Below are 68247 nucleotides of genomic sequence, written 5' to 3'. Positions count from 1 at the left end.
ATAAGCCTTTTAAGTCGCCGGTGTTCGGCGTCCCCCAAGACTATTGGGATACTAGTACTTGCAGGCTGGCAGCTCGGCTAGATATGTTATCATCCTCAAAGTACGGTATCATATCCTTATAATATATAGCCTTTTTTCTTGACTTCTAGTGGACGCCCCCATGATCTTCGGCCCTAGAGTTTCTAGGTGATGATGTGGACCAGCAGGCTGCAGCGGCAATGTTGCCAACCTCCTCTGTTAATTAGTTTATTCTTACAAAATCGCATTCCGAGAATCCTGAAGGTGTTCACGGATAGGTTTTGGATGATTCTGTGAGTGCGTTTCCGTAGAAAGCCCAAATAGTCGGACCATACCAGAAGAGGCAACTCCAACGTCATACGTAGCACTTGGTTTGGTTATTTGAATTTTTCCTGTAGACTACTATACTAGTGTTGTGAGCGATAGGTACAAGTACAGTGCCGTACTCGCGCAGTAGAATTAAAGCTAGACACTCTCACAGGGTAGCGGTTAGCAGGCCAATGGTTTAAAATAATCTACGAGGTGTAAGAGATGCGGAAGCCGAGCGATCGAGTCGAATTTTCGCACAAGTTAGCTTATCGCAACCTACTTGTACAGTACCAACCTACATATCATTATCTCTCCACGTCCATCTATCTCTTGGCATACCACCGACTACACTTGAGTGCACTTACGATAGGAACTAAATACCGGTATTCCCACAAGTAATATGATGTCTCGGTGCGTACCCGATTCTACCCTGCCCGAGTATGATACGGCGATCAAATTCGTGGCCCCCCTCCCCCATTTTACACCCAAGATGGGTATTTTCACATGTAAAACATGAGACCATCGCCCTGCAAAAGATGGGGAATCTTTCTAGAGCCTTTGGGGCCATCTAGATATTATCACCCATAAGCGACAAGCTCTGTTAGTGAATGTCCATGGTGCGATGCTCGTAAAAATGATTGGGGGAAAAGGATAGCACTCCTGATTTTATATGAGTTTGCTGCACGAGGAATACCTCTCAACACTATTCAATCTGGACCCTAAGCTCTCAGTTATCATAATTTCTACCTAGAGAGTGTGGGGAATCACCTATGATACGCTGCTTAAAATCAGTGTGAAACGGTGGTGGGTGTGCCACCGATTGTTGCCAAGATTGCACTATGGTATTATATGTCACGCGCGACAGAGTGAGGTTGAACAAAGTTTACCGCTCAACCATTCGATGCTGGTTGGCCGTTTTTTCACTTTGTAGTTCAAGGCTGACACGCGAGCAAAATCCGTTCATGGACAGGCCTCCGTCCATCGTCCTTCGCACCCCAGGTATTGATTAGACAAGTGCATACGTGTGCAGCTCCGGATCCTTATAAGCTACAGCTCCCTCTCTCTTTGGCTTCTAGGAATTCCCTCCAACTCCTTGAGAAGTCAGATTCTCATTGCACACGATCCCTTTCTATTTGTCAAAGAAAAAAGAGGAATCTAGAAAATAGACAATAGCGTAGATGTCGTCAAGGAATCATGCGAGCGGTAATATCAACTCGTTCAACGTGTCGAACCAGAGCAATATCATCAACTTCATTACCGAGATAAGCGCTGGGATAGGCGCCGAGAGGAGACAAATTCTGCAGTGGCTGTCGCCAATTGAACCGCACAGACGGCACCAAGGCGTGCGAGTCGAGCGACTCGCTGGTGTGGGAAACTGGGTATTAGAATCTGACGAGTTCAGAAAATGGAGCGGTGTGGAGGATGGTTGTGTTGAGCCAGTGTTGTTCTGTTCCGGGAATCCAGGAGTAGGGAAAACATATCTCAGGTAGGAAGGGTTGTTGTCGGGGGAAAGGTGATGCGGATGTCACTGACAATAGGAAAATAATAGCTCCCTTGTCATTGATAGCCTATGCGATCGGGCTAGGGGGAAAGGTGTTGCTGTCATAGGATTATACTGCGATTTCCTTGCCCAGCGAGAACAGTCCGCCACAGGCATGCTGGGCGCTATGGTCAAGCAACTTGTCGGTAGAGGGAGGATCCCGAGGAGCATACGGAGGGCTTTTCGGAAGGCTAAAAAGGAGTTTGGCGGTCGAGGTCTCCTACTGCCCGATCTGGTAGAAATTCTGAAGAAGGCTATCAGATCGCTGCCGAGGGTATTTATATGCATTGATGCTTTGGACGAGTCCACTCCGGAGAACCGGCGGGATCTCCTTGGGTCACTGCGGGAAATAGTTCGCGCGTCACCAAACGCGCGAGTATTCCTTACCGGCAGGCCCCATATCGATGACGAGATCGTGAAATTTTTTGGCAAGGTTGTTGGCATACCCGTTAGCCCTACCCAGGATGATATCAAGAGTTACCTGGAGATGAGACTGGAAGGTGACACCGATCCCAATGCGATGGACGACCAATTACGGGCGGATATTATGCGTATCATTCCGGAGAAGATCTCAGAAATGTAAGCGAGAATATTAAGCGCATACCCAACACGAGTCTTAGTTATCACCCACTAACGGTAATATCTAGCTTCCTTCTCGTATCTCTAAACATGGACGCAATCTTGGATGAGGTTACCCTCCATCAGAGAAGGATTAAGCTTGACGAGATGACCACGGGGGAGGGTCTAGGTGATGCTTACGCCGCGACATTATCACGAGTGGGAGCGCAACAGGGGAGCAGATCAAAGCTCGGGACGGAGGTCCTAATGTGGGTATCACATTCGGAGCGGCCATTACATGTCGACGAGTTATGCCACGCCCTCGGGGTAGAAGAAGGATCTACCGACTTGAATATTCGGAATATTCCTGCGATAGAGACACTTCTAGCATGCACTCTTGGACTTGTCACCGTCGAGAAGTCCTCTTCCACTGTCCGGCTTGTCCACTACACTCTTCATGAGTACCTCTCGCATAATCAAGTCTTGTTTCTTAAGCCCCACTCGATGATTGCTGAGGTCTGTTTGACCTACCTTAACTTTCGGCACGTGAGGGATCTTCCGCCTACCCTTCGTTCGGTCCCGCCAACGATACCTCTGGTTGAATATGCATCTTGCTATTGGGGTGTACATGCTAGACGGGAAACCACTGAAAGTGTGAAAAGGCTTGCATTGAAACTACTCGATGGATACGATCAACACATATCTTCAAAGATGTTGCTATTGCGTGGGATGGGCGTTTGGGACCGGCCTTTCAATCGGGAACGGAGCCCTAAGGGATTTACAGGACTTCATGGTGCTGCATACCTCGGATGCGAGGAGATAATAGTTGCTTTATTGGAGATGGGTAAATGGGATATTCAGGCAACAGATTTCAATGGTAACACAGCAATCGCCTGGGCTGCTAGAAGGGGCCATGAGGGGGCGGTGAGGATATTGCTGGAACGGAGCGACGTCAATCCGGACACAGTTGATACCAAATATGGCCAAACGCCACTCTCGTGGGCGGCCAGGAATGGGCATGTGGGGGTCGTAAGAATGCTGCTAGAATGGGGCGATATAGATCCAAATACAGCCGACACTCACTATGGCCGCACGCCACTCTCATGGGCCGCTAGGAATGGGCGTGAAGGAGTCGTGAGGATTCTGCTGGAACGGAACGACATCGACCCCAACGCGGCTGACACCCTATATGGCCAAACACCGCTCTCACGGGCTGCTGAGAGCGGGCATGAGGGGGTGGTGAGGTTGCTTCTGGAACGGGACGGTGTTAATCCCAACACCCCTGATACCATGTATGGCCAAACTCCGCTCTCGTGGGCTGCCGAGAATGGGCACGAAGGGGTGGTGAGGGTGCTACTTGAATGGAACGACGTCGATCCCAACATACCCGACAAAAAGTATCGCCGAACACCGCTCTCGTGGGCCGCTAGGAATGGGCATGAGAGGGTCGTGAGGAGACTCCTAGAGCGGAACGACACCGATCCCGATACAGCTGACACCCCATATGGCCGAACACCGCTCTCGTGGGCCGCTAGGAATGGGCATGAAGGGGTGGTGAGGGTGCTGCTGGAACGGAACGACGTCGATCCCATAATAGCCGACGACAAATATGGCCGAATACGGCTCTCATGGGACGCTAGCGATGGGCGTGGGAGGGCCGTGAGAAAACTCCTGGGATGGAACGACGTCAATCCTTATACAGCCGACAACTAATATGTGACCGAGCCCTGATATTTTGAGCCGCCAGGAGCGGGAATGGGGGGTCGTGACCAGACTACTGGAGCGGGACAATGCCAATCCCGACATGTTGATATCATATATGGCCAAACATTGTTCTCGTGGGCTGCCGGGAATTGACATGCGGGGTTGTGAGGATACTGTTAGGGCGAAACGACAAGAATCCCAACACAGTCCAATATGGCTAAACAAAGTTCCCGCGGGCTGCCGGGAATGGATACGAGTGAAATTGCAAAGTTGTTGTAGGGGTGGGTAGGTTTGATTCCCAGATATCCACCAGGACTACTGTCAACGGAGCTCTCCTTTACTCAGCTGTCCGAACTTTCCGAGCCCTCTTCCAAAAGAACCCACCGATTTTGATATATAAGGATAGAGCTCGTTAACTCTCCTCCCGTCAGCTAGACACATTCTCCCAGCAAGGGAACAAACATGACGAAACAAAATTCTATGCTCACAACACCCAGTTTTTACATGCACATTGACAACTTACCGCAGATGCTAAATCATTGGATTGTTCGCTTGGAATGTCTCGTTATTTCATTGGTTCTTCTGTATTACTATATCCTCCTTAGTATTCTACGCTGCGGTATTGTTTGGGCTTTGTTTTATCTGTGACCGTCGTTGCTATCCTATACCTCCTTTCATTTATACACCCCCTTGCCTTCCACTTGTCATGCCCATTGGGTTAGGCTATTCTGTGTCTGTCTTGGACAACACCCGTGTTGTATTATAAGAGGGGTGGATGAAGGCTTCATAGATAGGGATATAAATTGGATAAAAGTACACATCATGTATGTGAGAGCGGGTGCCCCGCAGGAATCAACAGAGAAAGTTTTATCGTGCATGATCCACAGAGATTTGTCTATTTTATTCTTTTATCGTTACCTATCCTTCGCCACTCTCCTGTCACTGTGCTGCGAGGTAGACATGTCTGTATTATTACCAAATACATCGCGATCTCTCTGCTCCCGCTATCTTTTTTGGAGCTCACATTGCACGTTCACCACTAAATTACACCCCCCACCCCCACTCACCCTTCCCTGCGGGTTCGGTAATTCTCCGCTGCTCGGAAAACACCATGAGAACTCCTCTATATATGTCGGAAGCTCAGCAGAACGGGCGAGCTTAATGTTGGGGAATGGGATTGAGAACTCGCCCCAAAAACTCGTTGTCGTATCGGAAATTCTCGCCGCAGAAAATGCTGATTTAGTTAAGATTCCTCATAGCCGGTGGACTCTAGATGGTCAAATTTAGAGAACATGACAGGATTGTATCATGCAGGAGGGTGCTGCTGGGGAAGAGCAGATTCGGATCTAGGACACCCCTTATCCGCAAAACCATGGTTCAATCGTGTGGTTAATAACTCAAGTTTTGTTTCCCTTTCCTCCGCTGTATTATAGGCTGTGTTAGCCTTCCCTCACTCTTACACCCCCCCATCGGATTTTAAAGTGTTCTTTTATATGATACCGGCCCGGGTAGCCGTGTCTGGTGCGTTCACGGTGGGTTGCGGTGCCCTGTCGTACGGTATTGCACACTTACCGCTCTAACTCTACATACTGAGCGGTAGGTTGTGATTGGGGAAATTCTGAGAAGGGTTTAGTAATCACTTGCATTACCGCACCTTTTTCTTCAGCCGCCACACAATACAAGATGGAGTTGGCCATGAGCTGTGCATCTTCAATTGCGCTTAACGCTTCTAGAGCAGGTGGTTTAGAAAATCTTCCCACAGCCGCTAAGCATTGCCTCACCGGGCTAGCACAAGTCGGGTATGTTTCCTGGATCGCCGGCAATGGACCCCGCCGCCAGCGGTGTGAGAACCCTAGAACTGCGGGTGGAGAACAGGACGGAGCTTTGTTGCATGATTTCCCACCGACTTGAAGATACTTATAGTGAATAAGCATTTCATCTAGGTTGCAAATATGCAACAATTCAAATTGACTAATGGGATGCTCAACTGTAAGCTCTCACTCTCCCAAAAGTATGTACTGCATAGCTATGAGTTGCTCTAACTCAAGTGCACTCCATTAATGATCAATATTTTATAATCTGTAGGTATTTTTTCCACCTTCTTTACAATACAACATAGATTAGCTAACTTAAGAAGCCACCAAACTACCAGTAGCTGAACAGAAACAATTCTCAATTTATATGTAGATATGTTGCTCAAACTTGAAGCTGTGATTGAACCTGAAACCACCCCTGCCAGTGCTATACCACCTTCCCAGCTTCCTGCCTCTCTATAAAGTCTCTCTATATTCTGTCTTCTAACTCCTGTCCTAGAACTCTTTGACTCAATTCTACTAATTTCTCCTTTTCTACAGGTGAGCTCTTCCCATATTTCTCACTCTCCTTCTTCTTTGTAGTACAATCTCTAATAGTTTGGCAAGAAATGTAATGGATATTGGTGGCTTCTTGCTACATTGATCACCAGTATTCTCCCAAATATATATGTGAAATCAAATGATATTTGAAGAATATAAGGACTTGAACTTTCCGTCTTATGCTATAGCTTCTTTCAGGGTATCCAATTAATTTTAACTCTAGTTGACTCAATTGATGTTCATATATAGGCTTCACAGTTAGTCCCCAGCGGCGTTTAGAATATCAAATTAGTGCACTCTGAGTTACTTGATCTGTGTCGAGCCACTATATCCTCTTCTTTTTATGTCTTTCCCATTCAATCCTCCTATTTTTGTACCTCCTTTTCTATCGCCTTAACAGTGACTCATTCCATAGCATTTCAAGCATCATTGCCTTCTTCAGATCTTACTCTTTAATCGTATAGAGCAGCACAGTCCGCACTGGCACAGAAGCTCTATGAAATCTACATGGGAGTCCGTCGAAGGTCTCCCATCCCAGCTAAGTGCTATCCTTCGTATTCAGAGGCTTAATGACCAATGCTGGTCAGGAATACAGTCACCGTTTAAGTTTGATATTGTCTGTGCAAAAAAGTTTAATTTCAGCATCATAGATGGTCACTTGGTATCTTGACATTACGCCAACCCCCCGCAAGTGAGCCAAGCTCCCGATCCCCGATGGTGGATTTAACGAGTTTATACGGTGGGCTTGAGACCTCAAGCCATCCGAGCCTTATTGCCAACACGGGATAAGCTGATTTGAGTCTATGGTTAGGCCCGCCTCCAGCCGGCTCATGTCCAACACTATTGCGAATCACACTATAAGATGTCTTTTACCCGTACGTGATGTTTCATCGTGATATGAGACACAGAGAGTCGCCTCGGTACGTCAGGCAGCGCCCAAGAACGAGGGAGGGGCAATGGAAGTTAAGCAATAGTCTAACAGATACATTGGCCAAAATTTGGTGCTCTCTTTCAAATGACAGCTTAGCCCCGACGACGCTGGTAGGAAAGCTTCCGTAAGGCCTACCATACCAATGCGGCCGAGTCGAAGCAGGGCACTTTGCATAGGAACTGTCATCTTAGATGTCAGGCTTCACACTCGGCCGGGCGAGTACAGCATCCTCCGAACAAAACATTTGAAATACATATATATATTATATAAATATCACAAAGGGGATACAATACGCGGGTCTTCTCCGACCCGTCGCCCAACCGGGGAAGTTTTACTCCTGAGCCACTTGGGATCAATCTCAGGTCCCCTAGAGGTTTTCCCTCGACACCTCAAGTGAATTATGAAAAACCTGCACCATTCGTGTCCTATCTCGCACCCGCAGCCCAAGAACACCCACCTCCTCACAATATGGAGATCTCGCGGGAGGCTTTGTCTTGTGTGATATGATATCTTCATTCGGGTCGGGATATTTTCCAACCCTGTTTTTTCTCTTCTCCCTCCACCCTCCTAGTATTGACCTGTTCCGCTGTGCCTTTTGGGAGGGAGCCCCGATCTATATAGCCCTTCGGGCGCGGATTCAGGTTTAGGCTATGATACACGTTAGATTTTAGTCGAGCTTGTTGCGCTGGGGGGGTGTAGTAACGCTGGCCAGTATGATTGGTCGCCACACCCGGTACGGGCGCTCCCTACAAGCATAGGGTACCCAACGGTGAAAGCTAATGACTCGAAAACCTAATAAATTTCCAATGCCCCCCCGATCTGATACTCATGTATGTACCGCGAGTTGCCCTGCAAGAAGGGGTCCCATTATTCGTGTAGTCTCAGCTCACCTTTTCCCTTTGAACAATTTCCCCAGTTCCCAGGGATCGGCCCTTCTATGATATCACGGCCAGCAGGGATTGGACCGGCGAACCAAGTCCACGGAATCAATTGACACGAAACTGCCTACTCGCGGGGTCGAGTTGAAGTTGGTTGGAAACTTTGTATGGGAGCTGCTACATTACCTGTCCCATCCCCGACTCTGCTGCACGAGCAAAGAAAGGTATCATAGTTGGGATAATACACCGAGTTGATATCATAAATTTGTGCAATCATGTGTCATCACTCGGTACCACCATCTTTCTTCAAGGATCATACCTGTTCGTGCTGAGCTTTCTTCACCCAACTCGGATGCTGATTGTCGACGTCTCCCCTTCTGTTGGTTTTCGCGTTGGAGCCCTGACCAATAGACTGCCGGCGGTTCTTATCCTTTTTGCTCCCCTTGTTAATTCCCCGCTAACCTTCTCCCAGCGTTCCGCTTATCTCCAGCAGTCCTGATAGACGGCCCACAACACGCCGAACCTCTGACGTTAGCACCACGATATCCAGAATTGGCATTTGCTCCCTCGGGATCCCGGGGGGGTGGTGGGAGCGATTCAGGGGTACGGTATTTATTGGCTCCGTTTTTACTCTTCTTTCCCCCCGTCCCTTCTCCTAGTCTACCCAGAGGCGCTAGGTGAAGCCATCGATGAATCAATTCACATTACTAGCTTATCGTCCCTCTTGGTCTACCCCATACCCGGAGACTGCAAGTAGCAAATAATTTGCTATGATAGGAGTTTGTTGCCGATAATCGAGGTCAGGATGAGGGTTTGGGGAAACAACCAGACGGGCCCCAAGTGCTCGACTCTCCCAATTTAGGGGGGAATTACCCTCGAAATTCTCAAAGCCCCCAGAAATTTCTTAGTCCGGTAGTATTGAGTATTCGGTCCCTGAAGATAGTTGTTTTTAGTGTAAAACAGTCAATAGCCCGAGTTTCTGTCGTCCTACTTGTCAAGCAAGCAAGCAAGCAAGCAAGCAAGCAAACAAGCAAACAAGAAGGCCGCCAATTCTTCTCTGGGTGGTGTCAATCTATCACATTGAGAACTGGTGGAAAGCTAAAATCAAAATCAAAAACTAAAAATGCCGAATCCCATGCGAGTAGACAAAAAACCATATCAAACAAAAAGGAGAAGAGACTCCTGCGGCCTCTAACTAGAGAAGATAACCCGATATCAAATCCCCAACTTCTCCCTCCCAGCATCCAAAACACCCCACCCCGCTCCAACACCTTTCGCAACCACCATGATCCCAGTGCCCACAAAATCCCCGGTAACCCTCTCTCCGACTTTTAGACCAACCCTCATTCCCGCGACTACCCCATTCCCCTGCTCGCAACTAGATTCTTCCCTATAAACCTTCACAAGGTGTTCAGCACCGCCACGAATTCTGCTTGGAGATCGCTTGATTTCCGCCTTCAACCGGTTACCGCCGTCAACAATGTGCTCTTTCGTGTGTGCTCCCTGGTCCTTGGATGGAATGAAAACGTGCCGGCGGGTATGCGAGACTACCGTTTGAAAGAGTTCAAACGTTTTTTCGAATTCCGGTTTTGGCCGAGCAGTGACGTCGGGCGGCTCTGTGGGGGCTTCGCTGTACCACTCCGGCGCGGCAGAGTCGAGGGACTCGGATATCCTGCCGTTTATCGCTTCCAAGTATGGGTTCGTCAAGTTTGCCAATGGCGGAGAGACGTTTTCCTTGTAAATCCTTGACACATTCTCCCGGAAATTCTTGCAAGCCTCGGCGATTGCGGAGCGTGTGCTATCGGTATAGACCTTCGCTGCGGTGCTCAGAGCAGATATAGGGTTGATAACAGCTTTCTCAATAATCCGTTTTGGTGGGTTGGTGAGGTTAGAAAGCGGCATGGACGGGAGAGACGGGAAGGTTTGATCGACTTGGGCAAGCAGTGAGTCCGCAATGATGTCTGTTTTTGAAAGAATCTTTGTGGGTACAAGCGAGGCTGCGAGGTTGGCCCCGCTGGCTATGGTGGTTGTGAGGGCGTTGGGAACGTAGTCCTCGATAAGGCCACCAACATCCTGTGTCAGTTGATATCGCCGCAAATGTGCAATTGTGCCCGTAGAGCGGGTGTAAGCTGGAGCAGGCTTTTCGTGCCCAGGTGACGGTGGAGGGGAGGGTTCTGCATGCGGTGCCATCAGAATTCGAAGATCGGGTTCTGAGTCGATGCTGACGGGAATTGTGTCCCGCTTTCTCGAGGAAGACACTATGACAAGATCAAAGGAGGAGAAGAAAAGTGGGAACGATAAGAGGTGGGTGGGCGACTGTTTTGAAGGAGGCCGTCTTCGGGAGTGGGGGGAAAGCGGTGGGGGGCGCTCTGATGCCAGTGCTAATGATGTCACAAAGGACAACGGTCTGAATGAGCTAGCGGTGATGAAGCTCTTAGGTGCCCGGTACGGCAATGTGCTAGACTACTAGTAGTGCTGGGGTAAAGGGCAAAGGACTGAGTATCGTACAGTAAACTCAGACCCTCAGAAGAATCAAAAGAAGAGGGGGAATTCATGGCCATGATAAAGGGAAACATGACGTTTTTCTCCCACATGTGAGAGCAGGAAGGGAGAGCAGGAATGATTGGTCAATCCTCCCTCGCTTCGTTGACATGTGATTCTTGTAAAATGGTTGGCTCCCACTTTACTTGGAACGGTGAGCCCCCGGATAAAGCAGACAAAAAAGCCCACGCCAGATAGACTACTCGCACGGTCGAGTTGAAGCTAGACACTTTGTATCAAATCTTAGGGCGCGTCCGGTTGCCAAGGTGTTTTGAAACCTTGATAATGGGAAAATGAGAGTTGCATTGAGAAACTACAATAATGGTAAGTTGACAGTTTGGACTCATGTAACATCACAATGGCATGTCTGGTCACCCTCAATAAAATGCCAAGAAATAACAAGAATTGAGGTTCTATGAATGTGTATATAGCTGGAATATACGCAAGGATATTTTATTTTATTGTACAATATATAACCAATAAATACCATTCTACCATCATCATCTCAGTCATATTTTTTATTTCTTTCTTTATCACATATTTACTATTGTTAATACCAAAAACCATGTTGAAATTGAAGTAGTCTGATAGGATGACACAGGCACTGTTCAAAGTACTGCTTGAGCAAGCGTTACAGGGAGAGAAGGTAGAGAATGAATTTAAAAAGAAGACATGGGCTGCAGCACGAGTTTCATTAAGAAATACTCATGATATTGACTTGGAAGCTACACAGTTGAAGTTGAAGTAGGCAAATGTAAATTAATTATATTATATTATTCTAATAGTATAAAAGATAACAATATAAAAGAATATAACTAATTATTTTTAATATACATAGTTAAAGAAATATTACGAGATATTTACAACACTGTAAAACAATTCCGGATTTGAATGGGATAGTGAAAATGAGATACCTACTACTCTTAATAATGTATGAAATACATACATCAAAGCGCATCCCACAGTCGAGAAGTTTTGATATCATGGACTTATACACTTTACCATGTTAGAACAACTATGTGAAAATATGTTAGCAACACAAGAATACGCACTTACCTCAAATCTGACTCTTATGAGTACTACAGGTACTCAATGCCAAAGATCTATAATTAGTGAGACTGCTTATGGAGAAAGTAGGAAAGGAGAAGATATAGGAATAGGTAGGCAGTCAGAAGAAGGAAAATGAGTAGATGGAGGCAAGGGAGAAGAAATTGGTAGCTTACAGGAAGGTGGTCCTAGGGTAAAGGAAAGAGTTAAGTATGGAGTGGTAGAAAGTATGCAGGAGGAAAAATATATGGAAGGAGATTTGGGTAGTGGAACAAAGAAATACAGTTTAAAGATAGTCAGTCAGGATGAGGACTAATATGGAGAAGTACAGAAGGGAGACTGGGAGGGAGGTTTTACAGGAGCCAGGTGTACATATGGAGGAGAGATAGGACTTGGGTCAGGAGCAGGTGATATGATATTGGAAAAAGAAGGATATAGTAAGAAGAAAAGAGTAGAAACAGAAAAGAAAATGGGGGAAAAGAAGAAAAAGAAGGAAAGATCAAAGAATAGTAGAAAGGTCAAGAAGATTGGAGAAGGCAGAGAGGAGGAGAATGAGGAGGGTAAAGAAGAAATAGAAGGTCAAGGAAGGAAAAGGTATGAAAAAGGATAACAGCCAGCCTCAAAGACAGATTGAAAGTCATTAAGAAAAGCAATTGCACAAGTTCTCAATTGAATTGGTACTACCACCTGGTCTATACAGCATTCTAAGACCGAAATAGCAGTTGAGAAATTGCAAGATATTTGTGGATCTGTACTTTCTACAGAGGATTTAGTAAAGACATTTCAGTTGATGGAAAATGAGGTTAAAGCATCAATTTTTATTACAATACATAATGGTAATGCACTAGATATGTGGCTTGCTAATAGTTTAAATCAAATGTAATTTATGAAATTTTATATTAAAAAAAGTACTTGATTCAATTAATATAATTAATGTAGTTGACCTATATTCTTTAAGCTAAACTATCACGAAATTCCTTCATTTCTGCATCATCCTTTATTGTATCTTCTTCATGGTAAATCCTATCTTCCTTACTAATCTCTCTCCTATCCTGCCTTTTTTTGAAATGTTTAATGCTATGATCTTACTGCTCAACTAAATCTCCCTACTATTTACTCTCTTTTCTTCCATTCTGACTCATGATAAAATTATGGAAAGCACTAAGTGCTAACAGTAATTTTACCTGCGTACTATATAGGTACTTGTTCAATGAATATAAGATTAAAAATCTTTTTTTTTTAAAACTCCAAGAAATCTTTAGATACAATTTTATGCTTGTGCATAACATAGGTTAAATAGTTTTTTATTTTATAGTCTTGTAACTCTTAAATAGTTTATATTTTAAATAAATTAGCAATTATTTATTATATAAAATGATGTACATAAAGAAAAGAAAATTAAATTGACTGACTATAACTTTGTACTAGTTTGTTCACATAAATGGTATCTAATGCCTCAATAAGGTGTTAAGAATCTCTTTTTCAAAGTATAACCTGCATCAATAAGGAAGTATTTTCCCTCTGGAACTTGTAGTCCATTTTGAATAGCCTACTGAAGTACTCATCCATTGTGGGTTAATGCTTTCTATCCTGAAACTATATTTGAAAAATAATGTCAGAATGTACAAAACCCAAGAACATTTTGAGTAATTGTATCTTTGTAGTTTCAAAAGCAGACAACATCTTCTGCGGAAATCTTCGCTGAAATATGTGTTCCATCTGCAGTACTGATAGTATCTTTAAAATATGGATATAGGATTCTTGGCTTTTCTAGTATTTCTGGAGCAATAATATTTGGATTTGACAGCTAGACATTCTCTTTTAATAGTTTAATCAAACTATCAAGAACTTGATCGAAGTATCTGGTGCAATTTTATTTTAGTTTTTATTATTACTTAATTTATATATATATCTAGATATATATTAAATACATAATATTGTACTGGTGTACTTACTTTGTTACTGTAAAACCACTTATTTGAAATCTTTCTTGTACCTCACAATTGGTACAATTATGACCCACAATAGCGAGAAAAAGTGCTTCCTGCTCCCCAACAGTAACCTTCCTCCCCACTTCCAATTACCCAGACTGCCTCATCCAGTCGCATAGCTCACCGAAGGTTGCTTTCAGCATTCAATGTACCTCCAGAATACATTACTCTTTTGAAGTATGAAGTTCATCAATGTAAGTATCCCCACTTAATTGACTTGTATGATAAGCTCTCTTATCAAAATAAAGACAACTATAGGCTCCAACAATAAGTCCTAGTTGACATAACTAGACTCTAGACAATAGATAAAGAGATGGGTTTTAGGAAGACATTGGAGGTGTTTAGGTATGGAGATTGTACAGGTATGGTATGTGGAGTTCAATGGACATAATGGATGGATTAGGACTCAGCGATATTGTAGGAGTGATGTTGTAGGTTTGGAAAATACTGGTCAGACTAGTATTTCAGAAACCTTCATTTTGACATCATTATTACATCCTCATTATTGAGCTCTGGTGTCAACCAGACATGTCACTCCAAAAATAAAATAGAGGTTTGGTGTGGCAACCAGACACGCCCTTAGATTATTTGATACAAAGTGTCTGGCTTCAACTCGGCCACAGGAGCACTCGAGGACCGGTACTGTACTCTAGTAAGGCTCTCAATTAGAACCCCCGCATAGACTACCATACCGGTACGAGTACGGTACTCCAGTAGAACACGAGCCGACTGCATGATTGAAATTTATTGGAGGTGAACCAAGATAGATTCCCATTAGCCAATAATAAAGTATTCAACCCACAACCAAACACAAGGATGTGCTGGTCAACATTCGGCCTGGCCGTATCGTGACTCTGGCAGAAGCTCCTTGACCCCCGGGAAAACAGATTCGACAACGACCAGCCAACCCTTTAATAGCTTGTGTTAATTTTTCCAGGGGGGGTGCCCGTAGACTCTAATTCGTTCGGTTGATGCTTGCGGTGTGGCTTGCTCTGATCAGGGATGTTGTCTCCCTCCATCCGCTACTCGTAAACATCGGTACCCTCGATCCCCGGCACCTCGTTACAGTACGAGTAGTCTAGCTGCACAGAAGCCCACCTAGATATGTCAACAAAACACTTGATAAGAATTCCCGAGTAGATTTCCCATTGCACAGACGCAAATCTTGAGCATGAATCCACATATAAGTTTTAAACCCCTCACAATACAGAAGCTAGGAGCTAATGTGTTTGACCGAATCGCCCAACATTACGAGAGCAAAATACCGCACATGAAGTAGGAATATTCGCCACAACCTTATTCTGTGTGTGGCATTACCGTACTCAGAAGAAGTCCTTTAGCTCAATATTGTACTCCAATAGATAGGACATATGGACGCCACAGATTGCAGTTATCGTCTTGGTGGCACAGGATTCTGAGACCCTGCCAAGGTCAAGGTGGTTGAAGATGTTCTGCGAAGTCTCTGACCGGCATTAGAAAGCGTTAACAGTGGATATAGGAGGATTGTTATCAAGAGCACTTACAAACTTTGGCACAACCTATGCCAGTCTGTACCACACGGAGGAGCGGAGGAGCCTGTAAGGGGGCAATATCGAACCTAACAACCCGAAAATAACTTCCAAAGACCACCATTCATTGTTCTGAGAGTATGATATCGAGAACTCCATTAGAATTAAGCCACACGTGATTGCGTTCCAAAACAAATTCACACTAGACCATTCTCAAACTCCCCCATCCCAAGACGACCCCCGGTTCACCAACATACTACTCGAGTATGGGATATAAGTAACTTAGTGACATCACTCTAGGTAGAAAACCAACCTTCATAAAATCAACGCCCCCCGTTTAGAGCATACAAACACCAGTATGCAAAGCACAATAAAAGTCGGTGAGGGGAACGAGAAAATCGCGGCATATCTGAAAACACTTTCGCATACGTTATTTTGGCAATCCAGGCGACATTGCCTTGTGGTTTCAACGCAATATGGATTTGGAGATCTATGCTTCCCATAATGGTTAGACCAGTACTGTATATGAAAGCCCTGCAGAACTTTTGATTATATAAAGCAAGCCCAGAGGATAATACCATACCCCAATACAAAAAGTCTGGTGTCTACCGACAGTCACCAGAGAAGAATCCCAAGGGAAAAGCGGTTGAAGCCTATCAGGACAAAAAATGAGAAGCCGGCTCAGGGCACCAGGGCTGGTACATGTGTCGGAAATAGCGGATCGGTTGCGACATCAACTGTTCCAATTGGGGCAGAGCTTAAAGTCATAGCTCCATCTTAGTTTGCCAGAACCAAACGCGGAAAAATGGTGGAAGAGACAAAGAGTGGATACAATCCATTAGTTGAGGGTATCTACCATCCCAAGCTGAAGTGTACGAGAAGAATCCAAATGACACAACGGGGCGTAAGCTATCGGAGAGCTTTATGGAAGGAGGGAACATCAAGAGATGAAGTGCCTGTATTAACTTGCATAGAGATCTTTGGCATGGTATACGTAAGAAAGTAGGACTGCCAATCCCGCAAGCTCAACTCAATACCAACTCTACCTCTACCCTCGAAGAGCCCAAGCAAAGGCATATCATTATTAGACCACGGATCTCGGATTGTAAGCATATATCGCCATATACCCACGACCTTAACTATCAGGTTCCTACATGCATCTGTTTAACCCCCTAGAAGTTAGAAGAATATTAGTGCCACCCACCGACCAGCGCAAGCACCCTGGCAAGGAAGGATATGGCATCCTCTTTTTATATTCACTGCGAACTTGCCATATCACATCAAACCATCTGTTGCCCATTGTGAGGTTTCAGTAAACTTAGGTCAATGATATTTTATCAACCTACACATACCTTTCCGGAGACCACACAGCAGTGTGCCGTATCCCACAGCCCGCCAGGTTGCCGCGCCCAAGAGATCCCGTTGAGAAAATAACGGGATCAGGAAAGTATCCCTCCCTAAATAGAAATGAATTACTAAGGTTTTAAACTGGGTCCTGCTCCGCTGCCATAGATGAAAAAAATGTACTATCGTAGAGCACTTCTGGCAAATTAGGTTCTCGACTCTCTTTCTTCCATGAAAAGATTGATACCAGATACCGGGCGTCCCTCCGTGTTCGGTGTGGTCGGCGATACCCGCCCGCAATGCCGGATCCGTCCCATCGGGGATTTGACATCATGATATTGTTCCATTAGTATGGTTCGTGCAATCCAAAACGTGCACCATTCAACAACTCGTCAATTGATTATATCTCACTATCAATATCTGTAATTACCTCAAAAAAAACCACTACGTTCTTCTCTTTAGTATTCCCAATAGCCTAGTGGTTTTTTTGAAGCGATATTTTATCTTAGTGGAGGGGTATAATCATTTAAAAATGCTAATTGCTGGTGTATCATACTTTTTGGGCTGCACGAACCATATTCTGTTACGGTGAGCCTTTTGCTATCATACCAATTTTCCAACATCTCTGCCCAGGCTTACGAGTGACAATGGGTGAGCTGCATTTGCACAGCACCCGCAGTGCAGGACTGCACCGGCATCAGCACTGAATAATTGTGGATCCAGGATCACTCGAGTAGAGAGACATTGCGATAATATCCATCTTGTATTACCTCAACGCGCTATTTACGTCGTTTCTGGCCCGGTATTAACCTGTAGATTGCGGGGACTATAGATTGTAAAATGGGAGAAACACCCTCCTCAAAGCAATTATGTATCGAAGTCGAAAACACTGAAGCATGAAAGAATAAAACTAAGCTTAATTCACCCCAAAAGTGATAAAACAGGTGCAAATCTTGTACAAAACACCCGTTGGCTATAAAAACAGGAGGTTAAAAAAACAAATCCTAGCCCAAAAAGCCACTCAAATAACTAATCATAACCAAACCCATCTCCATATTTCTCCGCAGCACGATTGCTGTCAGCCTCCGACCCTCCCCGTAGTAACCCTTCCAACACTTCATTCTCCTTTCGAAGCCTATCCACCCTCTCCCGTGCAGCCCAAACCTGCATCTTGAGTGCCGCCCTCTTCTCCTGCCGCGGCTTCGAGGCCGCCTCGGGGTGAGGATGCGGTGGGGTCTCCGCAAGCGCTACTCTTCCACTGTCCCTCCCCTCTAGAGACCCCATGGGCCGTGCTTTGCCTGGTCTCTTCCTGCGTCTGCGAAGTATCATCTTTAGCAGATCCTCCTCCACCCCTTCCTCCGTCTCCTCCTCCGGCGCTCCCGCCGAAGGGCCCGCCGCGACAACACCCTTACCGGGCGGCTTCGGGAATAAATTCCGGAGGGCCTTCGCAGCATCGCACTCGCATCCAGCCGGCGCGCCAGTAGGGAGCAACATCGACTCCGCTCGATTATTCCAAACCATCTGAATGAGCGCATTGATAACGAGATCCTTCTGACTTTCCCCTGCATTCTCCCCCTCCTCCTCCTCATCCGTCTGCGTCACCGCTTCTATCATCCGCGGAACGAGCCGCTCCCGCATTTGAAACCTCGCGACGGTCCGGTCAAGTGCGTGTTTCTCCTTCGTTACGCGCGCAAGGTCGACATCGATGCTGCGACATCGCGCATCTAGTTCGCAGACCCGGCTTTTCCACCAGGCCGCCGAGCGCTTTTCTTCGTCAAGTTGGGATTGGAGCGCCGCGATTGTGGATTCTAAGTGGCGGTGCGACTCCAAGAGTGATTGGTACGAGGGTATTGGTTTACCGGATGATTGCGGTGGAGAGGAAGCTAGTGAGAGGGCGGAGAGGTACTGAGTTGGTGAGGTTGTCATTGCGGCGGCCACGGAAGATGTGGGGGGAGATTGAACGATGGAGGATCGTTCGGGATTTGGTGTTGTCTTTGTTCAGAGTGTTGGCTCTGCCAAGACGTCATAGAGTGGCACCGCACCCGCACCCGCACCCGGACAATCGCTTGCTGTCGCCCGACAAAGATTTTTCCCCATAGCGCATGTGTGAGGATCAAGACTTCTCGGAAGAACCGCTGTGCAAGGAGTAATGAAAGGATCTTTAGGGAGAGCGTCCCTCGAGAACTGGATGGAGACAGCCGTCAGTCGTAGGCTCGTAGCACCATAGGGGCCTGAAGATACCTCGTTGAGCCTCATCCCAGTTTTGATGAATGCACGAGTGCAGCTTCTGTTTGTTGTTATCGTAGATTCCGTAACGTAGAAACAGTTGTGCATTTCGCCCCACCATCAACCTTGGAAAAGGCGAAGAGAAAGCAATAGGAGACTCAATAATGTCAAATTTTATGCGAAGAATCCCGTCTAGAACCCCAGTCATGGCTTTAGCATTAAACTTACTCCAAACCCGGCAACACCTCTTGGACCTAACATCGGATACAGCAACTCGAGCTCCACAATCTAAACTCATTTCTATCGCTTGATTCCAACACTACTATATCTATTTGCGGCTAATACAAACAAACACTGATCCTCACCTCTCTACCCCCCAAGTCCCACTCCACCCCCACTAAGAGGAGTTTCGCTTTCCTCTTCCTCTACCGCTTCACCCCCAAAATTCTTCACAACGCCTCCCAATATATCACCAGCACCGAAATCAACCCTAAGCCTCCTCCCTTTACTTCCCTCCGAGAAAAACAAACCCTCCCCTCTGACCCCTCCCAAACTCACGATCCCAACACCCTTCCCAGCATCATGCGAAGCCTTAACGAGCCTATAAGCAGAATACGTAGCCAAACTGGTCCCAACGACAAGTATGCCCCCACATTTATCTACCATTTCTTCCGCTTTAGTCTTGGCCTCCAGTAATATAGATTCCCCAAAGAACGTCACAGAGGGTTTCAACACTCCATTCGTAGCCGACCCCCCGTTAGGCCTGTGTGATCCTTGTTCGTCAACTAGGACCTTGATATCATTCGAATTGAGACACTTTGGGCAAGGTGGGTAGCGGAATTTCGTATATGGTGCCCCGAGGATGTCCACGTCACCGTCGGGGTTCGTCTTTATGCTTTGCCCCCGGCGATGACCATTGCCGAACATTCCAGCTTCTGTAGCAATGTGTAGAAATTCCGCCCATTTGGGGTTTAACTCTGCGAGGGTTTTCTGAAATTCAACGCGCGGGTATGGGGAGCGGCAGGTTAGACAGATGAGTGTTTGGAGAGTGCCATGTAGTTCCGTAGTTCGCAAGTGGGGGTGACAGGTGTGGTGGAGGGAATCAACGTCTAACTTACGGCTCTTCCATCAGAACGACACCGGGACAAGAATCGCACGAGTGGACAGAATGAGGACTTTGAGTGATTACGTGATTCAGCACCCCCAGCTTTCCTAGTATCGAAATCGACCTGTGCACTCTATTCGGCTGGGCTTTTTCCATTGTCGGCCACCCGAGGAAACTTCGCGTCCAGTATCTGTTCATACACGGCTCAATCCGTAAGCTATGTTCAGGGTGGCTCTGGGGAAGTGAGCGGGTGGGGGCAATCGAATATATTTCCGCACCGTTTCCGGGCTTCATGATTCCCCGCAAATTCCTCATAGAATATTGGCCGGTAAGTCCGGTTCAGTCTGTAGGTTCCCTTCTCGCCACGGTAGTCTGCCAGGCCGCTCTCGACAGAAATACCAGCGCCCGTAAGGATGACGACGTCGCGCGACTCCAGAAAGTTGGTCACTGCATCGATTGCTGCGGAGAGTGTCGTGGCGTTTTTGGGGTGAATTGGGGGCGGTGGGAATGGCAGGACGTATGGAATTCGAGGGGTTACCATGGGAGAAAGGGATATATTTCACTATTGCGAGTCTCATGGGAGACCTTATTGGTGATAGGAGAGGCGTTGAGTCATTACAAGGTGAAGTCGACCTATTTGGCACAGGAACTACAGTATGATCCAAAGTCATATCATGCCGGGTAAGTTCAAACAGAGCCTCACGGCTTAGCATGGCAATCAATCGATATCGCCCAACATCACTCCATAGGTCACGACGGGCATTCTAGACACTGTCATGTTTTTATTGCGAAGGTGCTGTACTCGTGCACAAATACCCTGGCCGGAATAAATTGACCATTACCCGGAGTCACGGTCAGGCTCCGGCGACAATTCGGGGCGCCCACCCGTGCCATCCCAGACCCCCATATCCAAACCACCCTGTCCATCCCGTCCATCAGCCCCAGTAGTAGCCGGCCCACCATGAGAACGCACGGGAACCTCTACAATTCTAATCTCCTCATCCAAGTGAAAGATTCGCCCCAGCCCGGTCCCCAGAATTGTACAGCAATGACCAGGAGAAACAGATAAAACACATGACAGTGATTTGAATCCAGAAGCATATACCGACGCCGATTTGGGCGACCCAGTCAGGGGCATAGAGCTGACTTGTAAACACCATTGTAGCGCGGAGGAAGCCAAGGATAGCGCCAGAGGCGGTGGCGTGGGACGGAAAGTAATATAGGATACAGGCTGTTTGAAGAACGCAAGTATCGGGCCCCCCCCTCAGAGTTGGGTGAACTGGTATCGTACGAAGTACGAGTGCAACAAAGTTACGAGTAATTTATAGTTGCGACAGATGTAGACTATGTGAGGGCTCAGCGAGGTGCGGCAAAGCTCCGCAATTTAGAACTGGTTGGTTAGAACTGGTTAGTGAAGAGAGTCAGATCATTGTACGAGTATCATAGTAAAAGTGTGGGAACCCTTCCTCGGGTAACCCGCCCAAATACATTTCCTCTCCATATTGCCACTTTCTTTCCATACTAAAAACATGTCAGCCAAGGACGGTGAAGCCCCCATGCAACTGCAAAAATAGATGACTATCGAAATGGCCACTACTGGTACAGTACCCAGTCTAACAACTGCAGCCCAAATAGTAGGAGCAGTACCAACAACGGATACATCTTCTATCTACAAGGAAGGAAGAAACGAAAAGAGGAAGCCCACTAGGTAAAAGCTAACAGAGCAGGAGGAACCAGCAGTTATGGAGTGCCGTTACTAGTATGATACTTCCAATACCAAATAAGATTTCCACAGATGACCGCAGGGTGGCTCCGGTATGACAGGTTGCTGAAGGGTTGATCAGTGCACCCGGCAGAGCTCTGGAGATCCACTTCTTGGTCACATAACCTCCCCCCGGTTTTCAGATACTTATTGCCGGTGCTGCAAAGAGGGCGGGAGTCGAGTTGAACCGCGAGATCGTGAGGTGGAACCCTTCCTATCATAACAGAAACAGAAAACTATATTTGAAGGTATGATAGTAAGTAGTGAGAAGCAAAAGAAAACCACAAAACTATAGCCAAAGGAAGTATGATAAATTACTAGTACAGTGGAGGCGAATAAACCACCAAGCACTCAATCAAAACGTTTCGTCCGACTTGGGTTTTTACACCAAACCCGGCAAAAAAAAAATAAATAGAAATTTCGGAGAGATAACCCCCATCACTAACCCCGTTGGAAACGATTTGGAATCTTGATATTAGCTAGGAAATCACTTCTGACCCATCCCCATAGAAGGCACAGATAAAATAAAAGTTCAGGATCAAGTTTGCAACCTACAGTTCGTGTCGCCTAGTGTGACAGAGACTTCAAATTTTGTAACATATGGGGCACCATAGAAAAAGCTAAGCTGAGTTATTATGCTGCAACAATAAACCTTGCACTCGGCACACGTTCTCTACATGTCATTATAATTTTTTAGAGTTCTGTAAAAGTATTATATGCTATTCACGGGTTTTATAACTTGGCATGGGATTTTGGTAGGCTCTCCTAGGCATTGATGTCGTCTGGGTGGGGGGTGGCTTTGATTGCATCACAAGAAGGCGATCGGAGTTGGTGTATGCACAATCAAGTATGACAGGACATTTCTGCACCATTCTGCTGATGTGCCAAACACGATAAAGGCTAGAATTACCCCTTTTTCTCGGATTGCTCATAGTATTTCCAGTGTTCCCCAGAAACGGGAAGCATGCTGGGTTCCGATTTGCCGATAAAGTGGAGAGGATTATTGCTTGCGCCGGATCGCGGAAACTTCCAGAATTTCCCTAACCTCTGAGCCATAAACATTTCCTATGATACTGTATGACACCATTTTTGCTTACTAAGACTTTAACGAGCCTCCCACTTGCCCCCCAACTCCCCATGTTCGATCATTGAAGGCCTTCCTTCCAACATTATCATACCTATTGCCGAATTCGAGTTCGAACACGGGTGGCAGGGCAAACTCAATCTTCGGGCAACCTTAATCAAGCGAGTGACGAAAAGTGATGGAGGCCTGATAAAAATAAAAATAAAAAAAAGTGTCCTATTTCCTTCCCCCCCTAGATTCGGAATTCGGGTGCTTTCGAACATAAGTTACCCCCCCCTATCGCCCCGATCATAAAAACTCCACACTTTACTCATACTTACCACGGTGTCCAATTCCCCCACGAATTTATATTATATTCGCATGATATTAAACCCTCGAAAGTGAAGATATCAGGCCCATCCGCATCTCGGAAGTTCCCTATTGGAAGGCAGGAGTCCTAAATCAATTGCGTTTCGGTGAAAAAAAGAAAAATTAACTCGCCGGTTATTCGGAAGTCGACCAATCACGGCATTGGATCCCCTAGCGCGTTGGTTCGATTCGAAAAAATTCCGCAGCAGCAATGGACTCGACCGCAGCGGATACTCGCCTTCGAACGCAACGTGAGTACGACAGATATCGCGAGATGCCTAAACATGTGGCTGTAACATCAACTCCGGAGAAAGACCACCTCCCCCATCGAAGTGTCCGAGAGTCTATATAAACACGGAGGAGAACTCCCCCCTTCTTGAATCCCCAGACTCACCAAGAGTTTCCGTTACAGAACGTATAAATGCCCAAACTCCTCCCTCCAGCACGAACGCTTCCACGAAATTCCGACGCTCAGGAGTCTTTCAATTGTAAACGGGTGGAGCAAGGGGAGAGGGACATTCCCGTATCACGCGCACTTTGTTGTCGTGATGACGAGAGATATGTCTTTTTTCTTTCCTTCCTCGGGCTTGTTTGTCCTTGCAAGGCTTTTAAACGTCGGGACGTCGTGGAAGCTTTTCATGCGAACTCGCAAACGTGGTCTTTATGGGGTGAGTGTGGGACGGGGGTGAGATGGGAGCAGTGATCTGGTTTGGGTAGCGTGGAAATAGGCGTTTTTTTAGTAATTTCTCGGTCGTAGTGGTGTAAAGTGATCTGCCTTCGTTTGCTCCCGTTTCTCACCTGTCCTGTAAAGACTACTTGAGTGTGCGAGCGAGGGGTGGAGTACCGTCCCCGAACGGTACTCCACCCCACGTCGCAGGGGGTTAGGGTGAGCGTGGCTGACATGAGTTGCTGAAAGTTCTGTCGGCCACGCTTACCGGTATGATACCATGCCTCCCTATGCCCGTGTTATGGGCCGGGCATGTATGAAAGGTAGACACTCATTTGTTGGAACTTAGATATATGATCCAACTGGAGGGTGGGTAATAATACATCAGCAGGGCAGAATATAGCTCTAGAACACACACGGTTATCGTCGTTAGAATAACAACAGGAAATGGGATGGCAGCGAAAAGGCTGACTGGTAAAAACAAACAACAAGACCGCTTTGTGGCGGAGGGAAGAGATGAGAGTTAGTTTTTTGGTATCATAGTGAGTTGATTCTAGCTAAGAAAACATGATTAAACAGACATATCTTCATAGCCCTAGTGTATAAAATGTTCAACCACAATTAAACACATACCCTAACCATATACTTCATCCTCTATTGCGAACCACATCAGTCTAAACCAACTCATGCACAAACCACATTAGTTAGTAAGTTAAAGAAGACTTATAAGAGCGTAGACTATTTACATCACAGACTACAATGTCGGCCTGATAAGGTGCCAAACAAGATAGGGTAGCGAGCAGTGCGAATGAGTCCACGGTTTTCATTTAGGTCAAGTACGATATCTCCGAGGGAGGCTGTAGTGCCCGCTACCTACCGGTATCGTGCTCCGCACCCCATCAAAAACCGTACTCGAGTCGTCCATCAGAAGGTTTGCCTATCATGAGTCACGGATACAGCTAATACAAGCAAAATAATCACTCTCTCACGCCCTTATAAATGCTAAGTTCACTTGTACGATACTTGATTCCCAACTCAACAATCAAGCTTTACAACACTAGAACGACTTTGAATCCCGTATAGCGGAGAGTGCCTCCTCTCAAATGGTAGCACGGCAGCCGGGAGTGGCCTTCCACTTAGAAGGGTGCATTGGGAGCCCCTGCCATCAGAACCAATAGAGAAGGCAATACTGGTATCACAGCATCACAAGCAAAAATGGGAGTCCCAAGTTGGAGATTCCGAGGAATTATTAGGAGGGGAAATGATACGAAGAGTACAAAGAAACCCTTTATTGAAGGGATCTCTAACCGCTATTAACCCGCATGCTATAATACTTTATGAGGATAGCTCGAAATCCATCCGGCGCTGTAAGTTGCATAACAAACAGAGGTATTCAAGGATATGCAGGTCACAGCTACGGTTAGAGTATCATAGAAAAAAGGAGCAAGATGTAACCAACACTCGATCCCTCATCAAGAGCAATGAATTTCGGGCATCGGAGTCAAATACGGTACCAGCATCAAAAGCAAATATTGAAGCCAACAAGCGTAGCTTCGGCGAACGGATAACCCAGGTAAATGCTTAATGACGAAGTCGAGTGATAAAGTATGAATAGCTGTCGAAGGGAAGCAAGAGTATTGGACAGATGGGTGAAAAAAGTATTGCAACGCACAAGCTTGGCATACCCGAACAAAATTCAACCCCAGGTAGTGATGAGCCCCACCTGACAGCAACGCGGTTAAGCACAACCTCTGAAACAATGAAGACTAGTGAATCCTCTCGCAAGGAGCGCATTGCTGTAATCGAAAAGCATGCTCTGGGTTGGTCTTATGCTCAAATTGGAGAGGCTTTCGGAATTTCCAAGTCTACAGCATCTTGGATCGTGAACCGGTGGCATGATGAAAATCGTGTAGATGACAACCGAAGGCCCAGAAGACCAAAAAAGCTTTTAGAGCGAGACCAGCACCGTCTTAAGCGTATGTTCCTGCGCGAGCCAGGTGCGACACTGCAGGACATTACAGCATTATCATCGCTTAATGTATCTGAACGAACTGTTGGTGATTACCTTCGTCAACAGAACCTCTATGTACGAGTATGCCGTCGAAAACCCTATTTGACACCAGGGAGTCGTTATCGGCAATGTCAGTTTGCTCGAAGTCATCAATCTCGGTCAAAAGAGTGGTGGCGACAGCACATATATACCGATGAAGTGTACCTTCAGGTTGGTGCACTCTCCCGATGGCCAACCGTACAACGTCCTCCTGACACTGCCTTTGAAGAAAAGTACCTAGCATCTACGTTTATTGGTAAACCAGTTTCTGTCCAATTCTTTGGGACATTTACATCAAAAGGGCATAGTCAACTTGTGCCTCTCCATCAGAGAAGCGAATCTGAGAAGACCTCAAAGAAAGATTGTCTTGAGTTCAATTCTGTGCAGTATGTGAATGAGGTACTGGTGCCTCATATAATTCCACTATATCAGAAGATGGGGGGACTCGATACGGGCACTCAAACAATTTAGGACGGTGCCAGCTATCACACTTCAGCATTCACACGGCGGTTTCGAATTCTTAATGGGATCAAGTGAATGGATTGGCCGGCCCATTCTCCTGATTTAAACCCCATCGAGAATGTGTAGTCTATCTGGAAAGCCAAGCTCAGGCAGGCTATATGAGATCCTCACCAGCGCCCCCATGGACGAGATGAGATTATTCAACTTGCACAGCGGGTATGGGAAGGCTTACCATGGTGTAGGATATATAAGGATATTGACGGAATGCCAAGAAGGATTGTAACTTTACAAAAGGCTCATGGAGGTCCAACTCGCTGGTAATCACTTCATGGCATTGTATTTTTAAGATAGTATTATCATTCCAAATTCTCTAACTCTTTTTGTTGAATCCTTGCCTTCCATTGTTAAGCTTCTGCGCTCATTAAGGAGTGCCAAGCCTTGTAGTTGCAATACTTTTTTCACCCATCTGGACATCAGCTTACTTGTCGCCCGTCGTCTGATACAACCTTCATGCTTTTTTTCTTCGATGAACTGTCCTTAGCATATTCCCACCTACATCCCTCCCCCGACACCCTCCTCCGCTTTACCACCACCAGCACGACAACTGACACAAGTTGAATGTTGAATTTGATAGGACGCGCAAGTGAAAGATATTGATTGGTTCCGCCAGATACAGCGGTCCTGCGAGATGGCCGTGTGACGGGTTGCCCTGGATATGCAACTCTCGCGATGAACATATCATAGGCAGATGGACAGATGGTACAATGTTATAGCCAATGCTCGATGGGATGTGCTCATGTGTCAAGGAGGTCGCCTATGAGGTAGTAGCATTGCGCGAGTATGGATGGTGCACCTGATTACGTTGGAGAGAAAATACCTGTTTTTGCGAGATGCGGAATCACCCAATCACTTCCACAAAGTTAGGAGACTGAACAATGCGGAACAATGCCATGGCGTACTTGTACAGCACGAGTACAGTACTCGAGTACGGTGATGGAACTCCTTATCCTGGAAGGACCTTCGCGGATAACTTCAGACGAGGCTTCGCATAAAATGGCTGCTTCGAGTAGAAAAAGAAAAAGGGAACCACTTGGCCTATTGAAAAGGTAATGCCAATGATGATCTCATGGTCGGTCAACTTGTATGCACCCAGGCTGAAATTAAGCTTCTCGGTTCGGAAAGAAGTAAGCGACAGGCAAGAGTGTTGATGCGACCTGATTAAGAGGCAGACAGGACAGGAACCAAGCACGCCCTAGATTCCAAGAGCCCCTATGTATGATAATTATGATATACACTCACACCCCGTTAACCCGGATCGCGTTGAACCGGATACCCCGCTGAACCGGAAACAATTGCTGGTAGCTGCATTTTCTCACCAAATTTGACCTGTTGAACTGGAAGAAAGGGTGTTCGGATTCATATGAGACTTTGGAAAATCTCAATCCATGTTCCTATAGAATTTTGGTCTGCTGAACTGGATACTGAGGGTAGTCTCAGTAAAGCCAGGATGAAAGAGGGAAAACGGCGGCTTCAGGTGTAAATAATGAGTGAACGAGTAAATAGATAAACTACAGAGAACTCAGATCCCAATATGAACACTATCCTGTGATTATCGAGCAATGCAGCCAACGAACTCAACCAAGAAGGTGGCATTAACTGCCCTTCAGAAATATGAACTTTACTGCCTTTGTGTCCAAAATCCTCAAATGAAGTTTGCCGATTTTACCCTTCTTGTGGAGTGCCCTCTGTGTTCAGATGGAAAACCATTGGCAGTTTTGAGTCTTTCTGATCATTTGTAGGGGTGGAGAGAACAGGTCAAAGAGGATCCACCTGCGGGTAAAGTTTAACTATGATATTTATATCATGTATAATACTAAGAGATAAACTATAGAAACAAGTGGAAATAAACAGAAAGAAAGGCCTAGTACATACCCATTCTTAGAGCATTTTCTAGCACTTTAGATAGATGCTGCAGAATATGCCAAAGTTCCCATTACCGATGATATTATGTACACTCAAGCAACAATTATTCAGCAAGAGTTAGAGAAAGTAGGGGTAGATGAGCCATACGATAGGTTTGAGATATCAAATGGATAGTTGAAGCGGTTTAAAAATGGGCATAATATTGGTAGACTCCGGGCACAGGACCAATCTGGCGATGTTGACCAGACAGCTTTACTAGCACAGCGCAGATATCTATCCAAACAGTTAGCAGTATTTTCTCCTTAGTACTTCGATAATTGTGATGAAAGTGGTCTAGTATTCAATAAACAACCTCAGTCATCCAATGTATGGCTAGAAAAAGGAAAGCAATTAAGAGGAGGAAAGGATGATAAGATTTAGATTACAACATTTCATATAGTGAACGAAGCAGGAACAGACAAGTAGAAGATTTGGGTTATTGGACATGCTGAGAAGCCACATGCCTTTCGCCAAAATAAAGTCAATCTAGCAAACCTACCAGTCATATATCATTATAATAAGAAGGCCTGGTTGCTAACTTGGCTGTGGTATAAATTCCTCCACAGATTGAATGATGAAATGCGAATCGCACAACACTTTATTGCTCTTATTATGGACAACTACCCTACTCATCCCCTCCTACCTCTCTACCTATGGACTATATAGGCCCTAAATCTCCTACTCTAACAAACATCACTTTTCTTTATTTGCCTCCTTGTGCTACCTCACTTCTCCAACTGCTCGATGCATGAATAATTACCTCTTTTAAGGCAGCCTATCCAAGACGCTATGCTCAATTTATGGTTCAACACTTTAATCAACACGGTGAAGCACCTTTCAAATTAGATATTCTACAGGCTATCTATCTAATCGCTGACTCCTGAGAGTCTGTTACTCAATCAACTATTATTCATTGCTGAAAAAGAGCTGGAATTACCAAGAATATCAGCATTCAAGGCTCTACCGTCAATGAGAATCAAATAGTAGATCCAGGTGAGGAAGGTGAGATAGTAAGCCCTGTCAAGCAGTTTATCAGCATTGAGGAGAGGGAATGCTGTCAAGCTTTCTCTGATTTAAGGAATACTGGGCTAGCAGACTTTCAAAACATTGAAGAATGCTTTGATTCCTACTTTTCCAGCCCAGGTATTAGCAAGGAGGATGATGACGAAGACTTCTTTTTACCCCAATATACCCTTCCTAATGCTGTTGCCATTGTTTCAGGAGAGGTTACTACTGGCATTCTACTCCAACCAAAAGACTCTCTCAATCATGTTAAGTCTGAGAATGAGGAGGAAAATTCTTTCCCAATCCCCTTAATCAGGGTTGAGACTGCCGCTCACTATACCTATCAGCTTGGACGATATCTCGCAGTCCTTCCAACCACCAATCTACCATTATCCATAAATTCTAGTCTTTCAATTGAGAAATTAATTTGTTTTTCTCATAAGCTTCACTCAGCACTTCTCCGGTACCCCTCTCTACTCTCTTTTTTTATATATTCTTTACATATCTAATTATTTATAGTTATCACAATACTTGTAAAACTAAACAGACCACTATTTCCCAGTTTTTCAAACACCAGTCCATGATAGCTGCTTGAGCAGACCTACCAGTCCAACTACCCACTGAGGATAAAGGTTGTAAGGAGTGTAACGTGTTCACAAGGTGCTAATCACGTTATCGGTAATAGATACGATAGTTGGCAGGTAGCCTGCTCTTCCAGAGAGGAGGCGAGAGCTGAGAACTAAAGGAGGCTTTGGAGGTGTACTGAGGAACAAAGAAGTAACCATTCAACCAAGTATATTGAAATACTATCTGTTGAAGTCTGCCTCTTCTATCGTAGAAACAGGCAGTCTTTAAATACACAAATCTGTTCATGTCTAGCATGAACGAAACTAATCAAAGGTATTAATCAATACACTTTGGTAAAACTACTTAAGTATCAAAGCATAAAACAAAACCAAGTATCAAAGCGATACTTAAAACAAAACATAAAACAAAAACAAGTATCAAACGATACTTAAAACAAACCAAGTATCAAAGCGATACTTAAAACAAAACATAAAACAAAACCAATAGCTGAGTACCCGTACCGGTTACAAGGAGGATGAAATTGATATGAGATGTGAGCAGACAAAGTTTGTAGGAAAGGGAAAGGGAAAAGAAATCAGAATAGGTCTTGCTAGGCTGGTGTTGAACTGGAATATGGACATGGAGGTGCAGTATCCTGATGCTAGTAGCACTTTGGAGGAGGAAGAAGAACATGCAACTTGTGTGCCTACAAGATGGAAAACCAGAAGTGTTAATGCTGCCTATGAAAACTTTTCCTACTTATTACTTTAACAAATATAAAACACCTTTATGATCTTTATCCTTACTGCGACGTTATTGTTACGCCAAGGAAGGTTCTTCACAAAGACGAGTTAGAGAAAGCTTACGATAGGCATTCCCGATAAAAGACGAAGGTCTTGTACTATTGGTAATGTAGGCAGAGGCCTAGAGCTATCGTAAGACAAAGGAAGAAAGAGATAAAAACGAGAAGTATCGTTTCCCGTCGCCAAGAACTAACTATCTAGAGAGGGATCGTTACAATAAAGCTCCTGTAAGAATTGAGTTAAACCTTCACCTTTTACTATCAACGAATATGAACTCTCTCTCTCTGTTGTTCCGGATACCCCGTTGTCCTGGATGAAATTTCAGAAATCTAGCCATCCGGGATAACGGGGTGTGAGTGTACGTATCATAATACCGGTGAGTTAGGTATTTCAATCATTTTAACCCTTGCCCCACAGCCCCCTTTCCCCCACGCAGCGGGGTAAATGGTAGGCGTAAATTAGAATACAATGCAGGACAGCCTCACTGTTACAAGAAAGAAATTCGTTGAAGATTCTACCCCTCTCCACAAACTTCCCGATCTGTATCCCTTCCGGTCAGCCTTGAAGGGGGGAGGGGGAGAGAGAATGGGAGCAGTGGTTGACCACTTCTCGAGTACAGTACTGTACTCGGTCGTTGATTAGAGACTCGTTACCAACGACCCGGTAAGTCGGAGCAGAAGCTACCGCTGCGTCATTCAATTTCATTTCTCCAGTAGTGATGCGAAAACAGAGTGAACTCGCAATGGAAATGGCGTACGATACTCTAGTGAGTGTCCCCTAATGAATTCAGACGAATACAATTCGAGGATTGTAATTCTGATAGCAAAGGGAGATGTTCCCCCCCCCCCGAAAAGTGCACGGCGATAAGGTTGGGGGTTACCCCATCTACGAGTATCGCACAGGACCGCAAATATCATACCCAACCTGCTGATTATGATACAATTCCCCATCCCAAACGTGTTCTAACTAACTTATACTCGAGTAAAAGCGTCGCTCTACCCCGACACCGTCTCGCTCGCATGGCAATGGACCAGAAGAAACGGCTCAAGTACCTGTAGCAGCCCGAATTCAAAACCCTACCGTACCGGTACTCGCACAATGCTGAAGCATCTTATTTACAAGTACATTGTCCGCACGCTCGCTCTAGATCCGCATTCGGACGTATCGTGAATTGTGTGGTTACTCCCAGTTGCAGTCTATTGAGGAAATCCTTTGTTAAGAATTGGTCAGACATCTTTGGGCAGAACACATTCTGTTTTTTTCTTTTTCTTTCTTATGCTGCACAATTTTCTTTTTGATTCTTTTCCTTTTGATTCCTTTGGTTGGATGTGACGTTGGTGTGATCTGCAGCAAGGACTCCGTTGAGGCACTAGGGCGAGCATGTGTGCGTCCTGACAAATTTTTTTGGCTTATCTCTTGTCTTGGGCTACTATGATATGATACGAGTAAGGTAGTCTACCTACAGCGGCGGGAAACATCTGGGCATAAAGATTCCTTGACCCCCCCCACTTCTCCCGCCCTTTCACCTCACAATCATACCGCACATTGCGCATTGCACATCTACCATCCCCCCCACCACCACCACTCCTCCGAACCTCACTTCATCCTCATAACCACCACCACAACCACCACCACCAATTCACAAACAACATCACCATTGAAAGCAACGAGAAACGTCATACCACGAGCCACCAAAATGACCGGACAACCCTCCCTCTACGCCTTCCCCGATAATTCCACCCTCCAGAAGACCCTCTACGACTACATCCTGCGAGCCCAATCCGCCGCCCTTATGCGGCACCAAGTGTTCAAGATTGCCGTCTCCGGTGGTTCCCTCCCCAAACTCCTCGCATCGCCAGACCTCCTCGCAAGTTCGGACATCCACTGGGACAAGTGGGAAATCTTCTTCGCGGACGAGCGTGCGGTGCCGCTCACGCACCCGGACAGCAATTACGCCCTACTGGAGCAGGAATTACTCAGCAAGATACCGAAGACGGGGCCACAACCCACCGTACACCCCATCGACCCGGGGAAGCTATCTGACACACAGGACCTAGCGAACGCGTACGAGGAATCTCTCATCAGGTCATTCGCTGCAAAGGACTCGGTCAAGCTGCCCGTGTTCGATCTGCTGTTGCTGGGATGTGGGCCCGACGGGCACACCTGCTCCCTGTTTCCTGGTCATGTGTTGCTGCGCGAGAAGACTGCCTGGGTCGCTGCTATCGAGGATTCGCCGAAGCCACCGCCTGAGAGGATTACGCTTACGTTGCCGGTCGTCACGCATGCACACAAGATTGCCTTCGTTGCGGCGGGTGCTGGGAAGAAGGAGGTTTTGAGGAAGATTTTTGACACCCATCCTGAGGCGGAGGCCGGGGAAGTACTTCCTTGTGCATTGGTGAATCTGGGAGCGGGTGATAAGGTTAGCTGGTTTTGTGATCAGGCGGCGGTGGAGGGTGTATCGTTCCCAAGGAAGAGTTCGCTATAGTATTCCTATGAGTTTTGGCTGAGCGTTGTATATCCTTCCCTCTCGGTGGGGGTTGAGTTGATTTGTTTGAAAACCGAATAAGCCCAGGATGGGTGTGGATGGAAAGCATAACAGGGGATTGTGATATCATAGTGTAGCAGCCTTGATTTCTACAAGTGCTTGCGATTAACTACTATAGTCATTCACTAATACTGTTCTTACCTCTTTTACGTTTTGTCCTCAAACCAGTGTTTCTCTAGACGGATAGACAACGAATGCCACGATTTTTGCTCTTTCACAATTGCAAATTTTTCTGACTACCAAATATCATACGAGGGAAATTATCATGGTGGATCGTTAAAAGAGAAATATGCTTTAGAATATATCGGCAGCGGGGGGACAACGAACAGGAGGGAACAAATTACCCTACCAAATTTGGCTAGATTTTTGGCGTAGACTATCGTTCCCCGTCCCCCCCCCCCTCTCTATTCGTCCCCCGCCCCAACTGTGTCATCACATAGAGTACTCGTACAAGAAAATAAAAAAGAAGATTGACCCGTGACGAAGGTTAGACCGTCTAATGACATAGTTCAGCTCATACAATACCAATCTCTCCACCCACAGCGGAATCCCCAAAACAGCAATCCCACAACCTAACGGTACTAATTACTGTATGGGAGGAATGGGCATCCGTATCGACATTATTCCCAAAGGAGATAGATAGATAGGTAGATAGGTAGATGTAAGAATATTATGATACCTGATAGACGAACAACGAGGTTTCGTACAATCTTCAACAACTCGTCCAGTCGAATAATCTTATTCTCGGTTAATAAAAAAAAACATAATCACATCTATAGCAATAACTTGATACTAAAACCTTCTTCCGGTCCATTCATCCGCCGGAAAACCGCGATTTATCTTTCGTCGAAAGGGGAGAGAGAGAAAGTGGTGCACGATGGTGGATTTATATAATAATATTGTATACTCCCGCCTCCTCATACAGCAGCAGCATAGTAGTACTAGTATTTTAAGACCTGAGGTACATGATCGTAGGTATTCGTGGGATTATCATATACATGGATCGGTCGGGTTCATGGGGAGTGACGGGGGTTTAGGTCTATCTATCTACCTACCTACCCACCCATCTGGGCCATCTCTCTCTCTCTCTGGATTTCGTGTATTATACAGAACAGTATTCTTTCGGTAAGGACCAAAGTTAGAAAGAAAAATTATTCTAATTATCCGGCTTGATCATGGAGTGAATATGATCCCGCTCGGTGAAGGAGAAAATTCGTCTCTGGAATAGTGGATCTTTAGGAATCCGTTCCAACTCTGAGTTGTTTTATCTATCTATCTATCTATGATACGATGGTGGTATTCACCTTCCGTGGCTTGATCTGGTGTTATCGCTACTCGGTTATACGTCAATTGGTCCGAGCGCGCTCCTCCGTGATGGTAGGGCAGTTCTGGGTAGCAACGTTCAAGTCTCTCCACGGGCAATGATAAGCCTGAGTGTGATGCCCGGTGGGATAACGAAGGCTCCAAGTCAGTCCATATTCCACCTCCGCATCACAGGTTACCAATGAACCTGGCCTCGGCTGACCATGACGTCCCCTGCGCCGGATTACCCTACTCACACCTTGATATAATACTCCTTGCGATATAATTAGCTTCATTAAAGATCACTCGAAGTCTCGACCTCGACGATATCTATGACATGATACAATAGGGAATGGTAGATATACCGAAAGCGCAATCACTCCAATCAACATCCAACGGAAGGGGGCGATTCGCGAGCGAATGCGTAGGCAGGCCTCATGGTATAGAGCACGTCGCTGAGTCTATTGTTCGAAAGAAATGATACGGGAGCGCACAGCAAAGGCCGGATTTAACGCCCCCAAATGATTAACCTGACCGGATGAATTGCTATGACGGACGTCCGATGGAGCATCAGTGGTTCGAACCCCAGGTCGGAAGAAAAAAGGCACGATGCGACGGCAGCAGCGACGAAAAAAATAAGAAAGTAAGAAAATAAGAAAAAAGCTCACGTTCGCAAAAATAAATATCGTTTCTCATAATTTTTATTCCCTCCTTTCTGGAATATCCCCCGGACCCCCGGATCACCACCCAAGTCGTAAGGAAGCAAACGAAAATAAGAAGTAAAAACTAACTTTACATGCCTAACAGATAACCACGGCCCCGGTAGCCAGCGCTGCCCACCATTTTCCCCTACCTCATCCTAAGGTGGGGAAATCTCTGCTATGGAAGGTGCAATAGGGCTGGTAGGGGGTAAAACCAGAAACATAGTATAGGCGGTAGAGCAAACACGAAAGTGAGATTCGAGTGGGGCACTCCGCCAAAACGAAAAAAGATAATGGGGATGGTGATAAAGAATGAAACTAAGCAAGAACAGAGAGCAGGTTGGGAAAAGAGGGAGGGGTGGAAGGAAAGAGAGATGCAGAGCAAACAACAGAAAAAGTACAAGCCCCAAAGAACTCCCTTCAAAACCAACAATACGTCCTGGGCAACGCCAGAGATACCGGGACCATCTAATACCCTTATCAGAATCACAGTAAAACCACAATCGCGACCCCCCCCCCTCCTAGTAGACCTGTCCTCCCATACCACCGCCTATCCCCATTCCCTGCTGTTGTTGTGCCCTTGCAGCTGCCTCCAACCTTGCCCTCTCTGCGCCTGCTTGCTGTTGACCTTGCATTATACCTGCGCGGAGTTGTTTTAGATCAGCGAACCACGGGTGCCTGAGAGCATCCTTGGCGCTGATTCTCATTTCGGGCCTCAGTTGCAACATTCGGCTCAGCAAGTCTAGGCCCATGGGGTCAATCTGCGGAAGGATCATACGGAGGTCCTGGGTAGCGTAGATGTGGAAACCACTCCTGTACTCCGGGTACTGTGAAATCCCAGGCCAGGAGCGCTCGGAGGGAGTTCCCATCAGACGGAAAATCTTCTGCAATTGATCTTCATTGGTGGTCCCGGGGAAGAGCGGTCTTCCGGTATACATTTCAGCCATAATGCACCCCGCGGACCAGATATCTATACTTGTGTTGTACGTTCTAGAGCCAAGAAGTACATCTGGCGCACGATACCACAATGTTACAACCTCGTTCGAAAAGGTGTTAACCGGAATACCGAAGGCTCTAGCAAGTCCAAAATCGGCAAGCTTGAGCATTCCTTTGTTATTGATGAGAAGGTTCTGCGGCTTCAAATCCCTGTGCAAAACACGGTTGTCGTGGCAAAAGGCGATCCCCTGGAGTAGTTGATGCATGAAGGACTTGATGGTAACGTAGTCGAGAGCGCCGCGATCGCCACGATGGTCCATGTACTTCTTAAGATCCCGATCCATGAATTCAAAAACTAGCATAAGTTTCGATTCGGTATGTATCACATCGTGGAGCGAAACGATATTTTCGTGCTTAAGTTCTTTCATCAAACTAATTTCACGGATCGCGGTTGAAGGCGTTCCCTCCTCGCTATCGAGGTGGATCTCCTTTAGAGCTACTAATTCCCCGGTTTGCCGATTCCTTCCCTTAAATACCTGAGGGCGTGGTCGCCTGATTAGTTTCGTTGGAAATTTCGCAATGCAACGAGAAGGCATAAAGACACGAGTCCTACCGTCGCATATGTTCCTTCGCCCAGTTTCTCCAGTTGCTGGAAAGAGCTCGGATGGCGTTTGCCAGTTTGGTCCATAGTCGCTTCCTTAACAGGTGCACTAGGGCCCTTTTGCTCCGGAGTTATTCTTCTGCTCTTTCGAAACCTTTCTTCACAATCCTCTCGGCCTATTCCTGCTTCCGGCTCTGAGAAATGTAAATCCCCTTCCTCGTCTTCCGTATCCTCCCTGCTACTCTCTGAAGCGGGGGTTGGCGGGTTAAAGGGTGAGCCGATGTCCAAGCGCCTGGATGGGAAGTGCTGACGCTTAGCGGAGGTGAACCTGGGATCCCAGAGAAGGGAGGCGACGGTACAGAATATTTCCTGTCGGGCTGTCTGGTTTTGGCGGAGGTGGTTCTGTTGTTGTTGTAGTAAGTGTTCAGAGCGTTGTTGTTGCGAGTCCGGCAGGTCGGAATGTGGCGCCAGCGGGTCTATTTTTGGAGGAACAATGACAAGGGGCGTGCAAGAAGGGAGCAAAATGGGCACAACACAGAGGCGAGGAGACCAATGAAAGTCGTGTCGGCTTATAAGGGCGGGAAGCAAGACAAAGGGTGATAGAAGGAGAGAGGAGGGGAAAAGGGGGAAGAAAGGGTGGCTTAAACGTCAGGAGTATAATATGGTAGATATTTTTACCCGAAAGGGATGAAAAGAAACAGCAGATGAATGGCGAGCGAGCAGTGATGGATAGCGGGGGGAGGAAGGTTGAAGTTTGTTTCATGGTCAAAAGAAACGAGGAGTGAATCATAACCGACAGCATTCTAGCGGTTAATCCTTGCTAGCGCTAACTTACAGTTGCAACATACTGTAATGCAGCTAATAGGGGTAGTGCATGAAGATGGGCAGAAATTTTATTTTCATTTTCATACATTACTTAAGTTACCCAATCCTCCTGGCCCCAAGGAGCACTGTCCGACGCTGTATGTCATGATATATGCCGGTATGATAATATTATGATACTATCAAATAATATTATAATAATAATAATTATTTTATTATGAGACTTTTTGTGTTTATGAACAATAATTGAGTAATTTTTTTTCTTTTCCCCATAGCAGCAACTGTTCGGTACTGTACTCGAGTAGACTATCGCACAACTGACGTTCCGCATCTTCACACCCGGTGCTCCTGCGCATATAATACTGTATCCTAGCCTTTTCACCGCTGCTGCCGATAGTGGGGGAAACCAATCACCACCGCTGAATTGACGCAAAATCTGATATTCCAAAAGTAGAGGAAACATATTTATCTTAACGTCTATCCACACAGGCTTTTCGGATTTCACATGTATTCTGCGAAAAGCTATGATACATACGAGGCTTTTTGCCCAACACCTTTTTTTGCCCGCAGTTTTCCACTCTTGGCCAATCCAGCCACTTCACACGAAACACGAAATCTCGCATGCATCGAAGATCGGCTAATGACCGGAGCGACGGCTCATTCCTTCCCGCGTTAGGGATCATATTTTCTCACTCGTAGGAACGGCGAATCGAATCTTTAGGCTATGAGTCCCGCTCCTCTAGTTGGTGCGCCGGTCGAGGCCATGATTTAGCGACCCTTGTGTGTGTTTTGGTGTTCGCAGTCATGCACTTTCGATGCGTCGCCTGACTGGCAGATTCTGTGGCTATCCCCCGGTATGATAGCAATGCCAAGATGCGTGCAAACGATCACATTTCAATGCTATGATACAAGTACCGAGGTCCAAGTAAGGCCTACAACTGATGAGGCAGGAGTGTTTTTAAAGTGCGACCATGATGAAAACGGGCGGATGCTGCTGCAGCGGGAGTTATTCCAGTATTATCGCCCCCAGCACTTTGCTCCTGGTGGCAGATAGGGTTAAAACCCTGGACACATGAGAACAATGCAACCAAAAACAACAATCATAGAAGCAGCAAAAAAAGCAACTTTGACAGCGAAATCCATCACCTCTTGAACAGCCTTAGAAATTTGAGAAACAGGTTCCTAGGTAATTAGGGCACTGTAGACCAATCTATATCCTCGAGTTTTTTCTTAATTGATTTTCTTGCTCCGTTAATAGCCCGGGCTCCAGCATTCTAGGCGTATCCGGTTTTTGATTCTCGTCAGGAGTGGTCAAGTGTACTGTACTGTACAGCACACAAAAACCGTCCCACCATGTGCTGTTGCCGTTACTTGTACTATTAGATTTGGCGGAAGGCCGGTGAGAGCCTTAAAATCGATTGTATATGTAATATATATATATATATATATACACAGTACCATTTGTTAAGGTTATGATACTTCAATCCCAGTGCCAGGCCTATGGAGTAGGTGTATTATACAGGTAGCCTAAGGGATTCCGTTATTACAACACAGCGACATCCTTCCGTAGAAGGCATGAACCCCCACCATACAAGCCAGACATGAGGAGCAAAGTATGGTACAACTTGTATGATAAGTTGGTCAGTTCCGCACAGCCATTGGAAACTTACTAGCACGGATTTGTGAAGGCCCAGCACTCGGACAATACTTGCTCGTGTATACCAGTGTTTGCTCTCCCCAATGATTACGTGTAATAATTTCCCTTAATTTGGGTCCCACAAGTATTTGCCCGCATCTCATCCTCATCCGCATCCTCCCTCCCCCCTCCTTTCATGCATACGAATGTATAAACTAGGCAAACAAGAACAGTGGCCGAAGCCAGAACAGATTCTCCCATTTCTTCCCCCTCTATCCCTTCTCCTACACAACTTGCATATATATCCTACCCACCTCGTGCGAGCAGATCAATGGAGCCAAACGAGTCTACTCCTATCTCCCCCTATACCTCAGGCACAATTCTTGCAACTCAAGTCGATCTCGTCCCTGATGGCCTGAACCCAAAACCGAGGCCTCTAGCGCCGCTTCATTTCTTCGAAGTCGAGAGCCCCTTGCTACCCCCTCCCGGAACAAGCCCGTCGAGCGAACCGATAGTCAACCCGGTTCCAGTTACCTTGGGATTGTTTCCAGACACCTATTGCTGCAGGCAGAAGAATCCGCTAGTCCTTTTGATTCATGCTTTCAGGAGCCCGTTCCGTGCTGGTCGGGAGGATGTTCTTGGTGTGCTTACTGCTGATACAAGTAGGCCTCACTTCTCCCTTTCCCTTTCAAAACGATGTCCGGCGGTCTTCTAATGCCCACCTCTAACACTCCTTCCAGCCCAGGAATGCCCCTCTTATTTCCCTGGGACGATCCACTTTTGGCACAAAACCGGTGCCTCCCACCGCCTTAACGTCCTAGAGCAACTCGAAGCCCAAGGAATTCTCTCAAGAACCGGATACAGCCTCATCGAACCGTGCGCAAAAGAGGTTAGAGTTCTTCTTCCAGTTGTTTCTTGCTCAAAGGTTTGTTGGGGCTGTGGGCTCTGGGAGCAATTACGCCCCCCGGATATAAACGGTATTAGACATTACGGCAGACTCAAGAGATGCCAGGGATGTGGACAGAGCTTCTTTTGCAACACCGAGTGCCAGATGAGTATGTTAAGAAATACCATTCCTATGTTTTTGGTGGGCCATGACTGTTAAGCAGACATCGGTGTAGAAAGCTGGCATAAACATTCACCTCATTGCGTCGCCATGAAGGAGCATTACAACTGGGATCCTGACAGATAGAGGCCGAGAGGTACCCCTATTATCCAATAGACAGATTTCGTGTTTGCGTGTGATAAGCTGTTTGTGAGATCCTGCAGAATGAGTGGGCATTTTTAAGGAGTTCATATGTTCTCACTCGCGAAGATTAGTTAGCTATGATAGCTAGCAGTTGCTTTGTTTTTTCCTCTCCCGTTCCCCTTCAGCGCTGAAATGTCGCGGTATTACAAATGATAGCAGACATCGGCTTTGATACGTGCTGTTTTGCAAAAGTTGCGATAATAATAATACAATTCTTTATTGTGGATAAGAATAAGGGGTGGTATCATAAGTGGTCGAGTTGGTGAAGCCACTCGCTGCCACAAATTCTTGGGCAGAATTCCCAAAAAAACGAACGAACTTGTCTCTATGAATAGAGAAAATGATGCATAGCAGCGCCTAAAGGCTAGCCTAAAATACAGTGCCGCTCAGGGTATAGAAGTACACTACCCTACAAGACAGCACAGCTACGAGTACAGTTCTGTAGCACATCAGATCGTTAGTCGTACCGTACCTTTTACACCAAAAAGGATCATTTCCCTAGGTTTCCAACGCAACCAGAAGTTACAGCTATTTTCCGCCGAGTAAAACATTTGGCTGTCGCGATGAGCATGTCAAGGTTTCGGAGAGATAAGTGCATTTTTTGGACCCTGCATAAACTTCTGACATCACAAATTTCTCAAACCAAGTATGATACTGTAACCCACCTACAAGAGCTATGATACCGTAACTCGCAAATCCCAAGCACTCAAACCGATCACTCAGCACCGCACAAACCGCTCCATATTATGGAGGTCCGCGCTCCGGGACCCGAAAAAACCGCCACCCGGAAATTGACTTTGCTTGCTCTCCCCAGGGGGGTACTGTACATAACTCAGTACGGGATATGTGTCTCTGAGACTACCTGATACCCGCTCGGGAGGATGGGGGGGCAACGGGCACACTCGAATTTTGGTTGCGTTTTTTTTCCTTTTTGTTTCTCGCTGGTCGGTACGGTAATTTGGGTGCGAGCGGTATGATATGTAGGACCTTTTCTTTCTTTGGGCATTGGAAAAGTATTTTGGAGGAATCGTCTAGGGTATGATGCGCTCGAAATGCTGTAGACTGACTTTCATATCTTCCGGACTGCCGGACTCTGCAGAGGGTCGGCCCAGGAAATGGTAGTGCTTGTATACACTCCAGTGCCGCACTGTATCATACCGTAAAAAACGCTTGGAACGTAATGCCGTAGGATAGAGAGCCCGGGTAGGAACGGCTTCCTGGTTGTTAGTAAATACCGAATATATGTTATTAATTGGAATCCACCATCTCCGTCAGCCCGTCATCCCACAATAGGTTTGGTTTGACAGGTCAACAGAATTGCGAATACCAGTTAACGAGATCCAACACATCCAGGGGGCCAATCTCTCAATATACCAGGAAAACGCTAATCCTTCTCGGGGGGATCTGTCTCTGAATCTCAGGATTCTAACCAAGATGGTGGATTGCAAGAGTTTTCACGGTATGTCACTCTACAAGTCACGATACTGTGGCATGCCAAACAATAAACAAGTTTTGATAAACGCCATTGCATTCAATTAATTCAACCTTTAAACATCAATGGTATTCATAACCCCAGCCCTCGATGCACTTAACGAATGATTTCTTCGGTAAAGAAATACAAGGGGGGGAGGAGAGAAAATGAAATCCATTACCCTATATCTGTCGTTCGTCCATCACCATACTAACCGAAGGACAGGAAGAAGAAAAAAGTACACGAAGGAGAACGAAACAAAGAAACTTTTTTATTTGAAGAAGGAAACGTAAATCATAAAGTTTAGTCAACCTCCTCCATCGAGCTCTCAGGGGCTGCTGAAGATTCGGCGGCCGGAGCTGCCTCCGCCTCAGGCTCTTCTTCATCGTCCTTCTCCTCAATTTGGAGACCAAGAGCGATGAGGCGGTTGACACGCTGAGCAAAGGCATTAGGCTCCTCGAGGGTGAAGCCAGAAGTCAACATCGCAGTCTCGTATAAGAGAGTGGCAATGCTAGCGACGGCCTTGGAACCACCTTCCTCCTCAGCCTTCTCCTTCAAGGCCTTGATGATTGGTGATTTAGGAGAGATTTCAAAGGTCTTCTTGGATGCCATATACGAGCTCATCGAAGTATCTAGATCAATTAATGTCGGGATATGTCAACAAACACCGAAAGAGATAAACTTACCACGCAGAGCTTGTGACTTCATGATACGCTCCATGTTGGCAGACCAACCGAACTGACCAGTACGAATAGCAGCGGGAGCATCAACCAACTTGTGGGAAACGACGACCTTCTCGACCTTCTCACCGAGAACCTCCTTGAGAGTCTTAGCCAATCCCTCGAAAGCTTTCTCCTCCTCCTCACGCTGCTTCTTCTCATCTTCAGTCTCCTCAAGCTCGAAATCTTTGGTAATATCAACCAACTTCTTGCCATCAAATTCCTTGAGTTGAGTCATAGCGTACTCGTCAATAGGGTCGACCAAGAAAAGAACCTCGAAGTCCTTGGCTTTGAGAGCGTCCAAGAAGGGAGACTTGGAAACTGCCTTCAAAGACTCACCAGTGATGTAGTACATCTGCTTTTGGTGCTCGGGCATGCGGGTAACGTAGTCAGTCAAAGATGTGGCGTCGTCCCCGCTCTTAGTAGAGTTGAAGCGGAGAAGCTTGGCAAGGGCAGGACGATTTTGGGCATCCTCATGAATGCCAAGCTTAATGTTCTTGCTAAAGGCACTGTAAAACTTGTCGAACTGCTCACGGTCCTCGGAGATCTCGTTGAACATCTCAAGAGTTTTCTTGACAATGTTTTTCTTGATAACTTTCAAGATCTTGTTCTGTTGGAGAGTCTCACGAGACAAGTTAAGTGGGAGATCCTCAGAATCGACAACCCCCTTGATGAAACCAAGCCATTCCGGAATCAAATCAGTACAGTCGTCAGTAATGAATACACGGCGGACGTAGAGCTTAATGTTGTTTTTGGAGCGCTTGGTCTCGAACAAGTCGAAGGGAGCACGCTTGGGGACAAAAAGGATGGCGCGGAACTCAAGTTGGCCCTCAACCGAGAAATGCTTGACAGCAAGGTGATCTTCCCAGTCGTTGGATAGAGACTTGTAGAAGCTGGCATACTCCTCAGTAGTGATGTCGGAGGGGTTACGAGTCCAGATGGGCTTTGTCTTGTTCAGCTCCTCTTCCTCTTCCTTGGTCTCCTTCACCTTCTTGGTCTTCTTCTCCTTCTTTTCCTCTTCTTCATCGACCTGCGCAAATGTTAGATATGTAAAAAATAACACGAAAAAATCAAACAAACCTCTTCAATCTTGGGCTTCTTATCATCACCCTCTTCTGTCTTCTCTTCCTCCTCATCCTCGTCAGGAACTTCTCTCTCAACCTCTTTGGTGACGTGGAGGAAAATAGGGTATGAAATGAACTCGGAGTGCTTCTTCACGATCTCCTTAATCTTAGACTCCTCGAGATACTCTTGCAGACCATCCTTGATATGAAGGACAATCTTGGTACCACGCTTGATTCTTTCTCCGGTCTCATCCAATTTGATAGTAAAAGAACCACCAGCAGCCGACTCCCAGATGTATTGTTCTAAGATTGGGTTAGCTAAAAAAGGCCAGCAACAGTCAAGCGTCAAGGGAGAAGCTAACCATCTTCGTTCGACTTGGTAACAACCTCAACCTTATCGGCAACAAGATATGCCGAGTAGAAACCAACACCAAATTGACCAATCATCGAGATATCAGCACCTGCGGACAGGGCCTCCATGAACTGCTTTGTACCAGATCGGGCAATGGTACCAAGATTGTTTACCAAATCAGATTTAGTAAAGCCGATACCAGTATCAAAACTAAATTCAAAACATCAATCAGCAAAACTAAAGAAGCTTCCATAAAAATCAGGGAACATACATTGAAAGAGTCTTGGCCTCCTTGTTAGGGATAATGTGAATTTTCAGATCCTTCTCCTCTTCCAAGACGCTAGCGTCGGAAAGAGAAATGTAGCGAATCTTGTCCAAAGCGTCTGAGGCATTGGAGATCAATTCTCGAAGGAAAATCTCTAAATCAAAAGTAAGTTTGTGAACAACCGGAATAACCCAGACTCGAAAGCCGTACCCTTATTCGAGTATACAGTATTAATGATGAGGGAGAGCAACTGAGAGATCTCAGCTTGGAATTCGAAGGTTTCAGCCATGGCAATGGTTGTTTGCTATCTACGGACGGATACCAAATTAGCCTAACCGCAAACCAAAAAACATTAAATGAAAGCAAGCAGACGAATCCCCAGTCATATTTCCACAAAGCAGAGAGATGCCCATCGAAAGGAAGCAAATAAATTTGATAAGGCAAAGAGTGTGGGGTGAATAATAGCATACCTTCTCGGGTCTATGAATCTCTAAAGGTGCAGGGAAATAGAGAGGTGAATGAGGAGATGCAGGAGAAATTGATTGGGCTCTGAGAAAAGTCGAGAGTGTTTCTCTAGACGATGATTATTCTGAGGGAGAGGGAGGAAGAGGAGAGAAGTTGGGGCGAAGCGGTGGTGAATTTAGAGGGGGGAGTCCTGGTGCCAAGACTCGGCACCGCACATTCTAGTAGATTCCACACCCTCCAACAAAGCCGCAAAAACGGGATAGCCCCACCAAATAAAGCCCCGCGGCAAAGAAACCCAAAGAACCAGAGAAGGTGCTGGAATTGCTCTGATTGAAGCAGTCCCAGACCCTTTCCCCTGACTGTGCAAAATTTCGTCTCAATTTGCGAAATTTTTTCGTTGTTCAAAGTCACTGCGAAATAATTTACAGTTCCTCCGACCCCCTCGTATACCGCGGGGCTTCTCAGCCTCGTCGAGTTATCTTATCGCCAGTAGTTTGAATATCATACTGGTATCGCAGCCTGAGACCCCCTGTCCAATGTCTACAACTTTCTATACGTTTCTGTTCGCCCTCAGCTCTCTGACAACTCAGAACCCAGGCAACAATGGTGGAGTACCGGTACCGGAAGTTCCGCCTGGACAAAAGCGCTGTAACCCTTGCCGTTCCCGGAAATTGCCAAAAGGATATATATGTACCAGTATGGTAATGCCAAAGCAACTGGTCGCCCAAAGACGAACTTTAGGGATGAGCATACCAGCCAGTGGTAGGCACCTTACCGCATCCTCATCATTATCCTCACCACCATAATCATCATTCTCGTTTTCCAATTAGTTTCCCCGCCATAATATTCCATCTTTATTACGATAGCATCATACACACAGGTTCTACCATCTATCGGTACAGCGCAAACCTCCTAGCCTTTCATATCACACAGCTCGGTGACATATTCGATTCCGAGTCGTGCATTTCACACAAGAAACGACGCTACCCGCAGGCCTCCCGGCTTTTCAATTACAGTTGCCCCCCCGCTCAGCGAAACATCTGGCTGTTGCGACAAGCATGCCAAGATCTGGGGGGATCGTTGCAGCGCTGGACCCTGTGTGAACCCCTGAAACCGGAAATTTTTGAAATAGGTACCTTTTCATATGAGCTGCCATATAAATTCCTAGCGCCTAAACTGGATTTCCAAACTCTTCTACACAAGTGATTCTGCAGCAGGAGATTCCCAGGCCCCATCAATAGTGTGGGTGGTAAAACATTGATCCCCAAATCCTTGCCTACCCAATAACTCAACCCTGCGGGAACACACGAGGGGAGCAGCACAGCGACCCCGAATTGCCCACGCCCACCTCCCAATCCGATGCGGTTTTTCCATGTGGCAGCTAAGCACTTGTACAATAGGTGACCAACGACGGATTCCAAGAACTATACATAAAGGTCACAAAGACGCGAACAACAAGTGAACACTTCCCACAGCACCGAGTTTCAGGTCCAATCGAAAGAGCACCCCGGAGGGTATTCCCAACCCCAGAATATTGGTGTGTCTCGGTTTGTGATACTTACACTACTTACTAGCGTATCTGCGTTCAGATCATGTTCCGGATTTTCCAGAAATTCCTCTGCTTCTCTCATGATACGTACTGTACTAGTACTGTACTCGACTACTCTTTTGACGAGTTTCGCCCCGCCGTGCATCGGGCATTCACGCACCCCACCAGCTTCCAACTATAATAATTATGAAGATCGATCCCATCATTCAAGAGCATTCTTTACTGTGCTGGACTACCCATTAAGCTTTTTGGCGTGTTTTACCCCTGCTCTGATCCACCAAATCCTCCACTAGCTTGGACGGAACCTGGTATGCCCCGAAGTTCCAACCCCAGGGTGCATTGACAACACGTGAAGTCAAAATGGCATTTTTGCCCAATTATCTTTTACTGGCATGCGTGCCAGAGGTATGTTGCTGAGAAGGCTTTGCCTTGCTCTGGGTGTGGATATGTGTCCCGGGTGGTGTTTTCTTTACCCGTATTATAGATAGCGTAGTCAGTTCTCGTATCATGGGAAATGTGGTCAAGGAGGGGCCAAAGTCCACGGAGTGGCAATGGCCCGACTTCCAGTATAAGCTCACTTCAGAGCCAAGTTGAGCACATACTACATCACCAATAAATTAATAATACCGGCGATTAGAGGTCTTTTAAACAGAAGTAGCATTCACTTCTGGCCCTCTCCGGTGCTCCCTGAACCATTTGCTGATATAGCCAAACTCTATGGAATCTTGAAAGGGTCACATATTGAAGCCACACGATTCTAGATTCCAACGAGCATGGCGGCTCCCAGATCCCCTATACCAGAGGCGCAACAGCTATACAGGGAATGACCGGAAGTTGTGGGTATTTTGCGGCGGTGAATTGCCAGCTCTATGGCTGATTTTTGTATTAGATCACCTCCCACAAAATGCCCATAGTTTCTATCACTCCCCGTACTTCATCCTCAAAATCGATATCCCAATCTCCGCTGGATAGTATTCCCGACAATAGCATCTTGCGCGCCAAAGCTTACCAAAATCTAACAATAATTGTTGGGCACACAGAACCTACACTAACAGCACACGCCGAAAACTCTTATGTTATTAGAACTTAGCCGACTAAGCACCCTCACCTTCGAATATGGGTGAAGATCTGACGCCTTTAGGGGGTCGTGTTCCTGGGGTAGCTGAGTATATAAATATAAACCAAACATAATCAATGGAACTGCCATCCATACCCACGAATTCATCTATAATTTTCTGCGTAGTAAATCCCTTATCATACAAACCTATCGAAAAAACACTAGCCTCAATGATTCCGATATCAGTCGACAGGCGTTTCTGCCCCCTTCCACTCTTCATATACATGCTTAACACTCACCTTACTCTACACCATCAGACTCTAGTGCACTCACAGCCCTATTGAGGTCAAATATTAGTTGCCGTATGATACCTTCTCAAGACCGATATACTCCAGCAATACCTTGATGGCGATCACCGTTTGCCATGACTTGAAACAGATATGATATCTCTTCAGAAATTATTATAATGTTGATAAAATTATGCTATAACACAGCTGACACAGCTTAAAGCCCGGAGTATACCCTATTGTGGATACCTAAAGCCATTGCATGGCTACGATATTGGAGGGTTGATAGCAAAATGACTGGGCTAACGAAAGTGATAGCGAATTCAGGAGCGGCAAATAATAGAGAATGGTAAAAGACTTTCGAAGGTCATGTTTTCCGAAGACATAACACCGCCAGAATGCCTAGCAATAGAAACTTTGCCCCTCTAGACCAGGCTAAGTGCCCTACCCCTAAGCCCGCCGCTAGGTGGATCCAGTATGATATGATACAGTGCAATGAAGCGCTGTCCGAACAAGAGCCTCAACGCAAGCCTCCTAAAGCCAACGTGGCATTTCTCAAAGCTCATGTGATACTAGGCCTAAGCAACGTAGGGGCTACGGCTAGTAGATACCCGAAACCAACCCTATGTCTCCTTAAACCCCTGGGTAGAATTCCAGAAGCATCAGGTGCTCACTCAAAATCATAAGCAAAATATTTCGAGTGAGCTTTTATGATTTTCCGGCGACAGATCATGATACTTAAAAGTACAGGTACATATGGTTCAGGGTTATGGGTATCATCTGCTAGCGGCTCAGAGCTGAAAGTCGACAGGTTATCACAATACTCTTTAAGTGAGTTTAGAAGCACACTTTTGCGGTTATCACTAGTACAAATCCGATAAGCAACGGAACGTCACCGAGCAGAGCATTCCAAAATCAAGGATATCGGAGGCGGATGCGAGGGTTGTGGTGAAAAAGGAAGAGAGGGTAACCGATAATTCTCATAAATTTAGCCGTGGATGGCCTTTGGTATTTTTTTGTTTTTGTTTTTTTTCTTTAATCCCTGAAGTCCTTTGGCCAGCAAGCACCTCCGTGCTTTTTTCCTCTTGCTTTTCTTTCGAAAACCTTCTTTCCCTTCTCACAGCAGTCCCTCTCACTTCACCCGCCCATCCTCGCCAGTTTCCACCTTCCGCCTCCTTTCCGTGAGCAAAGCCGTTTTTCAACTCCACAGGACAGATCGCTAACTTCATTGTTGCTGACCCCTAGTCTTTCAACCTGGTGGATTGTTGCATCTTACGATCGGTTTGCCTTAATCTCTGCCTTTTCCCTTACTAACATCTTACCGATCACGCGCTTAATCAACGACGAAGCGATCAACGGCACAAAAAAATAATCGGAAATCATCATGTCCGGTGAGGCGTGGCTATACCTTCTAGCAGTATTATTAAATGCCGTCAACCTATTTCTTCAAGTTTTCTTCACCATAATGTTCGTATATATATATCAAGTTCTGCCCACCTCTTCAACCGATGAGACCTCTTTCCCGTTTATTGTCCGGGAGCTGACGTCCTGGTTTGGCTCAGGTACTCGGACCTCGAATGCGATTACATTAACCCCATCGATCTTTGCAACCGCCTCAACACCTACATCGTTCCCGAAGCCGCTGTCCACGCTTTCCTCACCGCTTTGTTTCTGGTCAATGGGTACTGGCTAGCGCTACTGCTCAATCTACCGCTTGTGGTATTTAACGTTAAGAAGTAAGCACTTTCTCTGATCTTTGGGGTGTTTTTTCCACTTTCCTTTTTCCTATTTTTTTTTTCCTTTTTCCTGGAGGTCCACACCCCTATGACGTGATTGGTTGTCATTGTGGGGCAGGATTTATAAGTGTTTTAAATCTACCATACCTTATTTCTCTTTTAACACAGGGCTGACTTATTGAACAGGATTCTGGATAATGCTCATCTCCTGGATGCTACGGAGATCTTCCGAACACTGAACAAACACAAGAAGGTAGGTGTCTTGTCCGTTATATTCCTGCTTTTGTTCATCCTCTAACCACCTACCACATTGAATTATAGGAATCTTTCATCAAACTTGGTTTTCATCTTGTCATGTTCTTCTTCTACCTATACAGTATGATTGTTGCTCTTATCAGAGATGAGACCAACTAGGTTGAACGAGAAGCATTTACTCAGACTGTGTGGGACACGTTTCAACGGAGCTGAAATGGATGGACTGCTGGAGCATTAGGCTATGTAAGGGGTGCATCTTATATTAGGGGTCTTGGGCTTTAGTGTGTCGTTGGGCGTGGAACTGGAGAGCTGGTTGGGGCTTGGAGACAAGGTGTATACGGCGTGACATCCTTTGATGTCTTATAGTGGGAGGAAGAGTTAAGAGCTATGGCGGTGGTGCTCATTGCTCGCTGTCTGTTTCCCTGAAGTTACTGCTATCATACTTATGTATAGATCTTACCCTTTCCTTATTTTTATTTTTTCTATTTTTTCATATTTTCAGCTATCGTTCTTAGTTCTCTTTCCAGCCCCGGTGCTTCCTTCTATTCTCCGTTCAGTTATCAAGCGATTTTTTTCTCATTTATTTCTTTGATTTCCCCCATCTTCAAGATTTCTCTGCAGTTTGCATCGAGGTAAGGAGTGGTTTTTCATGATACTCACGGATTCAGAATGGAACGGTTTTCATTTTTTTCCTTTTTCTTTCCGCTCATTGCTTGGGTCGTTTGGAATAGTAATTGGAAGGACAGCTGGCTAGTGAGCTAGCAGGGGAAAAGGGTGGGGGGAACAGAATGCCCTGTTATGTACGATGAAAGCATAATTCATGATTCATACATGATCACTCGCGGAGTTATCAAGCATCCCATCCCACTGCTGCGAATAGTCCCGGCGGCCTTGCACATGATCGAAGTTCCAACGTTTAGCCGTTTGGTACAGGACCAACAATTAGCACGAGATGATGAAACCTCTTAATCATAAATTTCTCGTCATAACCCAAGAATACAGTACGAGCAGAGAATACGGTACGGCTGTGGGTCACATGAGGTTTGTCTCACCTGATCTCTAATGGCTTGAGCAAAGGGTGAGTACCGGTAAACATAGTCTAAAGTCATCCACAATGTCAAAGGGGGGTATAAAAAAGTTGACAAAATGATCGCGGCAGGGATCGAACCTGCAATCTCTTGATTTCAATTCAAAGTCGTAGTCAAGCGCCTTGCCATTGGGCCACGCGACCTTTCACTACGGAACACCAAACAAAACACTCTGCTCACACAAAAACCATTTGAAAATATCGCCACCACCACCACCACAACCCAGCTCCATCACGCTAAAAAAAAACCCGCATCAACCCACCACAATCACGCAGCAAATGTCCGATCCAAACCCACCACCACCACCACCCGCATCGACAACAGAGCCAGACCCAGAGGAAGAGTTAGCAGAAGGCATCCGTGCGACCGCCCTCCGCAACATCTTCACCGCGGCCCTCGACCGCAGCATAAAAACGTGCTCGTACGAGAACTTTGCCGCATGCTTCCCAACCCCGGCGCGGCGCGCGCCGGGCGTTCTCAGGAACGCCTGGGAGCAGATGTGCGGGTTTTGGGATAGCAGTGCTAAAGTTCGGTACCCTCGCTCTGTACAGGAGGGAATGGAATGAATGAAAGAAGCAGTGGCTAATTTCAAAGATACATAGAGAGAATACGAAACCATCCTGAAAGAACGGAACGTGGTTGCTGGTCTGAATGCTCTTGACGAATTAACTAAAGAAGCGGAGGAGCGCAGAGCGACAGCTGCGCCTGGGGAGATTGCCATTTCGTATTTACCCCCCCCGCACTACCTTTGCTCTGTTTTCCTTTCCTTCTACCGTAATGATGTGTACTGATATACGGAATAGTCCATCGACATTACCTCCAGTGACTATTCTCACGGCACAGCTCACGCCACTACTACTCGCCGCGCAGAAGGAGGTCGCGGGCAAGATTGAGGTTGTGCAGGGAACTAATACCGAGTTAATGGGGAAGATCGAGACCCAGAGGCAGGAGATTGAGGAGTTGGTTAAACTGTTAGAGGGAAGGTTGAGCATGCTGGATGGAGCTGTGGAGGTGGTTATGGCTGGGAAGAAGGAGGTTGTTGGGGAGGAGGTTATAGGTGATTGATTGACTTGACTGAGCATTGTTTTATATCATAATATCATACTTTGATTTTTTCCATCATATTATACCAGATCATGTACGTGTAGGGCTCTTGTCCGCATAATTTTTCGAGTGGGGGTGGAGGGGCAGGTACGATAGTTAATGATGCCCATCGTGAATTCCTATCCGTAGGTTTCTATCATACCGGACCATGCTCAGGAAAAGATGGTTCGATAAATAAAGGCAGACATGTGACAACCCCTCTCACCAACTCTAATTCTCAGCCTCATCTTCCCCTCCCGCCACTTGTAAAGTGAATCCCCCCCCCCGCAATGCCTAAACGTAGGTTCCCGCCTGTTCGCAGTAACAAGCGGAAGAAGGAGGTATGCATACACCAATCCCTCAAACCACAATACAAGTCCTAAGGCTAATTTACGGAAACCGGCCCGGTAGCTCCCGGAAACTTCAGAGGAATTCCTTGATGGTTAGCGAGGTTTTTTACTTGTGCTATTGGTGATCGGGATGGGTATGGTACTGATGGTATGGGAATTGTAGCTGGTATTGGATTGGAGGAGTCTGGGGACCGGTGGAGGGCTGGGGATAAAGCTAAGGTGCGTTATGTGTGCATTTGTTGTGTAGCGATTTGTGAAAAGATGGAATTGACACCTGTGGGATGGATGGATGGATGGTGCGGACGATACTAGGCTGGGAGGTTCTACTTTAAGGCTATAGAGAGTTACGAGGCGGCGTTGGAGAGGAATTCGAGGTCTTTTGATGCGACTTATAATAGGCAACTGGATTCCATTCATCTAGTCACAAGAGGTTCACCCACTAACCTAGGCACTGCAGAGCGCGTTTGCTATACCAGCTAGCACAACACCAAAACCTGCTCCCCACTCCTTCAGACGTAACCTCAAAATTGCTATTAGAGAAGGCAGTGCAGAGCCATCGGGAATGCCTAGTTTTGGATCCCGACAATCAAGATGCCTTATTGTGGGTCCCTCCTCCGATCCAATCCAGTTTGATAATTTCTGTGGAGCTAACTGGATACGATAGCAACACGGGGCAAGCACTTTGCAGCCTTGCTGAAGCCCTGGTCGAGTATAAGAACACACCTATCGAAGCGCGGTCTGAAGCTTGGAAATTTTTGTGCGAAGCGGTGGAGATATTTCAGAAATGCCTCCAGGTCCAAGAATTCAAGCGCGCCTCATTCGGCCCAAGGGACGGTAGCGGCGCCGGAGATGGAGACACTGACATGGATGCCGATGAGCCCCCGGGCGGATCCGGGAACCCCATTCCCAGCCAGGGGGGCCGGGAAGATGAGCAGATGAGTGAAGGGTCTGGAAGCGACAACGCGCAATGGGTGATCGTACAGACTCCCGTGACGTTGAGTCAAATTTTAGACACGGCACTTGCTCAACTGGAGGCATGTGCGTCATTGCTGCCACTTTGCGCGGTAGAGAACCTTGGAGGAAAGTCGTTGTCCTGGGCACAATCCATGGGCGAAACCCTGTTGTCGTCAAAGATAATCCCACTATCTCAAGAGACAGGGCGAGAGCAGGAAGTCGCACTTGCCAAAGCCAACTTTGAGGTGTCACTTGGAGAAGCTAGCTTTAGAGCAGGCTTGACCGACCTCACAGGGTGGGAAGCAGCGATCCACCTAGCCTTTCCGAATTCCGAAGGCACGACCCAAGGCTTTCAGGAACTATGCGATAGAGCCGACGCTCATATTCGACTTGCCTCTACCGCCGCAGATAAGACGGAGGAAGAGGAGGAGGAGGCCGTGGCGTATTTGGCTTGGAGACATTACGCGTTTGCTGCCAAAAGCTTGTCCGCGGCAGCCAAGCTTGAGCCGGGCAAGTCCGAGATTCACATCGCGAGAGGGGACGTGGAAATCTTAAGGGCCAAGTTGGGTGTCCCCGCTGCGGCGAAGAGCAGAGATGTCTTGGTTAAGAATGCGGGTGTTTACTACCGCGGGGCGAAGAGGCTTGAAGGCGATGTGAGGGTTAGAATCGAGGCCGCAGTTAAAGAGGCCATGGTGACGTTCGAGAGCGGGGATGAAGGTGAGCTGTTGAAGGGGGTTGAAATGGGACCCATCGTCAAAGAAGTTGTGGTGGAGGCGGTGGACGAGGGCTTGTTCGACGCAGAGTGGTTGACGAGAGTTAGCTTGGGGTGAGATGTGGTGCTTTATTCGTCCGTTCCTCCGTGCGTACCGTATGATACCAGTAAAAGTTATGATCTTGAGGGTGTTCACGATAATTTGGGAGTTCTTGAAGTACGGGTATGGAATGGTGGTTTGGTACACTCGATCTTCAGCTGCAACATGATGGTTTGATGTGCCTTGATCGAATGAATCAATGGATGAATGAATGAATGAAAAAACCTTTGCTTCACGAGTACGCCACCATAAAATAGTATTCATACCGGTATTCATACCGGTATTGATCTTGTTTTGAGTCGGAGTATTACGGGATTCTATGCATATTTCCCCTCTCTCACACTTTCACTCCAGACATTCACCCCATTCCCTTCCATTGCTGTGTGATGCTCCCGGCGGTCGTCTGCCCGTGGATTCACCCCGGCCTTTAATCTACCGGCATCACTAAATACCTTTTGTTCCTACCGGTATCCACCCTCTCTTACTTGGTTCGCACCTTTGACTTCCCCCATTGGGCCAAAGAAATTGGGCCGCCAAAGACTTTATCAAACTATTTAGGGAGGGGCTTTTTTGAGATTTTCATCTCTTTTCTCCCCACCCCTCCCTCACAGCAAACACCTCTATATATACATCACAATACCTTTCGACTCGGAGGCTGAGTGGTCCAACAGGGGGGAAACCCCCTCAAATTGAACCCCGGCATACAGGCGGGATACATTTACTCAAATACCTATATGCTTGCACGCATATCGATATCTATGTGATGGAACGGTTAGACTGTCTTACCCGCTGCTGCAGAGGTACGGTAAACAGAACTCGCTCCAAACCAAACCGCTGCGATTGATTACCGGCAGCATGAATGAGGGAAGAGGAAGGTGGTTTTTCTTCCATTTTTCATGCCGTTTCCCACACGAGTGATGCGCCTGTTTTAAACCTTTCTGCGTTGTTCTGGAAGGGGGACGCATCTCGCTGGTTGTAAGGGAGAGCCAGCGAAAAGGCAAGCCATGAAACCTCGGGATGAAGTGTCGGGGCAATTTGATTTGTTTCCTACCCGTACTTAACTGTGCGGTACACCACTCTACAATGCAGTGCACACATTCTCTCCTATCTCTCTCCTATCCCTTAAGCAAGTTGTTGCTGCTTCAAACCATAACCAAGACAGTTTAGGAAAGAGCCTAGTTACAGTTACAGGGGAGGGGAAGGAAAAGGAAGAAAAAAAGTGGGATATGATGGTACTTGTACAAGTGCTAGGTAAGAATTTTTCGTACAAGATAGGAGTGTTAACTAGCAAAACAATCCCGGCTTGTACGAAAACTTCCTTCCCGGTACCAGTACCGTGCTGTGCCAGGAGTCTGGGATTTCTTCATACCAAAGGAATACCGTAACTTATCTTTGGCATGTTTGGGTGCTGGCAGCTCCGCGGCCTGTCGCTCTACTCGAGTAACGCTTCGGGTTCAAGTTACCCCGCTAAGTCGGGGTAGTGAATGGCAAAGCCAGCGGGATAGCAAATGACCTTCAGAGGATGATCGCATCACAAGACACTCATATTTCTACTTGGCGTTTCCGCCGATCATCCTCTATCTCTTCGCAAAAGAAAACCTTACGGTACAGCTCAATAAATCAATCCCTTCAAGAGATCACCTAATAATTTCTTTATAGTTCACATCTCTGCTCCCTAGCCCACTACCCACGACACTTTTCTCGCTCCCTCCCCCAATCCACCCTGAATCAGGATTAAATTTCGCCCGCACCCACACTCACTACCGGAATTTCTTTGTTGTTCTTGCTTTGAAGGTTTAACTTGCCCACCGTACTTGCTGGACAAGTACCGGTACCTTAACTCGACCGTGCTGACAACCCTACCACTAGTTTCCGGCTATTTCATACATAGCCTTACAATTCCTTATCTGCTTTTTTACGATACCGGTACTATATGATACGAGTCCCAGCTTTCTTTTTCTTCTGGGATAACACATAACACAATAAGCGGTCCTCAAGCCGCTACCCAAGGAACGTGCCGTTCGGGATCCCCCGGGGCTGGCGGGGTAGCCTGTATAATAGCTTGGACTTCCCTAAAATAAACCAAATCGAGCTCGTTGGGTGGTGGGGAAAGAGTGCGTGAAAACGCTTTCGTGCCCACTCGCAGGGTACTGTACATATTGGGAGTCGGTTGATAGCTGTCCAGCGTTGGGCAACACCAACAGTTTACTGTACTGCTACTACACTACTATTACTACCCCAATTGCTACTACAACTGCTGTTGTACCTTAAGAGTACCACTTACCGTATACCAACTTCTATCACCAACCAAAAACAAACAGTTTGTTCTGGCAAAAACAAGGGAAAATCCAAAAATGTCAAACATCGGTGGCCCCCAAACCACTGACGGAGAATGCGGTTCCCGCATTACCAGTTTCCTTCCACACCCAAACCCCCTCCCCCCGACCGCAACAGAGCACTGTCACCCCAGCGGCTACAACACCTTCCCCAACACCCCCGCTCCCTTGATCCCCACCAGCCCACCCAGCTACAATGACATCTCCCTACCGCCGGCGCGCTTCAAAATCTCCCCGCGTGAAGAGGAAGGGAAAGAGCAATTGCCAGCCTACAGCTGCTCCCTGCACCGCGAAGCCATATTTGAGCAAAAGATGGAACTAAGTAGTCCTTTCGACCGGGCGGGTGTGCGCAAGTGGGGAAAGGTGTATGCGGTCTTACACGGGACACTGCTGAAACTTCACAAGCCAAAGCGTACCCCATTTTTTGCGAGCAGGAAGCCAAAAGGGGTGGACGAGTGGGATGATAGTGGGGGTAGTGGTGATGGTAACAAAATAGTGGGCAGGAGACCGGTGGGGTATTATCCCGGGGAGCTGATTGGGTGTTATACACTGCAGCTGGCGGAGGTGGGGATTGCGGCGGATTACAAAAAGTGGGGTGCACATCACTCCCAGAACTGCATATCATCGCCACGTGCTAACTATGAGAAACCGAAGGAGACACTTCGTGATCCGCCTGCGCGCGCAGACAGAGCAATTCTTGCTATCCGCGAAAAGAGTAGAAATATTCCTAGACTGGCTAGAGGCGCTAAGCGCAAGTGTGGATCTCTCACCATCACTCGAGGAGCGGTCGCTACCGCGATACCAGACGCTACCGAGGCGGAGGCGACGGAGACAACCACACCCTCCCACCACTGGAAGCACAGCCACCACCTCCGCTGCCTCTACCACTACCGCTACCACTGTTCCAACGACACAAGCACCTCTCTCCCCCCGCTCGAGCACCGTCCTAGAATTGATGATGGGGGCAGACCTCCGCTGCCTCTTAACCCCCCCGCAAACCAACACCCCCATCACTCCTCCTGCACCAGCAGCGACCATACCCCCCAACATTCAACGACCCCAAATTCCCTCGGAAAAATGGTCCCCCCCGCGCATCCTAACTGCTGAAGCAAATATACGCTACACCCGCCGCTGCATGGCCGTGCTCTGCGGCGACGCGCCCAGACAGAGCAACTACGTAGTGCAGGACGGGAAGCGGTACAAGATTATCTGGGAGAAGCGGGAGATGGTGCTCGAGAAGATCTGGGTGGACTTGCCGAGGTATGAGGATGTGGTCGAGCTGGGGTCTTGATGGCCTAATATTTCTATCGCATTTCCTTTCTTCCTTACTAACTTTCGATTGAGTCTTGGGTCACGGTGCGTGGGGAGTTTTATCTACTTTTTGTTTTTGCTTTTGGGATGGAGTATTTTTGTCCGTGGATCAAAATTGTGAGGGAGTTTTCTGCATTTTTTTCTTCTTTTCTCATTTCGGTTGAATAGGTGCATGGATGGAGGAGGGATGAACATTGTGCAGAGTGTTGTCCTTCTCCCGACTTGTCCATCCATCCAACACAAATACCGGTACACCATACCGGTACTCCCCGAGCCATTTTCTTGTCTTCCAAAAATCACACCCCCTCACTCGCCACTTCTTTTTTCCTATTTTTCCATTCTCCTTCCTTCAACAGTACTTCGCGTGCAACACGACTCGACAAAACATAGTTCACCGCCATACCTATCTTATACCTACACCTAAACATCATACATAACGCATCCCTCCTTCCATCCCCACATCCATACATACACACATACATACAAGTAAATAAAAATAAATAAATAGGTTTTTTTTCTTTTTTTCCCCAAGTTAACACCAACCTTCGAAAAGGAAAGTGTAAAAACAAAAAAAGGGTTTCGCCAACTAGTTAGTTTTAATGGAAATGCTAGGATGAATGGATGGAGAGTAAGTGGTAAGAGATATGGTGGGACAAGATGGAAAATGGGGTAAAATGGATAAAAAAAGGAAAAACACCGTACCCGCTCCGAAGCAAAGCTATTCCGAGGCCTTTTTTTCTTTGTTCCAATCGTAGCGCAGCATACGAACCGAGCATGGCCACACCAGCCAAACCCTCCCCCCTCCATTGACTGTTCCACCATACCGCGGATCCCTAGGCCAGCGAAGAAAAAAAAAGAACCCCCCCATAAAGAAGGAAAAGAGAACAGGGGAAAGAAGGGACAAGAAGAGGTATAATTATAAAAAGGTAAAAAGAAGTAAAAAAGCCCCCGCCCGGCGGAAGGAAGGATCAGCTCTCCCCACCAGCCTTCTCCCCCAACTTCCTCTCCGCATCGGCCAGTCTACCCTTCGTATCTTCCAGCTCCTTCTTCAACTGCTTAATATAATCGATCGCCATTTCGACGGTACTGGCCTTGCTCGCCTGTCCCGCGCCCGCACTACCTCCTCCGCCGCCTCCTCCACCCCCACCATTAATACTACTCCGACCCTCTCCTCCACCTCCTCCATCGGAATTACTCCCCCCGCCGGAAGAAGAGGGAGTGGCCTTTTGAGGCAACAAGGAGGCGATCTCAGTGAGTGCGTTATTGATTCTATTTCGACGGCCCTGCTCAGCGATCTTGTGTGATGTTCGTTTCGAGGTTAGATTTGTCGAGAGGTCGGCTGGGTATGAGAGACCTAATTGCTTATGCGTGCCCTCAACAATGTTTTGGTAGTTGGATTTCAGGAGGAGGGTGGACGCTTCGGGGGTCATTCCTGGATGGGGGGATTCGAGGTTAGCGGGGGGTCTTGTCTATAGTGGGCTGTGGTATGACGATCGGTGGACGGGGAGAAGGGCTCGCTTTTCCCGTTATTGGAAACGAATAAGGTTTAGCCGTGCAGCCTGAGGAAAATCCTCATCTGTGGTAAAAGGCGCCAATACCCGAGCAGGATGCGCAGGCGGTTTGCTTCCCGAGGAAAAAATTTCCCCTTTCATACTGTGCACCAACGACAAGGGGGGGGGGTAATCAGGGCCCACTTTGGAAACTCACCTGAAGGTAATAGAGGCTTGATACTTGGCGAAATCTTGGGCTGTAGCCCAGGGCTCGAACTAACGCTCCCCCGTTTCCCCCCGCGTCCACTAGTCCCACTTTTGTTAACCCTTTGTTTGTTAAGGACACTGCCCGGCGTCTGTATGTTTATCGGACTTTCATGCCTTGACCCCGATGAGACACTACTACCTGATGAAGGCACCGGCTTCAGTGATGGTGTCTTGCTAGCTCCAATAGTGGGCGTTGATTGATTGTCTGCATCAAGATGCGGGGACGCCATAATCGCAGTTGCCCCTCCACCTCCCGCTTCATTATCATTCCGGGAAACCAGGGGAGCATCGGCCATTACCCTCTCGACGTCGCCATTCAGGAAATCGGAAGTCTCCATAGCTATTGGCGGGATATCTTCTGTCGGCAGATTCGTCTTCGTCAACTTCATCAATGACGCGGGGGTTGCTGGTGCTCCAGGTGTTGTTGAGGTGGACGACCCATCGTCTGATCGACCATTCTGTGGGGATTGGGAATTGCCATTTCGAGGTGGTGGGGGCGCCATCAGGACCTCCGGTAGAGGCTCAGGAGATACCGATTCGTTCGATGAGGCATCTGTACTTGATTGGAACCCCATCTGCTCCCGACCCCGGCATTGTGATGCACTTTGCCGGACCGCCGTGGGGGTTGGGGGCTGTTTCGAAAGTGCATTCGCGAGCTCTGGGGTTGCGGCCAATGCTGCTGGTAACTTCTTCCTCTGCGCCTTCATGCTTGGCGACTCCCGGACCACCCGGGCAGGATTACGGGACGTGGTCGATTTTCGTCGGCCTGTGCTTCCCCGTTTATTGATGTTCGGGGAGTCAACTGGGTCAATCGGAGATGCCGATTGGGAGTGGGTGTGCATCATATGTGGATTGGGCATATGGGTCCTATGAGGGTGAGCATCGAGGGCAGGAGAGGTCAAAGGGCTAAAGTAGCCGGGTATTGTGAATTCAGGAACCTGGTGTACAAAGTTGGTGTCCAGGGGAGTGACCGCAGGTGAAACCAGAGGTGTAAATATCATCTATCAATGTCAGTGATTCAATTAAAGATTGCCAGGATAGGCAAGGGTGAAGAATCACACCTGCTCATCTCTTAAACTATTATACCTTTCCATCATGATATCCGATTGCGAACCCATATGCGAGCACGGGCCATGTGGAAGGCCGGTCTGAAGGTCGATACTCGAGGGGGTAGGGGGGATCATCCCACCCTGTATCATGTGTTGGCGAGCTAGCATTTGCGAATGGTGTTCCTGCTGGTGTTGGTGCTGTTGGTGGTGATGGTGATGGTGTTGATGTTGATGCGACGCCCGCAACGAATGCAAATCATGAAACCGCAGATCCAGCATGTCCTCCGAACCCAATAAACCCGCCGTGTCTAGTGGGCCACCCACATCACTTGACTGTCCATTTGCCCGAAGCTCATCGGCATTCGTAAAGTCGGTATCCATGGCCGGGTGATCATCTTGTGCACCCGTGGTGTCGAATGGCGAAGACATGCTCAACTGAATGTTGTTGAAGTCGAATAGACTTGAAAAGTCCTCGGTAGCATTGTCTCCTGATCCGCCCGAGGTCGGTGAGGCCTGGTGGTGGTGAGACCACAGGGAAGTGCCATCGTTGTTCATAATATCGCTCGGGATTTCGTCAAGAATGAACCGCTCCTTATTAGGTTATGGGAGAGTGATGCGTTTGAAATGAATACGCGGGCGGGAAGTTGCAGGCAGAAAGGCTGGCCGCAGGTGGGGCTAAAAGGGCGGGAAGGGATAGGGCGGCGAGGAGTGCAAGAGGTACTTGTAAGGCCAGAGATCTAGAGAAGAAGCTAACCCGGGGATAGCAGCGTCCTCGGGGAAATGATGAGGAGAAGAGAAAGGAAGAGAAGTAATTGAGCCCGCGTGTGGGCCGCAGGCAGTTGCTAAGAATAAGCAACTCCGCAGTCGTATCCTTTTCCCGTAGACGGCGAAATATGGGATTTCTAGCAGAAAATCTATTCAAGCCAGGTTTCTTCCTCCTCCCCTTTTTTCCTCTTCCCTCACCCTTGGGCTACCGCAAATTGGCGTTTTGCGGGTGAACCTCGATTCGTCCTGCTCGAAAAATATTACCTAAAGCGAGGTCAAGAGTGTTCCTAAGGCGAATAAATAAAATAGAATACAAAATGTGGAATATAAAAAAAGAGAGCGAGTCGTGTATTTCAGTCTATCGGAAGTGATGTAAAATATTGGTACAAATACCGGTATGTTGCGGCCATTTGTACGGCTACCAGTTACCAGAAAGTGCAGTGCTTGGAGGGATTGTGAGAGGTGAACGGGGGTGGGGAAAGGTATGAGAAGATGAGAAGAGGGAAAAGACATACAGCCGGGATCGGGTGATAATCATCTGTGATTGGTCAGTTTTTCAACGACGTCCCCTCCTAAATGGCTCCGCCTAGGCTTGAAAAACATTTCCCCCACCTCCACGAAATGGCACGCACTTTATCATGCTATTCGCACTACACAACTTATAACCCGTTGGTAAGTTAGAGTGCATACATATATACATTGTAGATTGACACAACGGGCAATGGACAGTTCAGAAATTCATAGACCGGCCTTCTCTCCCCCCTCTCCCCCCCATGAGATCATTGGTAGGTTCATAAAAGTATCATGAATGACAAACCCATGATGGGGGGCTGTCTACCATATAATATTCTTGTCCAGACCCCGGCACTTCTCTTCGCATAGCGGCACGGTTTTCCATAGACTAGCACTTGAGCGCACAGCACTCCCCATCATCCACCCACCCATTTTCCCAAACTTGGGAAATCGTGCCTTTTTGCCAGCTTCAGAACCGTAGAAATTCTCCGGAGATAATTCAGACTAGCCAAGCCCATCCATGGTAATTTCAGGAGGAACCCTTCAAGTGTGCGAAGCCACCTATCGTACAAGTAGAGTAGACTACCGCTGTAAATTATCGGCGCGTTGCTCGTGCGTCCTCTACTGCCGTGATTGAAAAGGAAAAAAAAAGGGATAATCGCGGGATGGAATCTCTCATCCTGATCGCGTGAGCACTTTCTTCTTGATAAAATAAAAAAGGACCCAACAAGCAATACCGGTATGCCTACGGGCGCCCCTCTCATCCATGAAACTTTTCAGATTTAAGGCTCAAGGGAACCAATCTGATGAATTTCTACTCGAGTATGGCGCAAAGACTGTACTGTACTTGTACGAGTACCGTAGATCGTCGCTACAAGTACCTGTTCCAGGCAAGAAATATCGGAAAACAGAGGGGGTATATCCTGTACGGTATTGGCGCCCAGATATGCACAGGTTTTTTTTGCCGTGTATTTCTTCCTTAATCCCTGTGTTTTCGGATACCGTACTTCTTGCCTAGTACGAGTAATACTCGTAGACAAGTGTTGCAAAAAGCGTGAGCTCCAGCCGAGATAACCAGTATTATTGCAAGCCAGAAAATATAGTATCGTAATAGCCATGGTCTCTTTAGTCCCATGCCGGCAAAGGCTCACGGACGTCAATCGTGGGGGGCGCACTGGAAGAAAGCCTACAAGTACTGTACGAGTACAGTACTCGTGCCGGTACTGCCCAAAAATATTGAAAATGGAGCAACCGAACGTAACAGCATGGTAGGGTTTATTCTGCCTACGGTATCATCACACGAGTAGAAACACTGCTGAAAAACTCCCACTTCCCTCTTTAGCCGATAGTGGACTTCGATGGACTAGATGAAGCAAAAGAATGCGACGAAAGACTTGCCTAGCCATAAGGAATCCGCAGAGAAGCGAGCCCAGTGGGAGCCCGGAGGGGTCCGATAAGCCAAACGCAACCCTAAACCACCAACCCCTACCCAAGACAAGGGGAGGTATTTCTCGAATCACTCACTCTCTGTGTTTCTAATAGAAAAGCGCAGTTACCGAGGAGGAGCCATTGAGAGCGCGTACCATCTTCGAGACTTCCATATGATACTTACCATGCCGTACGGTACTCGAGTACCATATCATCTCGCACACCCCGTTGATTCCGCAGTTCTCTCAGGTTCCCTTAGGGGGGCAAGAAAAAAGAAACGGAGCAATCCGGGGATTGCATGCAAGTCAGAGCAACGACATTGAAACCCCATCGGGAATGGGGAACAGGCTCGCTAAAATCCAATCCCGAACAGCACTACATCACGTTAACACATTATCGCTTCTCACAAAACTACAGATCTGTCACTCATCAACGCCCCTTCGTTGTGTTGAATCTTGATTTCCCTTTCGAAATCCTCATGATCGGTTACAAGTCGCTTGGCTTTCACGAAAAGCCGCTTTACCGGCACCGTGGAAAATACATCGATACCCCGGTCGATTAACAGCTGTCGTTCAATCGACCAATAGGGTGCTCACATAGCTAGCACTCGCACTACCTATTAGCCAATAAGATCCAGCGTGTCTACTTGAATAGCCAGCGAACAGTGCGTGCAGGGGGTTAATCCGACATTCGGGAATCGGGAATGTGTGATGAAAAAAATTAGGGAGACCCGAACGAGGACAAGCCTGAGGATTGAAAGAATAGGAATTACTCAAAAGAAAGACAGGGGAGCCAATATCGCAAGCGTAGATTCGTATGATAAATAACTTGACAGCACCGCTAGTACCGTTACCTCTCATTTGCGCAAAATTTCTCGGTAATTCAAGGGAATAGAGGGATCAGCCCCGGGCCCGGAAAACTTACAAAATGCCTCTCAACTTTGGGGTTTGGGAGCCTCTAACCCCAAACTTTCCCCGACGCCCTAAAAGGGATTATCTGTGGCAGCAGAATTTGAAGAAGTCGGGGACGACGTCTCACATTCCAGCAGTTTGTGCTAAAATGAAGGAGAAGCGGGGCTTCCTGCTATTCAATAACTGCATCTCAATCCTAGCAGTCAAGCTACCCTAGTGCTCTTTAAGGGCTGTGAAGGTCCTGAGCAGAGACTTTCGTCATGCCTGCTTCCAAATTCAGTGGGGACCGATGACGATTCCTTGACCCACTAGCACTTCTATTCATCAGATATCGTGTTTTATGGTTCCTAAATGGGCCAAAGATTCGTGGATAAATTTATTCACAAGAGCACAGAGTCCTGAAAACTCTCGCACTGCGGGTGCCAGGAAAATGGCGTACTATTCCTTGTCCTATCGACCCCCAACCCCCACGGATGCTCGAGACGATTTGATGTGTTCCTTGTGGTTGGGGGGGTCCGTGGGATGTATGATGATGACTCCTTGGAACATGCCATGTCTTGCGCATTTGGAACCCACCCCCGCGATTTGGATCATTTGAACTTACTCCAAAACCTCCTGCCAAGCGATGTGCTCGAGTAAATGCTCATGGCAGGCAGGAAGCGCTCGAGTGCCCGAAGAGGGCGGTTCGCAAGATATACAGTCAAACCTCGCTGTCCCGGATCACGATAATCCGGATACCTCGCTGTCTCGTATGAATCTCAGTGAACTCTGAATTTCCTTCTACCGAAGCCTGGCCCGTTGTCCCGGATCCCTCGCTGTGCCGTACGGATTCTTCGGATTTTAGCCGTCCGGGATAGCGAGGTGCGACTGTATGGCAAAAAAAATCATTGCGCATCCGAGCGCCCATACAAACTCCTGACTCCTGTTTTTGGATACCTCTTGCCTGCGGTGAGCACAAGTACCGGTACAATAAGGTCCACCTCCTTTTAGAAGCCAGCCTTATTGATAGCGTAACCATAACACAGGCGCGGTGTCGAAATATTCCCAGAGCGAAGACGAAAAAAGTGATCCCATTGTGGTGCAATGTGACCAAAACTAAGCCCTTGCGCGACCCCAGATACTTGTGCCAGTGAAGTGCTGTACGAGCACCGGTGCCGAACCGTGCTCGTATAGCCAAGACGGGGATCGATCACGCTTCGTGGAGAAACATGATATGACCAGCAATATGATCAAAATACACGTTACACCGATATAAAAAATTTTCATCCCTGTATTCGCGGGGAAGGGCTGTCAAGCCATCAAGCCATGGTACCGTAAGAACTCGAAACATTGTCACTCGCGCTAAGAGGTTAAAGTAAAGTGTGGTGCTCGTAATATTAAATGAGAAGGAATCCTTCAGAATCCGTAGCTGTCTTAGACTATCAAACATATGCTTTGATCAACACTTTCAACCTCAGCTCGTATAGAAAAACCTGAGGAAAAGTCTAAAATGTAAATAGAGAAGAAAAAAGGGGGGAGAGAGAGTATAGAAGGCAGAAGAGAATGGACTTTTCATAACAGTGGAATTCAAAAAAAAACTCCATTAGTGGTCTTTTGGTGAACAATTGCCCATATTTTGCCATTAAACATATCTCCAAAAACTGTCGGAAGGGCAAAGGTAGAGTCAAAACTGCTACTCCTAGCTGTTGAAAGATTTTATACAAGAGTGAAAAAAAACACCAGGCCCTAAATGAAAGCCTCTTGCTACAAAACTGAAATGTGCACCCCTTCCAGTGGAAATACCCTATAGATTATATAGTATTGGCTATAAGATCCATGTACTTTCATACTGGGCTACAGCAAGTATTCCAATCGGGCCAACACAGCTTCAAAGCCTGATTCCAACTGAAACTGCCAACCGATTTAAAGTGTCAGTATGAAATCTACAATGGCGGAAGAGGGAGGAATGAGAAGGAAAGTTTACAAACCAGTCGAGCGAGCAATATTGAGTGAGGAGAGGATAGTGGCCGAGAAAGTAGGAGAGGCTAGAGAGAGAACTCTATGACTGGTTTTGATATCAATGAGCTTTAGGGGATATGATTTGCTGGAAATGGTTCCACCGTATTAGCAACGAGCTATATCAGGGTGTTAGGAGTACCAGAATCCGATACCTGGGAACCACTCTAAGTAGGGTAACTCCTCTCAGAATGGGAATCCCTGGACTCCAACACCACCCTCTGGCCTCCTGACAGGGCCTACATGTTATCATACAAATCAACCTCAGTTGAACCCTGTGACTATAATGCTACACCAGTAAAGGTGTAAGATTAACACTGTATATGTTACTGCCATCTGTCTGACAGGATCCTGTTTGCAGGATTTAATAGAGAGGACCTTCAGCTAGGTTTGGGAAGTAGAACAGAGTAAATCCACCAACTATACAGGAAATTACTAGGCTTTGAAGATGTGACATCTTTGGCATGAGCCATAGGTAACGGGACATTTTTGCATGAAGAGATGATATCGAATAATAAAAAATCTCAATGAGAACCAAATACATTCGCAGACAACATACCATACTCAGAAGAGCCTAGAACTTTGAGAAATACTACTACAGAAGCCAATGGACTTTACAGAGTGTTACAACTAAGTTTCAAAACATGGTGTGGTTGGGGGAATAATTCCTAATACTAGAATGGCGATTGAAACCCTATTACCAGGAGCAACCGGGAGTTGCTAACTGAGGGATTGTCTGTCAATTCAGTAAAATAGCTTCCTGCGAATTAGTAAAAAGTTCTGTGGAAAGTATCTATCGGTTGAGTAAGGAGTTATGAAGGTTTGCAGTCAGGCAACCTAGAAAGGTTGTGATTACGACTACCTTTGTAGATACAACCCACAGATGAAACTAATCATTTCATCAATAATAGAGACAATTGGGGCCAACTCAGTTCGACCTGAGAACTAGGTCATGAGTCTAAAGACTCTGACAATCAGATAATTACTATTGGGAACAGTATGATTCCCAGTTAGCTATATTGTAATTACCAAAGAGGGTATGGTGATTTTGAGCGTCTCTGGGTGTTAGCACCTTGTGGCATACCCAACGTCGTGAGTTATAATTAGTGAGGTATATAGTAGTATAATAGATAGATGTAGTCTGCAAATACTCAGACACGGAATATAAATATCGAAGTACCTCCCAAGCTTTTAGACATCATCAAGCAACAGAGAGGAGACCTTCATAATATCATATTGTTTTTACTATTTTATTCTACTTTACCTACTTTACTTTACTCTTAGTAGTCACAAATGAAACGAGTGTAATCTGAGCCTTCTTAGACAATCTCCATCTACAGAAACGAATTTTGGTTGGCCTAGACAACTCTGAAGTCTATCAGTGTAACAATCAGCCTTCGGATAGTTAGTTCTTGATAAAGGGGAATAATACTTTTCTTCTTCTTTTCTTCTTATTTGCCTTACGATAGTACTAGGCCTATGCTTATGTTATCGATAGTACAAGACCTTTGTCTTCTATCGAGAATACCTATTATAAGCTTTCTCTAACTCTTCTTCCTGAAGAGTATTCTCCACGTTATAACAATAAAGGTTATGATAATGATAAAGAGCTTAAAGGTGTTTTATATCTGTTAAAGTAATAAGTAGGAAAAGTAATTAGAACAAAGTGTAAAGAACTGATCCCTCTCAGTCATACTGACCTCCTTATATAGTATTCTTCCTGTCCCAAGTCTTGTGACCCAAAGTGGTCACATGTATGAAACCAAATCATAACAAACTAGTCATATGACCAAAGTGGTTACATGCTTAAAACCCATGACCTTGTAGCAAGGTCATGTGCGAAAACCTAGAAACCAATCATAACATAATAAACAAGTCATATGACTTTAAGTGGTCACATGTGTGAAACCCATGACCTCGTAATGAGGTAATGTGCGAAACATATATCAGATGCGCAAGTCATACCTGCAAGGCATACTTGCCAGGCGCACTTCCTATGACTCATTATTGAGCTATGTGCAAAATATAACAAATCATAATATAACAAGTCATCTGAACTAAATAAGTCATATTTGCGAAACAATAATATACCTATGACTTATAATCATGAGTCTTGTGA

At 46.6% G+C, this 68247-nt stretch overlaps 13 protein-coding genes; 6 read left to right on the top strand and 7 right to left on the bottom strand.

Moving 5' to 3' along the window:
• Positions 1–17556: 17556 nt before the first annotated feature.
• Positions 17557–18680, bottom strand: GSTUM_00012120001 (uncharacterized protein). XM_002842360.2 has 2 exons: positions 18136–18680; positions 17557–18021 (listed from the first exon to the last, which is right to left on the bottom strand). Exons 1-2 carry the CDS (start codon positions 18647–18649, stop codon positions 17753–17755), a joined length of 783 nt encoding a protein of 260 aa, XP_002842406.1. The 5' UTR covers positions 18650–18680; the 3' UTR covers positions 17557–17752.
• Positions 18681–19318: 638 nt separating this feature from the next.
• GSTUM_00012119001 (uncharacterized protein) lies at positions 19319–20660 on the bottom strand (the record flags this gene model as incomplete). XM_002842359.2 has 3 exons in its annotated part: positions 20333–20660; positions 20126–20244; positions 19319–20058 (listed from the first exon to the last, which is right to left on the bottom strand). The coding sequence occupies exons 1-3, from the start codon at positions 20593–20595 to the stop codon at positions 19319–19321; spliced, it is 1122 nt and encodes a 373-aa protein (XP_002842405.1). The 5' UTR covers positions 20596–20660.
• Positions 20661–32301: 11641 nt separating this feature from the next.
• On the top strand, positions 32302–33418 carry GSTUM_00012117001 (uncharacterized protein). XM_002842358.2 has 1 exon: positions 32302–33418. Exon 1 carries the CDS (start codon positions 32461–32463, stop codon positions 33247–33249), a length of 789 nt encoding a protein of 262 aa, XP_002842404.1. The 5' UTR covers positions 32302–32460; the 3' UTR covers positions 33250–33418.
• Positions 33419–35133: 1715 nt separating this feature from the next.
• Positions 35134–37378, bottom strand: GSTUM_00012116001 (uncharacterized protein). XM_002842357.2 has 3 exons: positions 36862–37378; positions 35280–36784; positions 35134–35157 (listed from the first exon to the last, which is right to left on the bottom strand). The coding sequence occupies exons 1-2, from the start codon at positions 36934–36936 to the stop codon at positions 35834–35836; spliced, it is 1026 nt and encodes a 341-aa protein (XP_002842403.1). The 5' UTR covers positions 36937–37378; the 3' UTR covers positions 35134–35157; positions 35280–35833.
• Positions 37379–42062: 4684 nt separating this feature from the next.
• Positions 42063–44332, bottom strand: GSTUM_00012114001 (uncharacterized protein). XM_002842356.2 has 5 exons: positions 44173–44332; positions 43827–44113; positions 43408–43776; positions 42714–43350; positions 42063–42659 (listed from the first exon to the last, which is right to left on the bottom strand). The coding sequence occupies exons 1-5, from the start codon at positions 44288–44290 to the stop codon at positions 42331–42333; spliced, it is 1740 nt and encodes a 579-aa protein (XP_002842402.1). The 5' UTR covers positions 44291–44332; the 3' UTR covers positions 42063–42330.
• Positions 44332–44554, bottom strand: GSTUM_00012113001 (uncharacterized protein; the record flags this gene model as incomplete). The annotated part of the gene is made up of 3 exons (XM_002842355.1): positions 44332–44372; positions 44434–44453; positions 44502–44554. The coding sequence occupies 3 exons, from the start codon at positions 44552–44554 to the stop codon at positions 44332–44334; spliced, it is 114 nt and encodes a 37-aa protein (XP_002842401.1).
• A 6-nt stretch (positions 44555–44560) lies between these two features.
• GSTUM_00012112001 (uncharacterized protein) lies at positions 44561–46586 on the bottom strand (the record flags this gene model as incomplete). The annotated part of the gene is made up of 4 exons (XM_002842354.1): positions 44561–44581; positions 44638–44735; positions 44898–44907; positions 46464–46586. 4 exons carry the CDS (start codon positions 46584–46586, stop codon positions 44561–44563), a joined length of 252 nt encoding a protein of 83 aa, XP_002842400.1.
• Positions 46587–48495: 1909 nt separating this feature from the next.
• GSTUM_00012111001 (uncharacterized protein) lies at positions 48496–49157 on the top strand (the record flags this gene model as incomplete). Its single annotated transcript, XM_002842353.1, has 3 exons — positions 48496–48588; positions 48653–48966; positions 49031–49157. 3 exons carry the CDS (start codon positions 48496–48498, stop codon positions 49155–49157), a joined length of 534 nt encoding a protein of 177 aa, XP_002842399.1.
• A 12-nt stretch (positions 49158–49169) lies between these two features.
• On the top strand, positions 49170–50603 carry GSTUM_00012110001 (uncharacterized protein; the record flags this gene model as incomplete). XM_002842352.2 has 4 exons in its annotated part: positions 49170–49252; positions 49348–49521; positions 49708–49774; positions 49843–50603. 4 exons carry the CDS (start codon positions 49170–49172, stop codon positions 49933–49935), a joined length of 417 nt encoding a protein of 138 aa, XP_002842398.1. The 3' UTR covers positions 49936–50603.
• A 476-nt stretch (positions 50604–51079) lies between these two features.
• GSTUM_00012109001 (uncharacterized protein) lies at positions 51080–51986 on the top strand. XM_002842351.2 has 3 exons: positions 51080–51391; positions 51467–51588; positions 51668–51986. The coding sequence occupies exons 1-3, from the start codon at positions 51362–51364 to the stop codon at positions 51927–51929; spliced, it is 414 nt and encodes a 137-aa protein (XP_002842397.1). The 5' UTR covers positions 51080–51361; the 3' UTR covers positions 51930–51986.
• Positions 51987–52199: 213 nt separating this feature from the next.
• Positions 52200–54246, top strand: GSTUM_00012108001 (uncharacterized protein). XM_002842350.2 has 6 exons: positions 52200–52288; positions 52359–52389; positions 52461–52516; positions 52610–52759; positions 52837–52898; positions 52962–54246. Exons 1-6 carry the CDS (start codon positions 52238–52240, stop codon positions 54079–54081), a joined length of 1470 nt encoding a protein of 489 aa, XP_002842396.1. The 5' UTR covers positions 52200–52237; the 3' UTR covers positions 54082–54246.
• A 1552-nt stretch (positions 54247–55798) lies between these two features.
• On the top strand, positions 55799–58238 carry GSTUM_00012107001 (uncharacterized protein). XM_002842349.2 has 2 exons: positions 55799–56989; positions 57054–58238. The coding sequence occupies exons 1-2, from the start codon at positions 56418–56420 to the stop codon at positions 57688–57690; spliced, it is 1209 nt and encodes a 402-aa protein (XP_002842395.1). The 5' UTR covers positions 55799–56417; the 3' UTR covers positions 57691–58238.
• Positions 58239–58376: 138 nt separating this feature from the next.
• Positions 58377–61725, bottom strand: GSTUM_00012106001 (uncharacterized protein). XM_002842348.2 has 2 exons: positions 59418–61725; positions 58377–59142 (listed from the first exon to the last, which is right to left on the bottom strand). The coding sequence occupies exons 1-2, from the start codon at positions 60466–60468 to the stop codon at positions 58679–58681; spliced, it is 1515 nt and encodes a 504-aa protein (XP_002842394.1). The 5' UTR covers positions 60469–61725; the 3' UTR covers positions 58377–58678.
• Positions 61726–68247: the final 6522 nt, after the last annotated feature.

The sequence above is a fragment of the Tuber melanosporum genome, assembly GCF_000151645.1.
Source record: "Tuber melanosporum whole genome shotgun sequence assembly, scaffold_96, strain Mel28".
Lineage (NCBI taxonomy): Eukaryota > Fungi > Ascomycota > Pezizomycetes > Pezizales > Tuberaceae > Tuber > Tuber melanosporum.
The sequence above is the reverse complement of the archived record's forward strand: the minus strand, read 5'-3'. Positions and strand labels throughout refer to the sequence as shown.

Coding starts and splice junctions, on each gene's coding strand:
- GSTUM_00012120001 (XM_002842360.2), bottom strand. CDS start 18,649: ATGACAACCTCACCAACTCAGTACCTCTCCGCCCTCTCACTAGCTTCC. Junction 18,022..18,135: donor TTTATTCCCGAAGCCGCCCG/GTAAGGGTGTTG, acceptor GGAAGAGACCAG/GCAAAGCACGGCCCATGGGG.
- GSTUM_00012117001 (XM_002842358.2), top strand. CDS start 32,461: ATGACCGGACAACCCTCCCTCTACGCCTTCCCCGATAATTCCACCCTC.
- GSTUM_00012116001 (XM_002842357.2), bottom strand. CDS start 36,936: ATGGACCAAACTGGCAAACGCCATCCGAGCTCTTTCCAGCAACTGGAG. Junction 36,785..36,861: donor GCGAAGGAACATATGCGACG/GTAGGACTCGTG, acceptor CCACGCCCTCAG/GTATTTAAGGGAAGGAATCG.
- GSTUM_00012114001 (XM_002842356.2), bottom strand. CDS start 44,290: ATGGAGGCCCTGTCCGCAGGTGCTGATATCTCGATGATTGGTCAATTT. Junction 44,114..44,172: donor TACCAAGTCGAACGAAGATG/GTTAGCTTCTCC, acceptor ACCCAATCTTAG/AACAATACATCTGGGAGTCG. Junction 42,660..42,713: donor GAAGTCACAAGCTCTGCGTG/GTAAGTTTATCT, acceptor TAATTGATCTAG/ATACTTCGATGAGCTCGTAT.
- GSTUM_00012109001 (XM_002842351.2), top strand. CDS start 51,362: ATGTGCGGGTTTTGGGATAGCAGTGCTAAA. Junction 51,392..51,466: donor TTTGGGATAGCAGTGCTAAA/GTTCGGTACCCT, acceptor AAAGATACATAG/AGAGAATACGAAACCATCCT. Junction 51,589..51,667: donor CCTGGGGAGATTGCCATTTC/GTATTTACCCCC, acceptor TATACGGAATAG/TCCATCGACATTACCTCCAG.
- GSTUM_00012108001 (XM_002842350.2), top strand. CDS start 52,238: ATGCCTAAACGTAGGTTCCCGCCTGTTCGCAGTAACAAGCGGAAGAAG. Junction 52,289..52,358: donor GTAACAAGCGGAAGAAGGAG/GTATGCATACAC, acceptor CCGGCCCGGTAG/CTCCCGGAAACTTCAGAGGA. Junction 52,899..52,961: donor GACAATCAAGATGCCTTATT/GTGGGTCCCTCC, acceptor TGGATACGATAG/CAACACGGGGCAAGCACTTT.
- GSTUM_00012107001 (XM_002842349.2), top strand. CDS start 56,418: ATGTCAAACATCGGTGGCCCCCAAACCACTGACGGAGAATGCGGTTCC. Junction 56,990..57,053: donor ATTGCGGCGGATTACAAAAA/GTGGGGTGCACA, acceptor GAGAAACCGAAG/GAGACACTTCGTGATCCGCC.
- GSTUM_00012106001 (XM_002842348.2), bottom strand. CDS start 60,468: ATGATATTTACACCTCTGGTTTCACCTGCGGTCACTCCCCTGGACACC. Junction 59,143..59,417: donor CAAGCCTCTATTACCTTCAG/GTGAGTTTCCAA, acceptor CCCCCCATCCAG/GAATGACCCCCGAAGCGTCC.